Source organism: Varanus komodoensis, unplaced genomic scaffold (genome assembly GCF_004798865.1).
Source record: "Varanus komodoensis strain SLA01 unplaced genomic scaffold, ASM479886v1 scaffold21, whole genome shotgun sequence".
Taxonomy (NCBI): domain Eukaryota; kingdom Metazoa; phylum Chordata; class Lepidosauria; order Squamata; family Varanidae; genus Varanus; species Varanus komodoensis.
The window spans coordinates 11,928,234-12,000,322 of record NW_025335589.1 but is presented as its reverse complement, the minus strand read 5'-3'; the positions used below and the strand labels follow the sequence as shown (position 1 = coordinate 12,000,322).

Sequence of the window (72,089 nt, the reverse complement as noted above, 5' to 3'; positions counted from 1 at the left end):
ATTTGCAATATGATTCAAATGCCTCTTGCTTTTCAGAATCCAGCTTGAACATCAGCATGTCTTGCTCAATCTAGCTTAATATCCTTCGTTGCAATGCTTTGAGCATCACTTTGCTTGCATGGGAAATTAGTGCAGGGGTCCTATGGTCACTGCACTCCTTTGCATTTCCTTTCTTGCAGAGGTATAACATTTCCAGTCTGAGGGTCATTGTTTTGTTTTCTATATTTCTTAGCATATTTTATTTGTGTTTGTACCGATTCCCTCTCTGAACCTTGGAATAGTTTGATTGGTATTCTATCTGCCCTGGGTGCCTTATTCCTTCCAATTACTTTCAGAACAGCTTTTACATTACTTTCTAATATTGCAGGTTCTTCCGTATACACTTCCTCTTCAAAGGAGTCTATCATCTTTTTATCTCTTCTGTATGGTTCTTATATATATTGTTTCCACCTTCTCTTTAATTTACCATGGTCAAACAGCACATTCCCCTATTGGTCTTTCAGTATTCCTAATCCAGGTCTGAATAAATCCAGAATCACATGTTCAGAATAACTCTTTTTTCCTTTTCATCAGGGTTAGCAGACCATACTTTAATTGTTTCGGTTCGTTTCATTTTGTTTTGCAGGAATGCAAAATCTAAACGCTACATCAGGAAAAGCAGTCCTAACACATACAATGCTAGCAGAAGGAAAACCACAGAAATATTAAGCCCCCTTCCTCCACTGTAAGACTGTTAATCGCAGGTCCTGAAATCACCTAACTGCACACCCCTTGCTGAAAAGCCAATGCATTCTGAAGAAAAGTGGGGGCCTATTATTGGCAGGCTCAATAAGGAGAGAGCTTTCTGTGCCCCAGAGACCCTCACTCAGATTTCACTTTCTACCATTGAGGGGTGTGTGTGGTCCAAGTCAGAAGCACAGCTAGTCCTGATGTGCCCATACTGTAGTAAAAGTGGGGAAAGTATGGTAAATAAATAAAACCAAAAAAGGGAATGAAAGGTATTATTTTAAATGTCTTCTTGGTAAGGATGGAGAGCAAATCACCGTTGCAAGATTTCATGTATTGGGAAGTTTCATTTCGAATGGGCCAGAAGGATTAAAAGAATATAAGAAAAGGGCCCACAATCAACTGAAAAAGATGGCAGAGAGGCAAAGCGTGAGGAATGCCAAGTATAGTTCCCAAAGTTAAATCTAGAATTGATTTCTCATTGAAGATATAAAAAATATATAGTTTGTTATATCTTCTCATTTTCTTTGGCTTTGGTAACTAAACCCTCGTGAGTAACTGCATTTTGTTGATACTAAGGTGATGTATGAATTCTTTGCACATACAGTAGATACGTTTTCAAAAGCCCTGTAGCATCAACACTACAGATTTAAATGAATGGTTTGGGAGAGAAATGAAAATTCTGAACACTGTGTTTTTCAAACTTAGATGAGAAATGGTTTAGCAGTATAGAATTAGATTTGTTATCTATCATTTTCCCAAGATTTCTACATTTTCATCTTCCCGGGGAGTAAGGTGTGGAATATATTCCTTAAGCTTTATTTAATGGTTTCAAGTTGCAATCCTATACAAACTTAGCTGGAAGAAAACCCCACTGAATACAGTGTGCCTTACTTGAGAGAGACATGCATAATATTACTCTGTGCAAGTGTGCATAAAGGCTCTACATGGGCATACACTTTCACCCACCTTGCAAGTGTGTGTGTATGTGTGTGTGTGTGTGTGTGTGTGTGGAGAGAGAGAGGAAAAAGTTAATTGTTAAGTGATGGAATCTGAACACGAAGTAAAGAGGTATGCATTATCTTTATTAAGATTCCACTGGGCATCCTGATCATAAAATCAAGGGGCAAATTCATGCTTAATAAATAAGATAGTAAATAAATATACACTGCCCAGAAAGCCCCTTCATTTTGTGGTCTATACAAGGAAGGAAGGAAGGAAGGAAGGAAGGAAGGAAGGAAGGAAGGAAGCCATCCATTTTTGTTCAATTGTTAATATATGAGACATATGACAAAGACTTTATTAGGAACATAGGGAGCATAAGAAATTTCCTTATACTCATTCAGAACACTGGTCCATCCAGCCTAGTATTGTCAGCACTGACTAGCAGCGGCTTTCTGATGTTTCCAGCCTGAGACTTTTAGGTCTACCTAGAGACACCAGAGGTTGAACATGAGACCATCTGCACAGTTTATTATTTATTATTATTATTAGATTTTTAAAAAAATTAAAAAATGTAACTGCATTGATTAGAAAATGTCAATTGTTAAATATAATAATTATTATAATGCATTCATAGCTGACCTATTTTCCTCCTGTGAGGAACCCATTGAAGCTTTATTGGAGGTTATACATAACCTTCAGCAAAGGCAGACATCTATGTATGCATCCATTTGAAAGTGGTATCACTATGGTGTCCATTCAAATATTAAAGGCATCATTAAGCCTTCAATCCATTGTATTACAGGAAATGAGCATGTATCCTTCCTGTGTTTTCATATTAGTCTTGCAGTGAATCCCTAGCTCTTAAATTGGAATTCTGTGTCTATCCTTGAATCTGGGATTCTGAAGTAACTTATGACCCTGTAGATTTCTATGGGTAGTGGGTTCATTCTCTAAAGGAATTCTCTAATACTTTCTCTAACACTACAATAACAGTATTAACCCTAATAGCAGTATTGTAGTATTTTTATTTATATTGCGATTTATATCCTGCCCTTTTCCTAGAAAGGGCTCAAGGCAGCTTACATCATCTCTCATCCTCCATCTTATCCCCACAACAACCACCCTGTGATTGTTGTTGGTAGGTCAGGCTGAGAGTCTGTGACTGGCCCAAAGTCACCCAGTTGGCTCCATGGCTGAGTGGGGACTAGAACCCAGATCCTCTGAGCCCCAGTCCCAGCTCTTAACCACTACACCACACTGGCTCCAACAAAAGAATACTACAATAGATACTACAACAGAAGTATCATACATCCAGTTAGCACCTTAGACAAAGCCTTATTAAAGTGTGGGTATGGCATCCATATGCATGACACAAGCATTTTTGTTGAATAAAACATAACCTGAGATCAGATATAGACACTAAAGTGGCACTTCATTGATTAGACAGGACAATCCAATTCCCTATTCTATATCTTCTCGAAATCCTGTTGCAGTTGTAAGGAACAGAACCAGAAATAATTGCCTCGAAGGTATGTGTGAAAACAAATGTTTCCTTCATTGAAGCAACTTTGCTTTCCCATGCCCACCATTACCCAGGAAATGGGGTTATAGTCTGAGTGCACTAACAGGCTGTAAAACAGTGGGGGGAAAGGAACATTATAAAATTTATTGCAGAAGTTCTTGTCTTTGTTCATGGCCTAGGGAGAAGAATTGGACCATCACCTGCCCAGGAAATTCTGAGGCCCATGAAACTTTCCATGGGCCATTCAGGGAACCAATACAGCTACAGATAAATGGAGTTGAAGCTTCTTTTTGTTTTACATTCCACATCCATATTTCACCATTGCAGTCAGTAAACTGTATATCATCTTAGACACAGGTGGCTTTGGTTTTTCCTAAGTATGCTCAATTGAGCCTCCTCCTCTGTGCCAGGCTCCTATGGACTGATACACTTGACAAACAGAACATGATACCCTTTGCCAGTCACCTCAAATTGGAAGAGATGGCCTTCGATATATGAAAGCGAATAGCTTGTGTACAACATACAGCTCAAGCAAATCAGTTAAAGTCTAAAGCACTTGTAAAATTTATTTATTTATTATTGTGTTTGTATGCCACCCCATAGCTGAAGGCTGTCTGGGTAGCTCACAGTGTGCGTTTTCTCCCTCTCTCTCTCTCTCTCTCTCTCTCTCTCTCTCTCTCTCTCTCTGTGTGTGTGTGTGTGTGTGTGTGTGTGATAAAAATAAATAACAGTAATACATAACAAACCATAAAACATAGTACAATTAAAAGATGATGTAAGTACAACCATATAAACAGGAATCTCTATTTGTCATTTGGTGAGGAATTTGTGACATTCTTTCTTGTGCTGCTGTGTCTTCTGAGGGGCTTGTCGTTGCTCTATTGCTAGATTTTTCACAGTAGCAAGACCAGCTAGGCTTCCTGGCTGCTCCAAATTTGCAAACTGCTGGCAGGCACCACCTTTAGTACAGTGGGATCTGCACTAAGCCCCTTCTGGGAGTTAGTCTGTGGCAGTATCTCTTCAAAAGGCAATTGTTGCCGTCAAGGCCCATATGGTGCAGTATTCACCACTGCAATGTTCTAATTATGGAAGAAGCAGAAGGCATTTGAAATATCATGTGAATATAGAAAAAATGGGACAGATGAGCCATTGCCTCTGTTTTTTTTTTTCTTTGTTTGATGCACCTGTGCAATGGTATGCAGTGACAGAGGTTTTAAAATACCCATTCAGAAGTCCACTGCACAATGCATGGATAGTCAAACATTTACACACACACATACACACACATTACAGAGGAGGAGGAAGAGGATGCTGGTGTAGCTTTTGCACAGTTAGTGCCTGGCAACATACCCCTTTACACGTACATGTGTCTTTCTCCACTTGCTTTCCCTCCCTGCTCTTTCCTCAGGGATGGTAGTGAAAAGGGGCCATCTTGCTGTGCAGTTTTTGAAATCAAACAAGAAAGGAAGGGGACATAAGGAGAGTCCTGCCCACAAATCCCATTCTTTGCAGGATTGGCTATCATGGCCAGTCTGCATGTTAAGCCTCCCGGCCAGCACAATGATTAAAACTGTAGCAATAGAGCACAGAGAGATGGGCCCACCAGTAACCTGCAAGCTGGCCAAAAATCAATATGAAAACAATCTCAGAAATTCTGGGAAATAGGGACTAAAATACCATGTGGGGATGGGACTGGATTGGAAAGTGTGTAGTATGCCATGCTGGTGAGCCAGGGTCTATGTTGACTCAAAGGACGGCATGTGGAAAAAAACCCCACAAAAAAGCTGTGTCCTGACCTCCAAGTTCTGGCAGCCAAAGAGAAAGTGTGGGGATTTGAGAGTGGGTATCAGTAGCAGCCGTCCATTGAATAGCGGCAGTGGATACAGGCATCTACCAGGAAGTAGTACCAGCTCCCAAGCCATTCTGGGAAGGCTTGAATCCCATGTTGTATCTGCTGCCACAGACACACCCTTACAAAATGCAGTGAAAATATGTGAGGAGCATCTGCTAAGCTGTTTCTACTTGCCGCTCAAAAACAATGTGCTTGGAAATAAAAGGTGAGCCCTGGTAAACTTATTTCCCAGTTGGAAGCTAGAGTTGTCAGTCACAAAACTGCACCTCCCTTCTCCCACTGCCCCAACTATTTTCTCTACATGGACAACCTGGGGAGAAAGCATAAATGTTTGCAGACATACAATCTAAATATCTCTGTTCCTCAGAATCACCAGACTGCTCTCAATGCTTTGGGGAGACCGTTTTATTTTATGGCAATTCAGAAGACCCTTACTTCACTTCAGGCAAATACCAAATACATCCTATTCAGTTTAATTTGTGTCAGAATCTGGGATCCTCTAAATCTGATGCACATCTTGTTTGTTACCCGAGGATCAACCACTGCCCAATGAAAACAGTCAGTGCAGTTTTGCCAATCTTCTTTGGGTTTGTGTTTTACTAGTTCTAACATACAGAAATTAAACTGGTAAAGCTTATCCCAGTAGGGCAGTGGGAAAAGCTTCACCTGCCTATTTGTATTATTAAAGGCCCCTGAGAACGGGCAGTGAAAACTCTCAAAAGCAAGGATGCCCAATCCCTGGGATTCCTTACCCACATTTTGAGTACTACTTGTGCTCAGAACAGAAGGCAGCTGCAATTTGCTCCACCATCACATGTTGAGCCATTACTTGACTTAGCAGAAAGCAGCCATCTGTTAACCCCCAAACAACACAAGCCTCTGCAAATGGGGAAAAACATAAAAGAACCTGTAACACCAGTGGAAAACAGTGAGGTGGGAGGGCAACCAATGACTTCAGATAATGAACTGCAGCTGCATCTATCAAGCAGCATTAGGAAATCAATAGAGACACTAATTGATGTCTTTTATGTTCCATGGAAAGTTGCAAAGGAAAAGTGCTTGTACAAAAACAGGGAATCCGGTTCAAGCATACTCTGAAATGGGCAACAGCCCTGTTAAACTGAATGTTGGAACTGGAGCAAATTGGACTTTTTTAAACATAAGTAGCATAAATCTATAGTAATATAATTTGCTTGCCAAATCACTTGTTTAATAACTGAGTAGAGGTTCAGTATTCAATGCCTGGGAGTCTCCAGACATGGAGGTTTACAAGCATCCAGTACAAAGCAGGAGCAGAGATGAACCCCAGTTCTGCTTGCCTCCAGCTGTTTATTTTAGTTGGATAGCTAGTTTGGCCTTCTAGCAGAGGCACTTTGGAAAGGGAAGAAACTAGAGCACCATCAGGACACTTTGTATTCTGGCAGCCCTAGTCATCTCCTCAACCTGCCCTCAGGAACATTCCCTTTTGTCCCTCACTGAGGTCAATTTTCTAACCTTAGAGAGGCAGGTAGTGCTGTTCTGTTTCTGTGCCAGATATGAAGAGGAAGGAGGACTGGAGTCTGGACATTGTCTAGGGGGCTATAGGATTGCTTTCTAGCAGTGAGACCCATGCATGCTTAGATAGAAAGAAATTCTCCAATTCCAAGAATTCCTCAATGCGCATGGCTTTTGATCTATCCTTTTATGATAGATTGAATCATGACAATTGGGACTGGTGATGTAAAATATAGCAGTACAGACTCCATTTTAGAACTTTCCTCTTTGTTTATAACACTGTGGATGTCTTTTGTGAAATTCTAAAGGCAACTCCAGTCAGACAGAAGAACAGTGCTGCTGCTTTGTGTGTTCTTGGAAAGCAAAGCATGTTTGGGAGGGTGTTTTGGATTCCTTACTACTTACAGCATTAATCCCATTTAGCAGCTCTGAGTGAAATTCAAAATCAATATAAATTTTATTTCAAGATCATGAAAATATTTTACTGACAGCTGGTGGATGTTGCCTGGAGGAACAATTCTCTGTGCAGGTTTGTTTGTTTTTAATTAATTGTATACAGAGCTGAAAAAGTCCCATTTAAATTGTTCAGAATTGAATAAATACTCCCAACATCACATTGCTACTATCCTGCTTGAACTACAAAACTACACTAAGCCCAGTCCTAAAAATAATGTTTAAAAGTGCCCTTCTGTTGCATTTTCATAAATTGTTATTTTATAGAAAGAGATGCAAGAAATTTCCAGGAATAAGACAATCTATTATTTGGAATGGACCTCAGGTCCCTACCATCAGTAAGAAAGGAATATCTAAACCAACTAGCTTGTTTTCCTTTCTTTGCATTCTTCCCTTGATCAGTATCATTGTGGGTGAACTAAGCAACTGAGTTCAAGTGCAATTGATAGAACCCTTTATTATAAGCCCCTGAAGACAGAAACTTAGGAACATCCAATGTAGAGAAAGACAAGTTGTGGAGTTAATCATACCCCCACCCCCACCCATCTTCTACTCTGTAGCTCTGTCCCAATGCTCAGTTCCAGTTAGGAGCTGGTGGTGAAGCTAGGGACTTAGCCTACTATTTCATAATCAAGATAAGCAGCAAGAAATTAGAAATTAATTTATTGTTGAAGGCAGTTGTAAATACCAAAAAAAAGTCTTCTGAGGTACAAGGTTGCTTGTAAGACAACCAGAGACTTTTTTTTAGTAATAGATGGCATAGAAAAACTTTAAATAAACAAATAAATAAATAAAGGCAGAAACAGTTTCCATGCTCAGGCCAAACCTAGTTAAACCAGTTAGCAGTCCAACAATTAAGCATAGATTCAAGGTATACATGAAAATCCACTCAAGGCAACAAAGAGTCTACAGCACAGAAGCTGGATGTTATCACTAACAAATTTACTAGTTTGCTTGTTGGTCTTTTATCCAGGCAGTGGCAGGAACTGCCCATGATCCCAGCTGCAGCTCATGACACAAGCCTGGACTGCAATCTGGTACTCTACCTGAAAAGGAGCACCTCCTGCCACCACGCCCACTGAGCAAGCAGAGTTCTGCATCCACACACTTGACTTTTGGGCTTTGTATAGCTCACAGGAGAATAATTTAGTGCAAAGAAGATGTCCTTTTGCATTCCCAAGCATTTGTGGACTTGATCCTGGCTTGGCCCGCTTCCTAGGCCAGAAGTCCAAAGTGCACAAGAGAGCCAGATCCCATGAGGATCTTCACATCACTATAACTGGTAGTTCAGATCTAAATAAAATGTCTTTGTTTTAAGACTGATAATAATAAAGATAGAGGAGACTGAAGATAAAGAAGAAGCAAATACATTTAATATAATGGTAATTTAATATTCCTCCTAACACTTTCTGGCAAACTAGTTGTACAAAAATTTACTTAGTAGTCGTCAGAAACATTTATACCACTGAAGTGATCCCATAGCAGTTTACAATAAAAGCTATAAAAAAACAATTAATATAGAAACAACATAACAGCAGAAAAGCTTGAGTGGGGCAGCCACTTGACTGGAGGAGAGAGAAGCAAAGAAGCCATCTTCTGCCAGCTCAGTGTCATGGACCTACATCTGGAGCAAGCTGAGTTTTTGAAGCAACAGATTTAATGCAGAGTTAATCGTTTTCTTAAGAAATGGAACCACAAGAAAGGTCATAGGCATGCATTAAAAGAGGGAGCTCAGTGGGTTAAGTTTGTCTACAGCTTGTTTCTATGCTCATCTCAGATTGTCTAGTATTCCCACATGACCATTTTAAAACATTACAGGTTACCAGTAAATATCAAATGCCACTTAAAGCTTTTAACATTAACTTCATACGTTCCTGCAAAGCTATTTTATGGAAACATATGCACACAAGATAGGTAGAGCTTGAGTAGAAAATTTTGGAAATTGTCTCCATTTGGTGTATTTTTTATGCCTTCATCAATGGGATATTCGCAGTGACAAGCTGGATATCTGAAAATAATTGTTTGCTAGCTTGTGTCCTTAGACAATCACTAAGCACAACATCCTTAGGATCCTTAGATGGCACTTTAAAGATTTTAATTGTATCACATCTGATAAATTAATCCCCGAGTTCACATTAATGTTGTACCCAGGAACCTTCAGTGTTCATAACTGAGCCATAAAAGTCATTTTACTTCCTTGTGCATTCAGTTTTTTCCAGCTTGTTAATTAAAAAGTAATATAGCTTCTATTCATTCCATTCTTAGGGAAATTAAAATCGGGAGCATTATGATCACGGTTATTAATGAACCCATTTTTGAAAATTGCTTTTTTATGATGTACATGAAGAACAGTGAATAACAGTATAACAAAGAGGTAATACAAATGGTGAATGGAATGTTGCCAGATTTTGATTATGATAATTAGAAATATGGAAGAAGAGTTATTTAGCAATCTAAGGAAAAGCTTGGCAAAGTAGCCAAAAAACTACTTTGATATTTAATGCAGAAGCAACTGCTTTTGAAAGATTCCCACTAATTGAGTATTTAGAAACTTTGTTAGCACCAATTGTGTTGTGTGATTAGAAAAAAAATGAGAAAACTGTGGCAGAGTAAACAAGCAGTTGCCTCTTTGATTCGAAGAAGGCAATACTGAAATGACTGCTCAGTTCCTGACACAGAACCTTTTTGTGCAGCTATGATGGGAAATACTAGAATTGAAGTATTTGTCTCCATCAGTGGTGTAGTGGAACCAGGGCTTACTGGGAAGCAGTGCTGACAGTACTTTTGTTAGCAGGTATGTTGACAACCTCTGCCACCCACTTCAGAATTTCCTGTTCCCTCTGAGTTTAGCTGAAATGGAAATGAATCTGTGCAGTAATCATACATTGTTTCCTGATGAAATGCTGAGTATTTTGGGATGGCACACTTTTGAATCGACAGTTAAACCATGCAAAAGACCAGCTTCTGGTGGAGAGGAAAACTGCTAGACCTGCTGATATGGATCAATGTCATTGCATCTCACTAGGGGCTGCTTTGACGGGCACTGCATTTCAAAATATACCGTGACACTGCTGAATGGGCATATATTGTAGAAGATACCGAATTGATACTTCAACACCAGCATGGTATAGAGATTAAGAGTGCTGGGCTAGAACTCAGGAGATCTGGGTTCTAGTCCCAGCAAAGCCATGGAGCTCACTGGGTGTGGGCCTGTAACAAGCTAGTAGGTCAACCTACCTCACAGGTTGTTGATGCAAGGATAAAATTCAGGGGAGAGGGAGAATTATGTAAGCGACCTTGGGTTCCTAGAAAGGGAAAAGGCAAGTTACAAACATAATAAATATAATACAGCTATAATAACTTGGGAGATATGGGTTCTGGTTCCTGCTCAGCCATGGGGCTCACTGGGTGACTTTGGGCTTTTATACACATTAATACTAAATAAAGCTAAAGGCCACTGATGCTATCTATGATCTGTTTAATAGTATATTACAGTGTGGTATTTTGATTGCCACAACCAGGGAAGTAGAGTCTGTGTGAGATGAGTATTGCCCTCCAAGGAAAATAAGCTAGGTGGCTCTGGAGACCATTTCTGAATTGGTGAGCTATTTATTTCAGTTCTAGTGTGAGACTGACAGCAGCAGCAAACAGAATGTGGCCCATTCATCAGGAGGCTGAGAGCGAAAGGTGTGACTGTCCAAGTATCAGTGCAGAAATAATTCATCTGTGTGTATTTATTACTAATGAGAATGCAGAAGAAAGGAGAAAGAAGTGTGCCTTTAGTCCTAAGGAGCAGACTGAGGCTACCAGTGACATTGGAAAAACCATCTTTCTCTGCAATCGGTTGGATGGATTTTGACAAAGAGATCAATGTGAAATAAGGAACCTTTTGATGTTCTCATACTGTGCACTCTGCAGATTGGAAAGTCAATATATATCACAGAACTACAGACTTAGTCTCCCTATTTTCCCAAGACCTTGGAAAACCTTCATCTGCCTGAATGGAGCTGGAGCTGGTGATGGTAGAAGGGTGGCATTTATACTAACCCATAGTCAAATATCCTCAAGCCCAGTACTACTGCCATAACTCTCCAGGACCTTAAGCAACTCTCATTTGCTGCCCGGTCACCTGAGCAACTGTAATATTTTATGCCTACTCTTAAAAACTGTGTTTAATTACCCCGTTACAGGAGTATATCATTTAGTCTAAACCTATGCAGTTCTATTATTTTTTATTGTCTTTTTGATATCCAAAGTGGTTGACACATGAAGACTTAGATACATCCCAACACTAAGAACAGATTTTAGAAAATCAGACTTTCAGGCTCAGGAGTCATTTATAAGTCTGACTGGTACTGCCATCTAAGTCACTCCCATCTCAGCTTCTCGTACTTGCAGCCTAGAGCAAAGCAAAGCTCATTAAATGTTCAGTAGCAAAAAAGTGGCAAATGGAAAATTGTACAAGGTCCATGAAAACAGTGCTTTCTTCTCTGGCCTATTTTATCCTCACAACAACCCTGTGAGGAAGTTTAGGCATGGATGGCATAAGTTGCCCAAAGTCATCCATTGAGCTTTGCTGTGGAATAGTGATCTGAACCTATTTCTCCCTAGTCCTAATTGGATGAGCTGACCTGGATAACAGAGCTTCAAGCCTACGGGTCACACCTGGCCTTCTGAGGGTCTTTCATGTGCCCATCCTGTGGCATATTTACCACAGCATGTGTGTTAGGCTAAAATATGATGGCATGTTTTGCATCCTGATGAGCACACTGTTTGCCTTTGGCTCTACTCCCTTCTGGCTCAGCTATTCCCACCACTGGGAAGATTTTCTCCAAAATAGAAATTGGCACTTGGACTGAAAGTGTCTCTGTACCCTACTGTAACCATTGCACACCCGGGCCATTGCAGTCTGCTCAAAGTCTCCTTGTTGCTTCCAAATAAAGTCTGAAAATGGCACAACCAGCCTCCAGCTGGGGTGAAACAAAAATGCAAAAAAATCTCTTCCCACTCGCTTCACTTTTATGGATGGAACTCCCTTCTTAAGTTTGCTGTCCTCTGACCAGCTCTGTAGTTCTGCTAACAATCCAGCCTAGCAACATTTGGAAATCTTACTCCATGCCAGTATCGGCAGTTCATGTTTATTTAAGGAGTAGTTAATCAATAATCAGCTTCATTGAGTTTCTCGGCTTTAGCAGTGAAAAGCAGCACCAGTGAAAAGCATCCCATTCTTTTATCACTGTGAAGAACTCCATCTGCAGTGTTCACTGAATGGCACCCATTTGAGAGGGGAGAAAAACATTCTGAATGGTTTAAAAAGACATTCAGCCTGCCTGCCCCTTGGTCAGGAGCTACACCTCTCCAAAGAAAGGAGGAAGAACATGTTTACAGAGTAATAGGCTTTTTCTGTACTCCGAGTTATCTGCACAGTGAGGTGTGTGAATGTGTAGAAGTCTGTAGGAATAGAGAGGAACAGAATGAAGTAGCTTCCATACCTGTTCTTCAGTCCTGAATGGTTATACTTTTTTCACTCACTTTCTATGGAGACTCAAGCAACACTATTGGCAACCCATTAAATTCCAGGGTCTTCTGTGTTGTTCTGCCATTTCTTTCATATGTCATGTAGGTACAGCTGGGGTGCATTGACTTATACAGAGCTATGGCCTACAAGTTCTTGTTCAGTCGCAGAGTCACGCCCAACCCTCTGCGACCCCATGGAACACAGCACACCAATCTCCCCTGTCATATACTTGTTGAATTCAGTCCCCTGAAATTGGGCCTGACTTAAGATGAGGCTCATATTCCCCTATTTCATTTCCTCCCCCCTCCATTACCCTCCACTTTTCCTCTCTTTACCAAAGACCTACTGTGTTAAAGGAGGAAAAGTGGCAATGGGCCTAAAAGTAGCCATTAATGATTGACTGTTTCTCAGTTTGTTCATTTCTGTTCCCTTCTAAAAAGGAGAGTATATTACAAAATTCATCTTATTTTTTAAACTTGAAATAATAATATTGGACACTAAAACATAAGAAAATTCATTACCATTATTGAGAAGAAGGCAATCAGAAACTAAGAGGGAATTCAATGTGAATTGCATTCTCCTATTAGGTATCTTCCCTTCTTTTTCTGAACGTATTGATTTCACTTAGCTATTTCAATGAATCATTCAATAAGGCATAGTTATTTGCCAAATGTCCCCTGTGTGGTATGGTATTTGTGGGTAGTTGCATTGCAGGGCAATTTTGTGAGACAATGAAATATAATCATACATAAGAACAGAAGAAAAGCCATGCTGAATCAGACCAATGGTCCATCTAATTCAACACTCTACTCACAGGGAGGCAAACTAGCTACCACAGGATCCCTCAAGCAGGTTGGGTACGAGAGTTCCACCTGCCAAGCCTCTCCACAACTGGTATACCCAACATACTGACTCCAATAACAGAGATAGCACGTAACAAGCAATGCTACTAGCCACTAATCTTCTTCTCCATAAATGTGCCCAATCCACAAGCTTTCCAAATCGGTGGCCATTATGGCTCCCTCCCGTGGCAGCAAGAGTTTGCCAGGGCAGAATGTTCTAGTAGCCAATATTATCAGAGTACAAACAGAAGACTCCTCTGCCTTTAATAATGGCACATAATCCCCAAGATAAACTTGAGTTCTTTCTTCCTTTGCATCGTTTTCTCCTAAGTGGGACACGATCACTCCTTGTATGTTCAGTGAAGTATAAGGCTGGATAAAATAGAAAATTTCTGCTTCTTGCATAACTATTAGAGAAAAATGAAAAATAAACAACATTAGATGGGGGTTCAGGCATCTTGCACATAGCATGCAGTAATCATTTCTATACTAGTTTCTTTATATACAATTTCATTTTGCTGTACTAGTTAGCAATATGTGCTCTTGGAACCCAGTAAGAAATAGATGCTGTATGTAAGGGCAATGACCCCTATAAATACCCTTCAAATTGGAGCTTGTTTGTTTCTTCTGCCTAGGGCTTAACAGCCACTTAAAAATGCAGGCCAAAGTCAGCAGAGCCATAGTCTGCTATTTGCCCTTTGCAACTTCTACCTTCACTGAGGGACCATAACTTAAAACAGAATACCTGTTTTGCATGCAGGAGGTCCAAAGTTCAGTTCATGGCATCTCCAGTCAAAAAGCTGAGGGCAAATACCAGACATGACTTTAAATCCATACCCAGAGTAGCTGTAACTTCTTTTGCTTGAGGGTAGGCACATGGCCTCCAATCTGAGTAGGGACCCTTACATGGGGATTTTAAGATCTGGATTGGGCCTCTGCACTGACTCTGACATAACAATATTAAAAATTCATAACTGCTAGATGTATTGTAATTTCTGTTATGCCCCCATTTAGCAGGTAGTGTGAAACATGTCTGAGACTCTGTGAAACTGCTGCCTGTCAGAGTTGACAAGAACGGGCTAAATGGAGAAAGAAACCCAATGCAAAGCACCTTCCCATTCTGTGGACCCTGAAGGGAGAAACTGAGGCTGCTACAGCTGAAGATGCTAACAAAACCCCCAATGGACTTAACTGAGCTCAAATGTGTAAGAAACAGGGAGTCTGCAGTGGATTGGCTTTAGCTGAGCTGTATGGATTCCATGGTCCCGAGACTATTTTTATGTTCTGTAATTTTACGCAAATTTAGTCATAGAAAAATACAGAAAATATAAAGACACCAACCCAAAATATGCATTTCTTCCCACAGGCTAAAGTATGAAAATGCAGATCTGTGAGGGGAGTTGCACCTTTTGGAGTGTGTGACAATCTCTGAATAGCAGACAGAATGGATTTTGCAATGTGCATACAGCCTTAGTTAGGACCATGCTGAAGACTGGTCAGGAAAGGCCACAGTGATACTATTGCAACTTTGACTGTTGATATAGTCACAGCTGACATAATAATCTGTAACTATTCTATGAATTTACCTTTTAGTTGCCTTAAAATCCAAACATATTATTTTAATACATTCATTTCAACAATATTTATGTGATAGCCTATGATTTTATTTCATGGCTCATTTAATAAGAAGAAACAATGCATCTTGGAAGTAGGTAAATAGCCATCCTGTCCTGACCACCTTGAGTCTCAGAGCCTTAAAAATGCTTTAAGTGTACTTGTTCTATTCCTTATCCAGTTCAGTTTTAAACAAGACATTGTTGGGTATAAATGCTTTGTTCCAGTAAACCTGAAGATAATCACGTTAACTCTCAGTTGCTTGTACTTTTATTCCTCCTTGCTTTCGTATATTCTCTTTTCTCTGTCCTGTCTTGCTGAAACCTTTGCACTGTTTTCCATATTCTGCCATTCCTATCCATGCCACTGATCTTCATAACATCCTTTAACCATAGCATCAAAACTGATCCCATTATCATGGTTTCCAAGGATGCTATTTGAGTCATTACAGCAAAAGTAGCAGCAGTCTTCTCAAACCAATAGCTGCCAGACATCTTTCAGGCATTTTACAAGATTGTACAAGATGTGAAAGCTACATTTTATTTTGTACTGGAGAGCCACATTTTAACACTTTGGGGTATTAAAAAATCCCTGTCTCACCCATACAGAGATACACACTGGGAGAAACATGGTCAAATAAACCTCCTGAAAGAAACCAAGACATTGTCAGAGAGTAAAAGACATGCTTGTTTCACAATCAAGTCCATCTCTAGAAAGTTGTTCTTTATGCTTAACTCCCCAGCACACCAAATTCTTTTGAGTCCTGTTGCACTTTGCACTGCAATACCACTTCTTGCTCCATCCAGCTTATGTACTAGTAAGATATATGCATCCCTGTGTTGAACTGTACTCCAGTGTTTAACTCTAAAGAAGAAAGCACAGCTGCCTGGGATTTGAAAGAGCCAGCAGCTATTTCGCTGCTTTGCTACATTAAAAATGCACAGCCCACCAAGCTGGGTGAGGGGAGGATTAATAACACAAACGTGTGTTTTCCAAGTCCTTATGCCAATGCCAGTTCCTAGTATTTTTAGACAACTATTTTACACAAATGTACAAAAGCAACAAAGATATTTCATGCATTTGAAGAAATGCTGTGTTTTTTTTTTCCTTTATTTCTTTTTTTCCCCTCATGTGATGAAAGTTACATCCACACAAATGGAGTGTACAAAAAGGGAAATCCTGGTCAGAACATGTCTCTCTTGCAGAATATTTTTTGCTAAAGGTAGATGAAAGAGGCAGAGTGGCTGTTTCTCAAATGATGAGTTTCAGAAGTTCCACAGATGCAGCTTCACTGGGGATGGAAGGGGGTAGGATACCAGTATATTTTAGCTTAAAGTCTTTCTGCTGGTAGCCAAGTCATAAGAGAGGCATTTCAACCTTTGAAATGTGAAAAAAAGATGGGGGGCAGGACTACACAAAAGCTGAGAAACTATCAAATGATTTGGAAATGGGGTGGAGCCAGAAGAAGGGGCATATCCTGGGCAACCCTTTAGGGCCAGATTGAGACTGGGACTCTGGGGATCTTGGATTTGACCCCAAGATCTGATGTACTACACCCATGCTTCACATCATAACTGGAAGTTTTTTTATTAGCGCTGCTCCAGTTTCTCTTCGCAACAGGCCACAAAATGCTTAGAATGCTTCACAAATTCACTTTGTGAATGTCAGAATGCTTTACAGGACCAGGGCCAACACTTATAAACAACAACATACCAAAACATATCTTTTCAATTCCTCTTATTTGAAAGGACAAATATACTCCAGAGTCATTCCTCTCATTTGGAGGAACAAATACAAAAGTTCACCTGAAAAGGAAATCATTCTAGATATCTTCCAGAGATAAACTTCTTTGACTTTTTAAATGGCATAAGAGTTTGAGTTTCATACAAATTCTTTAGCTTTGTTTCTACCATGATGCTTCATTTCATTACTTCACTGATCAGTGAATGCAACTCCCAGAAAGTCGGCATAATTGTTACAAGGGCAATCAGCTTACAACTTTGATTGGATAAAACATCCAGAAAGGTTTTCATCTCCTAATAAAGAACATCCCACAGTAATCATTAATGTAGCAAAGAGCCACCAGATAAAAACAATTCACATTTTGTTTATCCATTGTCCTCTGAAGGACTTGATTTGACAGCTTATATGCAGACCCATAATAGAAGAATAATGACCAAATACAATTTCATGGTGTTTTCATGCCAATATGATTTCATTGGACCAGGATTACATTAAACTACAACTGGAGAGGGTCACAATACATAGCCTCATGGAATATTTATTTATTTATTTATTAAAACATTTTTATGCCGCCCCATTCGCCGAAGCCTTGGGGCGGCTCACATCAATAAATTAAAATAATTATAATATAAATTAAAATATAAATATAAAATTAAAATACAACAGCACAGTATAAAATAAGCCGCCCTGGCCAGATAAACCAATAATGTTAACAGTTAAAATGCAAATAAATGGTCTATTATCAATAGTTCTTTGCAGTAGGATTCGTAATTGATGAGTTTTATTGATTCTTGCCCAGACCAAAGCTGGCAAAACCAGGTAAATCTAATTTGGAAACTGGTAAATTTAGAAAAATGTGCATGGGAAAATAGGTACAAATGTAACAATAACAGCCCAATAAAAATATGGAATAGGCAGAGAAATAGGCATATTCCACAAAATATGGAAAGGGGGTGTGTGTGTGTGTGTGTGTGTGTGTATATTAGAAGGGGAATCTTTTTCCAGCTTGTGAGATTGCTGATGATAAATCATGCTAAAGACATTCTAAGCATATTCTGAAGTAAATCTTGTAGAGTTTACATGTTTAACTTTTATGTAAACATGTTTAAGACTGATATAAATGTATAGATATAAATTTCTGGTTCATGATTAGTTCAATTATTTGACAAACTTCATCACTTTCATCTGGCGTCATCTATTGAAGCAGTAGAAAGTAAGTTCTGGCAGATAAAACAGAATCTGTGAAAGTGTCGTAATGTGGTTCTTGTTGCTTGTGAAACAGTCATATTTGTATTGGAATAACAAGCATCTTATTTCTTCTCAGTAATTATCAAGCATGGCCTGATCTGGAATGAGGGTAGACGCTCCCATATACCTAGCGAAGTAGTCCACTGTGCCTGGACTATAGCCAACCTTAGTTCAATACCCAAAGTCCCTGACAAGGAGAATGCTCAACACTTAAAAGTATGCCTCCCTTTCCCTAGAAGGCCAGCTTCTTGTCTGGTTATGTTTTTACCTAGTACTTCAACAGGAGAAATTAGCATTTTATGTTCTGTTTTCCAGTAATTGTGTGGAAAAAGCAGGAAGAATGTCACTTTTGGGAGTCTAGAAGCCAAAATGTTTGACCTGAGAGGGCTACAGTGACTGCTCTGGTCTTATTCGTCTTCAGCTTTCCCAGTGAATCCTATGAATAATAAATAGAGTTTCACTGCAGGAGGTCTTTGGAGGTGCTTTACATGGCAAAGAACGTAACAGCACAGCAGAGCTTGACTCTGAAAGCTAATAAATCAAGCAAGAGTCTATGCAGGAAAATTGCAACACTAGCACAACCTGTAAACAAAGGAAAATCATTGCACCCCTTTGTTTTCTACCTTATATACCCTATAGCAGCAAACACACACACACACAGGGCGAGGGGAGGGAGAAAGGGGGGAGGGAGGGTGAGAAAGAATCTTTTTTACAGAATCCTCTAAAAAAAGGCCTAAGCTTTAATTCTCTCTTATCTATGCTCTAAGATGTGGGGAATCAAATTTCTTTGATAGTAACACTATTAGGACTGCAATTAGAAGCATACATAACAGCAATTGATCCTAATATAATTTAGTAGGACTTAACTCCTGTGTAAACCTATTTAAGGATCATTCTTCTGGACAGAATTCTCTCATTCATCTATTCACAAACATTTGCTTTCAGTAAAAAATTGCTCAAATATATTTTTATGAGACTTCTTCAAGCCCTCATCATCATCTTAATGAAAGAACCTAAAAGATGCTCAAGCAATTTGCAGGCTGTCATTAATGGGATTTACATAACATTCAAAAACTTGCCCAGAAGCTTCTAGGGCAACACAACATCTTTGAGGAATCACTGTCAAGAGCAATACAAATATTCAGGTCTTGTTTTGTTCCTGGCCTTAGTAGTATCAGATATGTTTGTTATCGATTCAAAATCCTAATGGCAAGACATTGCAAATAATTCTAAACCTCTATGAGTCTGCAAAAGGATTTAAAAAGGAATCATGGGAATAGAATGCCTTAGAATAATAGCTTGATTCCATGAGCTGCAGGGCATTACTAACACAAGCTTCAGTCCCTCTGCAGCGTCATGGTAGATGGTAGCAATTAACCTTATCCTGACATGGATTGCACAGAGTAAGTGTGTAGTTGCACAGAGTAATGCAATAAAATCTGTGTGCCTCTTTCTGCATAGTGCTTACCATTCATTCGCAGAAGCCCACCAGGTTCTTGATAAACTAGACAGGCTACAAGAACAAGGCGCTTATCCAGCAGTTGGTGGTGTCAGTGTGCACACAATTAGTGTTTTGTAACCGAGCAACAAACATGCAATGGGCTTGAGAAAAAGGTTTCTCCTCTTGGTGCTCCAGGGTTCTTCAGTTGCTATGATGTGGTACAACTTACATCCTTTTCCTTTCCTGCTATGAGGAAAGAAACATAACAAATGCATTCATATGTTATTTTAGCTGCCTTTGTGCAAATTAGCATTGTCAATATCATAGCAACCGCAGTGGATTTGCATAATATATAATCAGCAAGACAGACAAATCCTCTTGCCTCTCATGGAATGCTATCCTGGCAAAGTGTGCATATCACTTCCTGGAGTGTGGTGAGTGCAAAGTGAGTGGGGGCTTTAAGTATTCAGAAAGATCAGTCCTCTACCCTTCAGCCCTAGGGGTCACAGAATTGCTATCAGTAATTGCTAGACTAATAAAAGCAGCATATTTAAAATAGGAGAGCAGCACAAAATGCATTTTAAAATGCATTTCAGCAGCATGTCAGTTTAAAATTGCAAACCTAAAATTGCAAACCTAAAACAAAGGCTCTAAAAGGTGTTGGTGTTGCCTGAGGCTTAACTGTTGACAACACCCATGAGTCTCTGAAGAAGGAGTCCCTTCTCTGAAGAAGGAGAAAACAGCCTTTTCATTGCCCACTTAAGGCAAGAGGACAAGAAGAAGAAACTGTGAGAAAGATCTTATGGTGTTGGCAGGTTCATATCAGAGATAATTTCTTAACTAGTATCTTTACTGCTACACTATTCGTTTTATTCATAGAAATGTTATAATAATAATAATAATAGATTTATGTCAGAGGCTGGCTTCCTTCCTCTGCCTTCCAAGCAGTGGAATTCTAACTACAACATTATTATGTTAAAGCTGGTCAGCCAGATTGACTTTATGATACAAAAAGAAAGTATTGCAAAAGTCATTAACAAAAGACACCAGCAACATTAGGAGAGCATCTGTAAGGGATATATGGCTGAGAAGTCCCAAACTAAATCCTTCTCCTTTCTCAGGTGCTAGCACCACCCTCAGGATGGTTTCTGCTTCTTTGTGAACCAAGCAACGGAAACATCAGACACGATTCTGTTGGTCTGCTCTTTTGATATAATCCCAGACAATGTGACTGATCATCTTCCATTTGCCTCCATCGTATTCCACCTGTTCAACAAGGTTTCCCACTCTGTGGTCTGGTTCTTACTGGCACCTTGGCGTGTTGATGGGCATATTGATCCTGGCATTTCAGTTAAGAATTCTGGCCCCACCTCTTCTTCCAGTTTTGGTTCAGATTCTGAGGTTACACTCTTAGAATGCTATACTTAGAGAGAAGTGGACCCAAACTTTATCATTTATGCTCCTTCTTATCTCCAAGGAAATTCAAGAAGTTTGTAACAAAGACAGCAATAGAACAACTACAAAATATCTTTCCAATTTATAAAATATAAGAAAAGCGACAGAAAAACAACAAAATAGCAATCAATCAATTACAACAGAAAATTAAAATTACCCAATAAATACCTTTCTATAAAGAAAGCTCTTTATCAATTCTTGGAAGATCATTAATGAGGAAGAGAGATAGGCCTACTTTAGGCAAGAGTTTCAGAGCCTAAGCACAGCTACTGAATAGATCCCCTCCCTAGTTCTCAACTAGCAATATCTCAGATGTTGCTAGGACATACAAGAGGACCTACATAGAGTATTTCAACAGCTGGACAGCTTGTACTGGAGAAAACTATTCTTCAAATGACCTGACTTTAAACTATTCAACAATGTAAAATCTTTAACTAGCACTATGAAGCAAATTGGAAGCAAATTCAGCTTGCTTTGATAATAAGGGAGTTACTTTGATGTTCATTCCTCAGGAACTTTGGCCCCAGAAAAACCCCTCAGATCATCCCTATGCAACTGGAAGTGGTTGCATAGTCATCATTAGCTTCTGCGGATTGCCATTCCAAAGTCACCATCACAGCTCAGTTGTCTTCATATCATTTCAGTCAAAGACTTCAAAAGCAAACATAGACCCTTTAAGATGTATGACCTCATGCAGTGTATATGTGGGGTTGTGGGGGGAGGGCTAGTAAGTTCTGTTGAAGTTCTAATCCCATTTAAGACTCAGTCTGTCATACCAATTGCTGGGACAACATATAAACTAAGTTTGTTCAGTTTCTAGTCCAACTCCACTTGGAACTCTTTGGGGTGCTGTTCTCACCTTGTTTTCTGCCCTTGACTTTGATTGACCTTACTTCTGAGATCTCTTGGATGCTACCATCCTGGGGCTTGGACCTTGCTATGCCTCACATTGGATCTGCATTCTTAGTTGTTGATAATCTTCAATTGGATTAGCCTCCATACTTAGCAGGACCTGAAACAGTATACTACTACAGAGTGGTAACTCTAGTAGGAGGTCTAACCTGTGCTGGAGCATATACATTGCAAGTTTTGCACTACTTTTGCTACAGCCGACTTCTTTGTCATTTCATTGCTATCCGTTTCCAAGACTGTCAAAAAGCTAATTTACCTCCACATTGAGAAAAAAGACAATTATAGGCAACCTTGACAGTTCCCTGGACCATTTCCATGTTTCCTTCCACAGGCAGAAAGCTGAACATTCTTGTTGTCTTTTCTTCACCTTCTCCAAAAATTTCTTTTCTTCCATTTCATTCTGAACTCAGTTCTGCAAGTTTACAAACATATTGATCTAATCACATCTAGAAGTCTTTCAACGATCTTTATTCTCAGTCCATCTACTACCTTTAACACTACTGACCATACCAGTCTTCTCAAATCCTTCTCCTTTATGGGCTTTCAAAATGTCCTTTCTTCGTTCTGCTCATCTGATACCCATAGCAATTCTACCGTATAAGGGCGAACCTAATTATTCTGCAGAATACTTCTCATACCCGCACATTTACCTCTAGCAAAGACTATTATTCTCACACATACAAGCTCTACTGCTTCCTAATTTTCCATATAAAAAATCTACCATATTGTAACTGTGGCCACTGCTAAAATGATCGCCATTTTTTCTACTTTAGCTTCCTTTTTGGTGGCCTTTATTTCTGCCATATTACTTTAATCATAGACAGTGATCCTGCTAAATTCACATTTTGCCTTCTCACTATGAGTATACCACACTCTTCTTAAATGTCTATGCAGGCTTTGTGTAACTCTCTTGATTTAACACTAAGTGTCACATATCTGTTGGTCTTGGTGGAGGGTAGCACTGTTGTGTTGTTTTGTTGAATCACCATCATCATCATTGATTTTGTTATTAGTATTGTTTTATATAAATAATTAAAATAATTAAAAGAAGAAAAAAGTTACTCTGTTCATCTATTGGCTGTGCCTGATCTGTTGCCTTTCCACCTGTAAACATCTCCTTCCTTGTGTTCCTTCATCCCACAGAAGTTTGCACTGCATCTTTTGCTTGATGCAGCAGTCCCCTCACTGTTCTTAAAGCTGATTTCTATCCTTGTTCTGGAACCACTGTTCAGCTACTCATACCATAGCCTCACCTCCAGTCTAGTGGCAATCTTCTACACGTAATGTGGATTCTAAACCATGGGAGTAGAGAATGGGTCATCTCCATGTCCTGTGCATCATTAAGTACACTACTGGCACTAAATCAGCATTCATTAGTAAAAGTACAGCAGTGGCAACAATAAGTGTTTCCCATCTCCTGAACTTGCAAACATGGTTGCAAATTAGCATCAATAGTATAAATACTATTAATGAGAATGTTTCATTCTGTTTTTTACATATTTGAGGTTTATGTGTTCCAGTGTTGTGAATTAAATTAGTTCCTTGTTTGCAGTCTGGGGATTGATATTAGAGATAGGAAAGAAAAGGTGATCAAAACAACGTCATAAGGATAGAAGACATTGGGGTGGTGGGGGGAGTCTGTTCTCCATGAAGATATTCTCATGAATTGATAGCTGTGTTTATTGCTATGTTTATTTATACACTTCAATGTATTTTAATTGCCATGAAAGTTGCTTAGATATATGTGTAAGAAGGTGTATAAATCTTAAAGAGTATTAATCTCTAAATTAGATCATTGCAATGCACTCTGTGTGGGGCTACCCTTGAAGCCAGTTCAGAAGGTTCAGCAGGAAAATTAATAACAGGGATTAAAAAGTCTGAAAATATAAGACCAGTTCCAGCATGCTTATATTGACTGCTTATCTGCTTCTGAGGCCAATTCGGTGTATTGGCTTTAACCTATAAAGCTCTATATGGCTTGGGACTATAATATCTGGTGGACTGTCACTCCTGACCGTAGCCTAATTTTGCATTATGTTTGGCATCTGAGGCCTCATTCCACTTCCAAAGGAAGCCTGGGAAGTGGCAACAAGGAAGAGGGATTTCTCAGTGGTGGCCCCCCCAATTATGGAATGATCTCCCACCTGGCCCACCTGGCAGCAACATTTGTCATCTTTTCAACATCAAATTAAAACCGCCCTTTACTCCCAGACATTTAATGGTATATGATGGGAGATGTCAGCTGTTTTAACTGATCCAGTTTTATTGCAATTGTTTTAGATATCTAAACTATATATTGGAATGTTATACTATATCATTATTTTTGTCACTTTCATTGTTTATACTTATTCTAATAATTTTATAAATTATTGTGAACCACACAGAGGGATTTGGAACAGGAAGAAATTTTTTATGGGTAGGGATTATGTTAGGCAACAGGTATGGATTAAGATGTTTTACCGAAGACCAAGGTCAAGAACATCCAAACTATGGAAACTATTGTTGCAATAATGTACAGCTATGAAAGCTGGATAGTGACACAAAAAAATCAATATGTTCAAACCATGGTGCTGGAGAAGAGTTTTGCAAATACCCTGGACTGACAGAAAGATGTTCAAAAGAGTCCTAGACCAAATCAAGCCAGAACTTTCCCTGGAAGCAAAAATGACAAAACAGAGGCTGTCATACTTCAGATACGTCATGAGAAGGCAAGACTCACTGGAGAGGACCATCATGTTCGGGAAAGTTGAAAGCGGAAGACAAAAGGCCAGATATGAGATTATTATCAATGGACTGGCTAAAGGAAGCTACAGCCTTGAACTTGGGAGTGCTGAATGGGGTTGTCATGGAAAGGATATTTTGGAGAGCTTTCTTTCAAAGGGTCAGAGATGACTTGACAGCACATAACAACAAATGGGTTAAGTTAGTTCTCTCTGACACAGTACTTTGACCTTTGAATTCTGTGAAAATGTAGTAACTTTAGAAAGGAATTACTTTTTTGGAAGAAGACAGGCATGTTACATGCAATACATGACCAATTAATCTGCATTTGTAGAAGTATGCACTGATCATATAGCACAGTTTCCTTCTATATGGAGTCACAGACTTTGGGGTATTACTAACATAAACAGAAAGAAAAGTGGACAATAGATTTGTTTTACTAAATGACTTTGAGCCAAGCCAATTTGCATAATCTTAGATCTCAGTCTTAAATACCCAACATGATTAATTACATATACTGAGATATGACTAGCACTAAAGAAGTTTCAAGAAGTGGAGCAAATCTTACACCCATTACTGGAAAATCCCTTTTAATTTTTCCCCTCCCCTTTGTAAAGGCTAAGGAGTTTTAAATTAATTAAAATAAGAAATGAAGCTTTGCATTTGGCATGAAGCCAGAAAACTAGCAACCACAAAACATTCAAAATGGGAAAAGATATAATGAATCTACTTCTATGTTACTTGCTATCTACTTATTACCATTAAGCTATAACCCAAAATGGAATGAATTAAACGAGAAAGATGAGCACATAAGGCATTACAAGATTACAAGAAGAAATTGAAGGACTTAAATTATAAGCATGTCAAAAATATAACATATGGCGGCTCCAGCAGTATCAGAGTGCACAAGACTACCCCTTTCTTTAATGGATCCCACCACCCCGCCTCCACTAACACATTCTAATTACAGCAGAGCCTGGCTTCTCTGCCACAGTGTGCATTTGTCATTCCGATATACTCCTCTCCTCTATTCCATGTAACTTGGCTTGTACAAACAGTTCTATTTGAATCTGTGCTAAATCTTCTAAATGCACATCTATGAGAGCCTTTTGTCAGAGGGAGGAGATCAGCCAGACTAAATCCATATAATTCTAAAGCTATTCATGTTCCAAAGGAGGCAGTTTCTGCAAGTAAAGAAAATACTGGGATATTCTTATTATAAAAAGGATGGCTATAGTTATATCTACCTGGCTCCTGACTTTCAGGTTAGTTTTGAGTCAGAGGTGTAACTCAACAATCTCATTGCACTGACCAGATCATTGCATGCCCCACAGTTCACAAATGTGGGGACCTGGTTTTGCTTTGGGTCCAAACAAATATAAATCCTGGATGTGATGTAGTGGTTAGAGTGCTGGACTGGGACTTAGAATTTCTAATCCCCACTCAATCATGAAACTTACTGGGTGGCTTTAGACCTGTCATTGACTCCCAACCTGCTAAGCTACTTCACAGTAATGTCATAAAGATAAAATAAATAATACAGGACTATGTAAGCTGCCTTGAATTTCCTTTCAAGAGGAAAAGGGTAGGATATAAATGTAATAAAATTAACATTAAGCAGTATATCTGTGCAGCATAATTTTTGGGATGCAGGTGAATTGTGGTTGAGCTGAGAAAGGGAAGCCTGCCTTCCCTATAGGATATGGCATTACAGTAATTGAAATGCTGAGCTTAATATTGCAAAAAGTTAGTGCGACTAATGGAATACTGGAGAATTTATCATCAACGACATCAAATGTGGCATGGGTGGTCAACACAGTTGGATCACATTGCACTGAACAAAACATTGCTTTCTGCCTGGATGATGTGGCCTCGGAGCAATGGTAGTTGTCCGGCTGCATGGTGTTGTGTGCTTGGCCTGCAGGTTCTGGGGCAAAATTGACCAGGTCCTTTAAGAGTACTGGTACAAGTTATTGGCTAGTGGGAGCTCATATTGAAGGATCCCATCAAAAAGAAGAAAGGTGCAAGGGCATGATCTAAAAGGACCTTGGAAGAGGTAATTTCTGAGGTGGCTGAACTCAATGGGCCCACTTTGGACTAGGCCAGAAAACTGCTGTGGATGGAGTTTCTTCATCAAGACGTGGAGGGTGGTGATTCTGTCCACCAGTACCCCATCTGGAGAAGTAGTCTTCATCATCTTCATCCCATAAGGTTTGAACATGTTCTTTAGGAAGAAAGTTTCAGTGTCTCTGACGGTCAGAAGCTAGGATTCAACTTGTTGCGCTAGTTTAGGAATTTGCTATATTCTCTCCCCAGGCCAGGCCCAGGTCAGGATCTTGCCTGCAGGATCTTGCCCTTCATCTCTCCTGTTGCATCATCTAGAGCTTCATTTGTTTCTCAACTAGGTTTGTTTCTCCTGCCCCCCAGCTGAGGTTGTTCTTTCCATATGGAGGGTGGTTTAATCTGCTGAGGCCCCTTTGGCAGGGACAACATGACCCCTTCTTGGGACAGCTTCTGGGGAAGCAGCTTCAGGTACTGCAGTTGCAGACATCTCATTAGCTGACCACCCTATGTTGCTTTTTTGCCAGGCATGGCAATTGGAAGCCCTGGGAATTTGGAGTCTCCAGTACTGGGGCTGTGGCAGGCATAGTCTGTTGTGATCTTGGGGCAAGACTCTAGAGAACTGACTATTCATGGTTTCACTCTTTCAAATCCATAAGGGAATTCTTTGCAGGTGAGGGAAGGGTTTGGGGTCATCTCAGCAGATCTGCATTAAGTGTTAAGGGGAAGCAGTTATCAGAAAACTTTCATTAACTCTAACCACAAACTAGGTCTGGGAGACATCTAGCAAGACCCCACATGTCACAAGAAAGAATTCTTAGACAATACCAGCAAAACACCTACCTACATGACCCCGCTAATAACTCTCTAAAGGTGCCATGACGTGGATTGGCCGATCTGGAACTGGAGAGCACCTGGACATGCATGGGCCAAACTACTTGCCAATCTGTAATCTATAAAGACCATGCCCAAACCTTTGCTTTTTGTCAACTCCACTTTTGGGCATGAGCCATGCTGCTGATCTTTTTGCATGTAAAATAAACAGTTTAAGTCTCTACTGAGTGTTGTTTCCCTTTTTCCTGATAATTGAGATCCTCCAGGAAAAAGACCTAGGGCATTTTTGCAACACCAGTGCCTACTAACTTTCAGTGCCAAGCTGAATGATGCTACCAAAAGTCTTTCTGCCCTGCATAAATTCCTTCACTTAATGGGGTATCTTCTTGAGTTCAACTACCATGCTCAGCAGCAGACCTTGAGGTCCACCCAGTTGCTGTTGAGGGCTGAGTTTACACTTATATTGGCAGGACACTGGTGTGCTGACTCATGGCTCCAGGACTGGGTGGCTTCCAGCTGCATGAAGAACTTGACTTTTCAGGATTTTGTCCCCATTCTAGTGGCAGTGATGCTTATGGGAAGCAAACTCCAGACCAGAACAAGTTCCTGTTGTTCTGTTGTGACAACATGTCAATAGAACAGGTAGTGAAATTGCTGTCCCCAAGTCCCCTGGGCTGTATGTTTGGTATGGAGTTTTTTCTTTTCCTTTTCTTAAATGTTTCAGCTTGAATATTTGGCTCACAGCCAGGCATGCCTAATGAGTGGATAATGGGATGGCAGGTACCTTGTTTGATTTTCAAATCTACATATGAAAAACCTTGGCACCTGGAGCATGCAAGGACTTTGTGTTGAGCCCTGTGGAGTCTTGGCAGTAGAGGAGAGAAACCTGTCTTTCACCCCACCCTTAATAGTTATGCTAGATTTTGGCTCGTCTCAAAGTTTTATTTATTAAAACAATTAACTCTCCTACCACGATTTCATCTGTTGAGCAATTCTGCCAGGTAGCTTTGATGGAGAATGGTTCAAGGTCATGAAGCTCTAAAGATGAGCAGGGGACCTGAATCCAGGTGAAGCAGGGACAGGCCATTCTATTCACTGTACCACACCAGGATTGCTTCTCAAGGCTCTTTATAGCATTTTTCAGGTGTGGGTGCACAGTGTCTTCAGGAAATGCTGCAGTCTAATATATCAGATGCACCAAAAACTAACATCAACTTGTCACTTGAAAGATTTTCATACTCCTGCCTCTCCAGATATGACACTGCATTTGATGCATTATTTTTGAGACAAAGCACAGTGTTACTGTGTAAGTGAAAATTATGATGATGATGTAGATAAACTCTAATAGTAAGAAGAATTGAATGGCTTCATATGCACATTCTAAATGAAGGTCACCTTAGTGTTAAACTATGTGGTTTTATTGCTCTGTTAAACGTTATTTGTAGAATCATATAATAAATCATGCCTGATGCGTTCTATAAATGAAGCTGATAATTCCTCAAACGATAAAATCAGAATGTTCTGAAAATTATGTGATTTATTTTCCCATCTTACTCTTGAAAGAGCAGGTCACCAATCTTCCGCCAGTGAAGCATAAATGAAGAAGTATGGATCTAATAAATGTTCAATTAATTTTTGGTTAGTTAGCTTTTGCTTTCTATACTTAATCTTCTTAATGTTAGCATATTTTAAAACCTGCAATATGGGAGATATAGAAGAAACAAAATAGCAAGCTTCCATACCTCTCCCTCTGGAAACACAAATATTAACAACAGTAAAAATAGGAATTTTACAGTGAGTAAAGTCCACTTCTGGATACACGTGCAAGATAATGTAACCATAATGTAAAAGTATGTAAATGTAAAGTATTCAGAGCTGAGTAACAACACCCAAAATGCCTGACATGAATGTTGTTTAAATGCTTCTCTAATCCCTAAATGGAATAGTATTTTAGGAAAATTAAAACCAATGAATCTTCATAATGGAGAAAATATAATGCATTTTTCTATTACATAAACATATTCTGGTATTTTTAAAATGGTTGCACTGTGAAATAATTTTATCATCATGTTTTGTGGCACCACTTAACCATGTCTGAATGAGAACTTTTCATTATTGCCCAGTACAATCCAATCCACTCCTAAACCTTAGTTGCTGGGCTCATGAGAAATAATCCGATGTGACGAGAGAGTCAAGTCTGATTTACATGTGTATGTATCATTTAGGGCTCTCATTCACACCTAATGCTAAACCATGGTTTCACTTTATGAAGACAAACCGCAGGGAGTCTTGCGCTCGGGCATCCCTCGTCTTCCCTTCAGGCAACCGAAACTGCAAGAAAGAGATCAGGAGGTTCTGTTTCCATTTTAGATTTACCTCAATTGAGCATCATGTCTGAAACCTAAACTGGGGCTTTTCTGAACTAGAAAGAAGCCCTTAAACTTCTTGATCTGTGGTTTATTAAACTGTGGTTCCATAGTGTGGTTTCAACAACATGGCAAGCTAAAGTCAGAAGGAAGAGGGAATTCTGAAAGGGCAACAGTCAATGTCATCATCACCCCTCATAAACAAGCACATGCACTGAACCCCTGTGAGCCGCACTTCTGCAGCACCACTGCCCTTCAACTCTTTGGGATGATTAATGCCTGCAAGTCACTCACAGAAGTGCTGTACATGATATTGTGGTCCATTATGTGCTTGTACCAGAGGGGAAAAAAATTGGCACCCATTTGTCACTGACAGTAACTAAGTTTATTGCTCAGACAGTCCTGCTTTTACAGATGGATCCAAAAGTATGATCCAGGTCATTGCTTGATGTAAAGTCACCCTTTCTCTGAATATAATTTAATCTGTCCCCTCAAAAGTGGATCTATGTTTGTTGGATTTTGTGTGATGCTTCTTTTCCTCACAAGGCATAGTTGCCAAGCTGGCAGAAATGGCAGCATCGTGTCAGGTTTGAAAAGTTAGAAGTGCGTTAGAAGTGAATTTTCCTACAGAGATACAAAGTGACAATGTTATGTGAAAAGATACATTTTGAAAATAGGAATCCCTATGCACAGACAAAATTAGTGAATTGTCAGGATAATTCATCACAATAAGCTGTTCAACATCTTCATTCTGCCCAGATGAGTAAGCCCTAGTATATTTCATACTTTGGGTAAGCACCAATGAAAGAAAGGGTGATAACAAAGCATGAATGTTTTTAGGTCCTTCTGTCATGCTTGCTATGTAAATATTGAACAGAAATCCTTTGATTGTTGTTGTCTGGCTTCAAAAGTAATGCATGAGGTAGCACCATGAGTGATGATGAGGAAGAAAATGGCAAACAAGCTGAAGAGGCTCACTAAATAGCCAAACGGCTCAATCTATTCAGAAGTAAATCCACTGAATTCACCAGGATTTATCCCCAGATAAATGTGCATTGGATTGCTGATTTACCCTAAAATCACTGAACGAGCAAGACTTAGACCCTCAAAATTGATCTGAACTAAGATACAGCTTTGACTTGTATTGATTTGGGGAAAATAACAGGGCAAGGTTCAACTTTGCTGTACTAAAAAGACAAACTGGCTTGCACTGTTTCAATACTTTTTTCTAGGATTGGAACCTACACTCTATAAAATGCATTTTTTGCTTTGCTGTCCAGTATGAAAAATGAGTAGAACTATGGCTCTTCTAGCTTTCTTCGTTCTTTTCACTGGGGATTCTACTGCTGTTATCTGTGTACCATGCTTCTACTTCAGGCTGATGGCACTATGGGTTTTCTTGCATAAATAAAGAATAAAAGAGATGACCCTGAGGTCTTTCCTAATGCTCTCTGCCATTGTGCACTCTCCAAGTCAATCCAAAATCATGTCTACATTTGTCAGTCAGAACAAATTGCTATAAATACCATTTGTATCCATGCTGTTCTCGGCTTTATATTCATTCATAAGAGTAGCTGGGATTTTTTGATCACAGAAACAAGCGTATAAAATGCAGCAAAAAAGGATTGATCCTCTAAAACATGTTCCATCTCACTCACACATGGAATACTCTACTGTTAACAAGGTTGCATCCGTTCGTATGCCATTTCCTCCATGTGGTGGTTATATTCAGGAGGCAGGAGGCTGCAGTAATCCTAGAAAGAGAATCTGAGAGGCTTCATGATATAAGCAGGCTGTAATATAAGCAAGTGACTCTGCTGCATTTTCCATTGGACAATCAAGTTAAATGAGCAGGATTTCCATTTTACCTTCCGGCCTGAACTATGTTCCACATTGCTTAACCACTAGTATCTGGATTGAATCCTATTGGAGGTTCTGGTCTTCACTTTATGCATTATTGGGCATGGCAAGCGTTTCTCAGCCTAGGAATTCTGATAAGTACTCAACAGGGAGGGGAGGAAACTGTGTCCTCAGCCACCTTCTCTCCCCAGCTGAAGCATCAGAGCTAGATGGCCAAAACAAGTTGTCCAGCCAATTCGCAGGGCAGAAAATGCTGCCTTCATACCTCTCCAACCCTGGACAGGATGCTCCTAAGCCTTCATATTTGGTGGTTTATGGGCATCCCCATTGGATTCCACCCTGAGTGGCTTTTATGGCAAAAGGTACAGAGCACTGTGTCTCTCCTTCATGCAGCAGGCATGTGACTGAATTGTTTGCTTTTTCTAGTACAGTTGGCATTTTTGCAGCCAAAGTTGATCCATAGAGTTGGACTGCCTGAGATAGAATCATAAGGTGGACAAGGTATGATTTACAAAGTACATAACTCTGTTTAAATTGTGATATAATGCACAATGTTTGAGTAGCTGGAGGCAGACCATTATTAAAAACAAATCTTACTTTCTTTTGAAATCATTATTCTGTGACAGCCAAGCAGAACCTCTAACCTTGTTCTGCACCTTTCTTACAGAATTTCCAGGCAGACTGACTACAGTAATTTATAGGACATAGATTTCCAACCTTCATGTGTAGGAGAAAGTACTTGAAATTTGACATGTAAGTTAAAAAAGTGACAGCAAGGGAAAGTGGTTTTATTTGGCTTTAAAATGGCAAGATAAGTTTGAAAAGAAAGTAATCACACATATACACCACTTTCATTATTTTCCCAAATGTGACCCCCATGTGGAAGTAACCTTACCTGATAAAGCAAGTATGTATTTGTTGTACACTGTGTCATTCACTTAAATGATGCCTGGACTATGTCTAATTTACCCAGTTGGACACAATAGTTATCATGTACCATAACTTCGGCAAAGAATATGAGCAGATCTCCCATTATATTGAAAAAAATCAAAACAGGGGGCAAATAATGCTACTGTCAAGAGGTTCACAGCGGGATCCCCTCCCAAAAAGTGCAGCACAGAGTAAACCCAATAGCAAGCCATTTGCAATTGTATGGCTAACTCTGGGTTGTTTAACCCATAGTGTCTGAGTTCATGAAATGACCCTGAATTGTTAATTGGACTTGAAAATGGCTCATTCACCACTTGTCCCCAGCAATTCCTGGGTTAAATAGCCTAGGAAATGCCATTTGGACATATGAATTGGTTTCCTGACTGGCAGGTTTCCTGGCTTTCAGGATTTCAGGCAAGATTTTTCCTAACCCTGTCTGGAGATACCAAAGATTGAAACTTGGGCCTTCTGCATGCAATGTATGTCTCTAACACTGAGCTATAGTATGTGTCCTTTATATGCCTTAATTTTGTACTATTTCTAGCTTCTCTCAAAAAAAGGCACATTTTGAAATGTACCAGGATTGGTGCAGCTGCCTTTCAAATTGTCTGAGATATGGAAGCAGTTCTAAAATATCTGCTAGTTTTCTGCTTGCCAGGGGCTGCAGAATGAGGAGGAAATTATCAAGGATCTGGCAAGTCATAGTCATATTTTTAGGGAGGGCTACATCCACCTTAGTGAATCACAAGACATGCAATTCAAACAAAACATTGCTTCCTACAAAAACAATGCAAATTTTCAAACTTCCTCTATGGTTGAATACTCAGTTCAAAAGCGTGCAATACTGCTAGTAGATAAATGGGTACCAGTGGGAAAAGCTAGCAGCTTCCATGAGGAGAGCCAGAGCCAGCACTGGACCTGCCCAGACATGGGGTGAGACGCAATCAGCAGAAGAAGCCCGGATGAGCTGACAACCTGAACACCAGCTGGTCTGCATGTGGGTGGAGCTAGTTAACCCCTGCAGTTCACACTGGATAAGAGCTAGAGTGCAAACAGAATGAACATAACAGACAGAACAAACTAGCAAATTGCAGGCAGCCAAACATTTACTCTGTATTAGCATGGTAGATTCCTGGCTAATTGTCCCATTGCCATTCACTAAATCAATAAATAATATGGTTGAATGCAACATGTTTATATAAAGCAATGTATTGGTCACAGTTCAGCACTGTCAGAAACATTTCTGGCTCTCAAGTTAAGTACATTATTGCATCCATATAAAATCAGACTTGAAGTATGATAGTGCAGAATATTGCTAACTTACAAATCGTGATAATCCTTTTTTAACAGACAAGGTCAATCCACTTTTTCAGGAAAAGAGTAAGAATATGGGAAAATAGAATTATCTACTAATACACTCAGCATTAATCTAGGTAAGGAAATTTCTTCAAGTTAGGTCAAGTTCATATGCCTAAATTTAGCAAGTTCAAAAATCATATACTTATATCTGAGTTATGAATCTCTTTGGATTTAAATCTTATTATAGAATTGGGAAAGAGTGATTAAAAGCATTTATTAATGGATAGTTAACCACTGACCTTCTCTATGACTTCATGGAAAGTATAGTTTGCATATTAAACTCATTACATCACTCCAAACAGTAAATGCTATCACCTGGTTTATGATATGAGACCACTGATCATATCACTGATATGAGACCACTGGCTGTAACAGTTTGGTACATGCTATTTTCAGTGTCAACATCTAAAAAGTAAGGGTTGGGCTGGCATTGAGAAAGCCCTCAAATAATCATGGGAAGCCATTTCACGTGACCAGTTGACCAAAGTCACAAGGTTGCTCAAGATGGTTCATAACTTTCACTCTCCTATAGGGAAAAGTCCTTCCGAATAGGCTTACTTTAATCTCATCTATAATATGATACACTTTTGCAATACTATCTCTGAATTCAGCTCATCTTTGGGGTTCTTTTATTTCAATGCTGACTTCTTACACAAGAGTTAATATTTGAAAGGACACTTGTTCTAACTTAGGATTTAATGCTTACACTGTTTCATTTCTGGAAATTTCACATCGTCTCTTATAGCGGAGGCAATTATGTAATGTTTCTGTTAGGAAAGCTCTGAGTCACTGACTTGAATTCTTTATCTGTCTTTAATGGTTCTTTTATAGACACTTGTGCCATAAATTATCTTAACTGCTCTGTTTGGCCCTCTATTCTTGGTTAAAAATTATCATTGTGCAGCTTGCTTTTTTAAGTTTTACTACGTATTCTATATTCTCTCTACAGCCTTTTAAAGAAAGCTTTGGATCCTGTTCTCTTCAGAGGAAGTACATGGCACTTCTTTCGCATACTGCTGTAAACTCTCTTGACCATGGGACAGTAAATAAATGAAATAAGAATAATAAGAATATGCTCCAGCCTGTTATTGTACTAGGAATCATTTCTAAAGAATTTTAAATGGAATATTAATATTTTATATGTGAACTGTTTATAGAATTTATTATATTAAGTGGTATAGAAGTATCACAAACATATAGTTTAACTTTGAAACAAAACTTTTTGCCACTTGACTCACCACTCAGTTCTTGATATAATACAAACTAGCCCTTGGAACCTATGTGTTTATGTTATCAAATCCAAGTGGTATAAAACTGCAGTAAAACACTGAAGTTCACATAAACATTCTGCCATAAAGCACTAGTGAAGACACTATGGCTCTCAACAAATTCTCCAACTGTCACTAATTTGTTTTTTGGGGATGCCTCAAAGCATGAGCTGCCAGTATTGCCATTCTTCAAGGCTCACCTCTGTCCTTATTGTCCCTAAAAGTTAGATCTGCATGTAGTGAATCCACATCTTGTTCCTGGAGTACATGTAAGTACATCCATGTGCTTCCTTATTTATTTATTAAAAGCTTTTGTATGCCGTCCTATTATACAAGATCTCAGGACAGCTTACAATATTTTAAAAGACAATTAAAACAACAAGTTCGATAAATAATAAAACAGAACAAAACAATAAATCACAAAACAGAGTGACTAAACTTAAAAACTATTAAAGCTTAAAATATTGTTTAAATAAAAAGGTTTTGGCCTGGTGCCAAAGAGTATAAACTTGGCGCCAGGCGTACCTCTCTGGGGAGCACATTCCAGAGTCTGGGTGCCACAGCAGAGAAGACCCTACTCCAAGCTGATTACCTTTTTACCTCTCTTAGAGAGGGTTCCTGGAGTAGGGCTTCTCCCATAGATCTTAAGGGGCATGAGGGCATATAAGAAAGGAGATGTTCCTTCAGGTATCCTGGTCCTAACCTGTTTAGAGTTTTATAGGTCAAAACCAGCACCTTGAATTGAGCCTGGACTTTAACTGGAAGCCAGTGGAGCGGGTAGAAGACCAGCGTTACGTGAGAGTAACGGCTGGTTCCCTTCAGCAGCCTGGCAGCTCTATTCTGTACCAGTTGCAGTATCCAGACTGTTTTCAAGGGCAGCCCCAAGGAAGTTACCAGAGCATGTATCACTGTTGCTAGAGAGTGCTCATCCAGGTAAGGACGCAGCTGATGAATCAGTCAAAGTTATAGGAAAACACTCCTTGCCACCGCCGCCACCTGGAACTCAAGTGACAGCTCTGGGTCAAGGAGTACTCCCAAGCTGTGAACCCTGTCCTTTAGAGGGAGTGCTACCCCATCCAGAACTGGCTCAAAATCACCTACCTGGAGACCTGTACCTCCCACCAACAGGACTTCCATCTTATCTGGATTGAGGCTCAGTTTATTGGCCCTCATCCAGCCTATTACCTCAGCCAGGCACCAGTTCAGTACAGCCACTGCCTCACCTGGAGCAGATGTAAATGAGAGGTAGAGCTGAGTGTCATCAGCATACTGATGACTCCACAGCCCAAACCTCCTGATGACCTCTCCCAGTGGTTTCATGTAGATGTCGAATAGCAAGGGGGACAAAATAGAGCCCTGCGGAACTCCATGACAAAGCTGCCATGGCACAGAGCTATAGTTCCCCAGCACCACCATCTGGAATTGGCCAGCCAGATAGGAGTGGAACCACTGCCACGCAGTGCCTCCTGCTCCCAAGTCAGTCAGCCTATCCAGAAGGATTCCATGGTCGATGGTATCGAAAGCCTCTGAGAGATCCATGATGTCCAGTATGGCATGATATCAGGCACCATATGTCATTTAATGTGCTTGGGATGACCACATATTTTTGAACAGTTGACAACAGTTTGCAGAACTCTTACTTTTTTCTCACATGTCCATAATCCATATAATCCATATAGCCATCTGCCACTTGGTTTGCAAATCGATAGAGGACTATGGCAGACTAAATTAATACTGGCAGCATTCAACAGGTTGAGAGCTTTTTGCCATGTTTAATATTGGAAGAGTGAGACTTGGAAGATTGTCTATAGTAGGAAAACAAAGAGTTATAGGCACCCAACTATCAACAAGAAATTTGAGGGTCTGTTGTCCTGAGCTACATGCCAGCTGGTTACTAATGTGTTTGCATGAGAACAGAACCAGAGGGGGAATAGGAGGCATCTAACAATCTGTGAAATAGATGTGTGACAACTTTAACAAAAGTTGTGCATCCCTAGTCAAATTAAATGTGTTGCAAAATGTCATTAGAAATCCCCTCAGTGTATTGCTTTTAACAAACATGTTTGATTTTTATGGGGCTGCTTATCCTCCCCTATTGCTATCCTCCCTATACACAGAGGTTTTTCTGGAACTTGTAGGGAAGGGATTTTTGTTGGCAGCAGCATATGAAAGATTTAAACCCTCACGTCCTTGCACATGGTGGTCCTGAAAAGCATTTTGTCCCTACCAGTGCCTGTTATTAATTTCTCTCAAAAAGAGAAAGAAAACACCAGCCTAACAACAACTTTATCAGCAAACCTATTTAGCTGTGATTCAGGGGAAAGTGCTGAAGGTTCCAAATTGCATCAATTTAGAACCACTATGCAGATGATACAATTCTTACATTTCAGTCTAAAATAGGTATTCAATTATTGATACTTTTTAAATGATTTATTGAACAGATTATCAATTCTGATAAAACGAAGTCTTTGTTTTGGTAAATAAACATATAATGTACTTGATGGACCTGAGGTCATACATGGGGCACTATGTTCTCTTCGTTGATCTTTTGGATCATTCACAGATGGTCAATTCTGCTGGTGACCCAGAAAGCCACTGTGAAATTAAGATATTACTTCTATTTTATATAAATGAAGAGGGCACAATTTATTCTCCTTGCCTTACAGGCATTCAAGTCAAAATTCAGTCCTAGTTGCTACACAGTCTCCCAGTATGGATTTAGGGTTTTGATCTGTAGAAGATGCGCTTGCAAACTTTTTGTGGCTACTGCTTGGAATGGGTAGGTGCCTGTCAAACATAAGGACACTGCTGGAGGTAAGTCTTACAGGACAGAATGTAAGACATGGGCCCTTGTTTTTCAATATCAGCTAAAGGTTGTTTATCCTGATCCATCTCCAAGATATCTTTATTTTTTCAAAGAGATCTTTTTAATAAGTTTATGGGTTAAAGATTTTACTGCCAAACTGAGTCTACTAGGACTTCCTATGATTTTTTTATATATATGATTATAGCTCTGCTAAATCAGTACCCTTCATCAAATGATTATAGAACTTGTTCTCCAATATATCTCAGCTTAACTTTTAAGTTCCATAAATGTGCTAGATAACTTGCAAAACTGACTTTTCCCATGTATTGTCAAGTTCCATTCCTTTCCAACAAGGGCTAATTTAATCTTCTACTTCTGCTATTTTGGAAGTGTAGTATGGAGGGTTCACATATGAAGATTGGCTATGTCCCTGTGGTTATGAAGTAGTTGAATCCTTTTTTTCAATGTAGTCTTCACTGTAAAAAATAGTTCTATTATGAGCCAAAGCCCTTGATGGTCACCAAAATGGCACCTAGAATACTTTCTGGCTGACATAAGCCTGTCATCAGTGCAGTCAGTGATTAAGCTTCTCCTTTCTCTGATAAGCTTTTGTGAGATGACCATTTCATTTTATAGATTGTTTTTTAACATATGTTGGTTTTAGTGATGGTACTTACTGTTTTTATTTACATTGTTCTAAAGGGTCTGTATGTGTACTATACATACAGATTGTGAGTTAAGACAGGTCTCTGCTTTAGACCTTCTCCCACAATTAGTTTGTCATGGGAAGCTTGCCTGCATCGTTATTTGTTGAGCTAGTATGTTGAGACACCTGGACAAGTTGGAAAGAAAGTGTGAACCTGTCACCGCAAATGTAAGCACAGGTGGAGCAGAGCAAGATTCAGTGGTCTTATAAGCCCTTATAAGTCCAACTCTACTACTACTATTTTAAAAGGTCTAGACTTGCTCCTTTGTCCTTGATTCCTGCCCTTTCCAGCAAGAGAAAATGAATCAAGCAACCCTTTTAATCCCCAGCACTCAGCTGGAAGAAACTTTGCTAACTTTTTCCAGCCAGAGCACAAAGCAAAAATGGGCAAATAAAGCAGTAAGGGGAGAGGGTCAACACTTTACAGTAAGATATTTTGGTTTTTTTTTTTCCATCTGCTTCCCAGTTCAGGGATTTCTGCCATGACCTACACATAGGAAGTATGCAAGCAAGAACAGCCTTATTGTATACTGGTGGGGGCTAGACATTTCCTGTAGTCCAGATGCATCCTCTTGGGGTTGGTTCAGAAATCTGCCACTGAAATAAGTTTGCAGGGATGGTGAATCAGCAAGGCTTGTATCCATCAAGATTCTCCCAAGTTCAGCTTAAAGGTCTGAACATCTTGACAACCAAAAATGATTTTCAGGAGCTATGGCATGAATTTACTCAGTACATTAGAAACAACAGTGCAACAGTGAAACCACCAGCAACTTACTGCTGTCTCTGAAACAACTTGTTAAGAAAAGAATAGGCAGCAATGCTTGATTATCACAGCTATTCAAAATCCAGCCTGTGAACTTCACTGTTACTTGCCCTTTTTGGAATTAAACATGTACTCATGCCATACCGGGGAAGAGGATGGATTGGAATTTCTTACACATTTTATCTTATAGTATTTCTAGAATATTTAAAAGGTAAAATAAATATTTTTTTAAAGATTCTGCCAAGTTCCAGTGTAGACCTCATTCCATTCCCAGTGCCATGCAAGCTTTTGATGTTTGAACAGGAAAATTTCTCATGGATGTACAAATGAGAGGGATGCGCAAACTCTCTGTAGTATGGTAGGCGGGCAACCAGTGATTCAGATGGACTGGCAACAAACCTCATGCCAACCTCAGTCTTCTTGTGGTGGTCTTCTCCCCCTCATTCCAAACAGATCAGGACAAAAGTTCTCTAACTAAAATCATTTTATGTCGAAGATGATCAGCTAGTCCTGCCTTGTGCTACAGGAAAAGGGCATTGCATAAATCAGTTACAAACAAAACAAGCAATGTTAGAAGATTGGCTTAGGGAATTGTATCTTAATGATATTTATTTATTTATTTATTTATTTATTTATTTATTTAAAACATTTCTATGCCACCCCCATTGCAACAAAGCCTCGGGGCGACTCACAGCAAGAACCAAATTATACGATAAAAATATTAAAACCCAGTGCATCTCGACTTAATTTTTTTTTTAAATCCTACAAATAACCAATAAATTAACACTTAAAATAAGTTTTAAATAAAAAGGTCTCAGCGGGCGCCGAAAAACAAATAACGATGGGGCCAGGCAGACCTCTCGGGGGAGCGCATTCCATAGGTAGGGCACCACCGCAGAGAAGGCCCTCCTCCGGGTACTCACCCTCCTAATATCATTCACAGAGGGTTCCCGGAGAAGGGCATCTGTTGCTGATCTCAAAGGGCAGGGGGGCATCTATGAACGCAAGCGTTCCTTCAGATACCCAGGACCCAAGCCGTTGAGGGCTTTATAGGTCATAACCATCACCTTGAATTGGGCCCGGACTTCAATCAGGAGCCAGTGGAGCTGACGGAGAACTGGGGTTATATGAGAACAACGCCCAGTCCCCATCAGCAGCCTGGCAGCAATATTCTGCACCAATTGAAGTATCCAGACCGTCTTCAAGGGTAGCCCCACGCAGAGCGCGTTGCAGAAATCTAATCGGGAAGTTACCAACGCATGTGTCACTGTCGCCAGGCAGTCGTTCTCCAGGAAGGGACACAGCTGATGGATCAGCCGAAGCTGAAGGAAAGCGCTTCTCACCACCACCGTCACCTGGGCTTCTAGAGACAGCTCAGGGTCGAGGAGCACTCCTAAGCTGTGAACCCTGTCCCTCAGAGGGAGTGCAACCCCATTTAGGACAAGGCCCAAGTCCTCCATCCCGAGTCCCAAACCACCCACCAACAGGACCTCCGTCTTGTCTGGATTGAGCCTCAGTTCATTGGCCCTCATCCAGCCCATTACCTCAGCCAGGCACCAGTTCAGCACAGCCACTGCCTCACCTGGATCGGTGGAAAACGAGAGGTAGAGCTGGGTACCATCAGCGTACTGATGATTCCACAGCCCACACCTCCTGATGACCTCTCCCAGCGGTTTCATGTAGATGTTGAATAGCAAGGGGGACAAAATGGACCCCTGCAGAACTCCATGGCATAACTGCCATGGCACAGAGCCATAGTCCCCCAGCACCACCTTCTGATATCGGCCGTTGAGATAGGAGCGGAACCACCACCATGCAGTGCCTCCAACTCCCAATCCTGCTAGCCTATTCAGAAGGATACCATGATTGATGGTATCGAAAGCCGCTGAGAGGTCCAGGAGAACTAACAGGGACGCGCTCCCCGTGTCTCTCTCCCTGCACAGGTCATCGTACAGGGCGACCAAGGCAGATTCAATGCTGTACCCGGGTCTGAAGCTGGACTGAAATGGGTCCAGATAATCAGTTTCATCCAAGAATGCTTGTCCCGCCACTACCCGCTCTAGCACCTTGCCCAGAAATGGGATGATGGCCACCGGTCTATAATTGGCGGCCACCTCTGGATCCAGGGATGCCTTCTTTAGGACTGGCCGGACTACCGCCTCTTTTAAAGAGGAAGGTACCTGACCATCTCTTAAAGAGGCGTTGATCACCTCCAGGACCCAGCCCCAATCCCGTCCTTGGCTTTCTTAAGTAGCAAAGATGGGCATGGGTCTAGTAAGCAGGTGGTAGGGCATACTTGTTCAAGCACCTTGTCTACATCATCAGGCCGCAACAACTGAAATTTATCCATTAATTGTGGACTCGACGGTGTTATTGGCATCTCCTCAGTAGAATCTGGTTCAATAGTAGAGTCAAGCTTGTGACGAATCTGAGTGATTTTCTCCCTGAAATGCCTGGCAAAGTCATCACAGCAGGCCTTTGAGGGTGGTACGAGATCTTTCTTTGGGCCTGGATGTGTCAGCCCTTGCACCACCTGAAAGAGCTCTGCCGGACAGCATTGTGAGGAGGCAATGGAAGCGGAGAAGAATTTCTTCTTTGCCGTCCTCACCACCACAGCATAGGCCCGATAATGGGCTCTTAAGTGTGTTCGGTCAGATTCACCCCGTGATCTCCTCCACTTACGCTCTAGACGTCTCCCAACCTGCTTCATTGCACATAATTCAGGTGTATACCAAGGAGATGAATGGGCTCTGCCAGGTGGGAGAGGACGCTTGGGAGCGATCGTGTCAATAGCCCTGGTCATCTCCCCATTCCACAATTCAACCAGGGCATCGACAGGATCACCAGCCTTGTCAACCGGAAAATCCCCCAGAGCTTCCAGGAATCCGTCAGGATCCATCTGGCTCCGGGGGTGGACCAATACAATCTGGTCTGCACCCTTACAGAGGGAAAGGCTGCTCTTGAGCTCAAACCTTATGAGGAAGTGATCTGACCATGACAAGGGCATCAAACTTAAATTCCTCACCCTCAGATCACCCTCTTCCTGCCCCATCGAGAAATCCAGGTCCAGTGTGTGTCCACATTCATGGGTCAGGCCACTGACGTGTTGAGACAGCCCTGTGGCCGCCACAGAGGCCATGAAGTCCTGAGCCGCCCTGGTTAGAACCGTCTCAGCATGGAGCTTGAAGTCCCCCAGGACCCCCAGGTCTTGAACACCAGGTCCAAGACGATCTCCATCAGCTCAGGCAGGGAATCTGTTGGGCAGAAGGGTGCATGGTACACCAACAGAATCTCCAATCTGTCTCGGTCACCCAACACCAAGTGGAGGCACTCCAGCCCCAGCCTTGAGAGGACAGGAAGCCCCACAAGGGAAACAGAAGCTCGATAAACCAGAGCGACCCCCCCTCCCCTCCAGGCGTGGTCGGTGCTGGACCAGGTACCCAGGCGGGCACAGTTGTGAGAGGGCGACATCCCCCCCTCATCCGCCCAGGTCTCTGTGATACAAGCCAGGTCGGCCCTCTGATCCATGATGAAATCATGGATGAATGTTGCCTTATTTTGGACCAACCTGGCATTAAGCAGTAGCACCGACAGGCCCGGAGGGCAGTTGACAAGTCTACCTGGAACCCGCTGGCTGGGGGAATAACCAGAAAGAGGGACAGGTGTTAACCATCTGTCCCTTCTTCTTCTATGCTGACCCGTTAGACCCCCAACACCATAACGTCCATTGCCCATCACCACCCCGATGGCAGTGCTCCCGCGCTCCCCAGGCAACATCATAGTAAAGCACGAGATGCACCAATTAAAAGCAACCTAAAACCAACAATTAAAATTACTAAAAACATGGTGATACGACACCAAACTGCCAGTGTGGTATAGTGGTTAAGAGCATGGGACTGGGACTCAGAGGATCTGGGTTCTAGTCCCCGCTCAGCCATGGAGCCAACTGGGTGACTTTGGGCCAGTCACAGACACTCAGCCCAGCCTACCTCACAGGGTTGTTGTTGTGGGGATAAGATAGAGGAGGAGATGTAAGCTGCCTTGAGCCCTTTGTAGGAAAAAGGCAGGATATAAATAAAAAAATAAGCAAACAAATAAATAAATAAACTGAATACCTAGTCTCTCTTCCAGACCAGAAGAACTGATACCATGTCCTGCTATTTATGGCCCAATCACCTAGAACTTCTCAATTATTTCACCCTCTTAACCTGGCACCAAATTGTAAGACTGATAATGGTTGAGCCTCCCCTTCCATATCAATTTGTTGGCTAAACTTGCCACCAGAAATTGTCTAGTCCCAGTGACCACCTAGCTCATCTCTGCATAATTCCAGCCCTCCTCCATTTCTGAATCCAAATCTGAATCAACTTTTGAAGGTTGTCTTATAAATGACATGGTGCCCAGCCCTACAAAACTAAGCCAGGAGACACTCAAAACTTTCAGGACACTTTTTAGGGTTGGGGAAATAGAGGTGTAGCTGCACCCCCCATTCCTAAGGCTGAAGTAGTTAAAACTTAATATTTAACTAATAAGACTTAATATTGAGGTTATCTGTAAGGAAGCACTCCCATTCTAGAAGCAGACAGTAAGGTTATTTATATATATATAGGGCAAAGGATAAATAGGTCAGATACTGCTTTGAGATAATGCTCCTGGCAAAATAGTGAAGCAATAATTATACCCAACTGTTGATCTTCCAGTGGAACAAGCCTGAGTTTGGGATCAAAGAGTGAGCAGGCCCAAAAGCAAATTGGCACAACTAGATGAAATAAAGTAAGTGGTTCTAAGCTGTTTTCCTTTTATGCTCAGACTTGTGTCAACTCAGAAGTTTTCAAGGGGTCAATCATAGACTTTAACTTCCCAAACTGTGTAAGGAAGAGGGGAAAATTCCCAAAGAAATTCAGCCCTTAAATTCAGCCCTTCTGGCCTTAAAGGATAGAACACTAATGATAATGTGATAATACATTACATTTATTCATGTATTTATTGTGTGAGTGCATGTGTGTCATTTCAGTTTGGCCAAACAGAGTGGTCACACAGTTAGAACCCAGAGCAAGGAATGAAATTCCTTTAAATCCAGGTGCACACTTCCCCAGTGCTGACTAAAATGCATTTTTTTTTCTAAAATGCATGTTGTTAAAATGCACATCTTTTGTAAAAAGTCATATTTTGTGAACATAATTACAAGCTCAGAAATATAAATCACATACTGTATGTGGAAGTTCTAATGTTTAATGGACTGAAGCAAAATTCTCCCATATCCTTATCCATTTGTTTTTGCATTTGGTTGCCATGCTACCATTAAGCACAAATAGAAGACTTTCTCTAGATATATCAGCGCTATTGCTTATTGTGTTTTCTCTCAGGAAACATGAAGAAGACTAGCAAAGCAATATCTTTAAACGAGGTCAGTTCATACTCTTACACCAATACAAGTTGGTTTAAAAAGTATATTAAAAACTGTGGTGCACTATTCTTTTGTTACCAGCATGAATACAAAATATATAAAGGATTGTTTCAGTGCAAAGCTCTTAATCATCTATGCCACTTAAGGAAGCTGCTATAGAAAGAAACATTCAAAGTACATTAGGACCAAAATTCAGTGTGCTTGTAACATGATTATAGATGAGAACTAGGATCCAAAAAAAAAAAAAAAAAACCACTGAGTGCTAATCTTTCCTTAACCACTCATTCATTCTATTACCTTGAGCAAAGAAGTGCTTTCCTAGAATGAAACCATGTTTCATTTGAGTGGGATTTCATTAGGGGAATAAATTGCTCATAGTAACCAAACAAACAAGTAGTGTTGAATTTGTGCTGAAATACAACTAACCTGGACAGTGCATCAAAATTACCTTGGGGTAATCAGGAAACTGGCTTCATTTACTTCCCTGAAAAATACACTGGCAGTTGGAGTGCCTAAAGATATAAGCTTCAAATTGACTAGTTTTGAGATTCTCTCCCACTCCAATTTTCAGAGAAATGCTTGCTAGTTTTATAGAAATAGAAGAAAACATGTTCAAGAAGAGGGGAAAAAACAGTTAGAAAATAACATGGTTACTAACTAAATGTGCCTACATTATTACCCACATAATCCATTGAGCTAAAGCCATAATAAAGTATCTGAAGGAAAATCTCATTTCTTATGCTTTTGATGTAGCCAAAGAAAGCACTATTCATGCATAAGAGCTTCTTAGTAAGCTCAAGAAAACCTCAAGCTTTGCAGAAGGACCAAATGTGGGGAGGGGAGTAGGAGAAACCCTAATGTGGCTACCAAGCAGAGTACAGGGAATAGTAGGTATACTCTGTGGCCATGGAATGCTGGAGTTCTCTTGAAGGGGAGGGTGAGATGGAGGTGCCCTGCAAAAGTTCTTGCAAACTGTGCTGCAACAATTTATTTCAGATCCTTCAATTCCACTAAACTTGGAGGGAGTCCGCCCTACTATTCACACAATTATTCTTCATAGCATTCCTATCCCTGCTTTGTGACAATCCATCCGCATACAGGTATGCACAAATGACTGTTCACATATAGATTGAGGGACATAACTGGTTCATTTGCCAGTTACATACATGGGATTCTTTGATGGGGTACATGCAGTGCTTTTTTTGTTAAAAAAAAAAATGGTGTAGGAACTCATGCTGCCGGCAGTAAGCGCGCGACCACACACACAGCAGAGCATCCCAAGCCAAGAGCAGCGCCCTCACTATCTGCCCTCACTATCTCACTATCAGATTGCAGATAGCAGACACAAAAGCAGCTGGCAGGCACTATGTTAATGATGTTTGCTGCTGATCTGCTTCAAAATCACTTCATAAAATCCATTGGAAAAAATGGTGCCAGAACACCGTTCCAGTGCGTTCGATGACAAAAAAAGCCCTGGGTACGTGGGTAGGAGGGATTCTGTGAACACGGGAATCTCACACCAAAGCCCCCACTACTCTTAGCCATCAAGTCATCTCCAAGTTATGGCAATCTTATTAATGAAAGCTCTCCAACATCTGCTACCTATGGCAGCCCTATTCAGCTCTTGTAAATTGCAGGCTGTGGCTTTGTTTAAGAAAGCTATCTAATCAGGATGTTTATAATCCTTTGCTTTGTTTTTGGTCATTCTGTTTTTTGTAAGCCATCCCGAGACTTTTAGTATTGGGACGGCATATACAAGTTTTAAATAAGTAAATAAATAAACTCTCCAGGTCCAAATTATGAGCATCCCAAGGAAGGTGCCAGGAAGACAGAAGTGAAAGTTGCCAAAGTATAGCACTTTGGAGAGGGAGGAAAGGAAGCTGAGATATCTTCAGGATATATCATATCTTAGAGGTCCCAATCTCTTCTGCTCCTCCAGAACGACCATGAAATTCTTCTAAAACCTGCAAAATGCAGCCGATGCACTTCTTTCCATGCCAGCTGCAAGAGGGACAGGGAGAGCTAAATCAGATTCCCAGTTACAAAGTTGGAGCAATTTTCTCACCAAACTTCTTACAGTTTTCAGGATGTTATCTAGCAGTCATAAGACTGAACTATAAGAGGAAAAAAGGTACAAATAGCCAGGAAGAAGGAAGTCACATATTCCTTATCTAAACTCGGACAATGAGGCCTGGATTGGTACCCCCACTAAAATCAAAGTGAATAGAGAATAGCAGCTTTCAGCTAGAACTTGCCCAGGGTAAAATGTCAAGCAGATGTCAAAGTTCAGTAATATTAATATTGCATGAGGAACAGAAAGATGCTAGTGCAACTAATCCAGAATATTTTTAATATGTTCCATATTTGTAGCATCTCTCAGGAGGAAAACAACAGAAATTTGCAATAGCTAAAGTCTCTGGTCCATCTCTTGGGTCAGGGCTTGAAAGTGTAATAGAACACAAAGAAAAATAAAATCACAGACATCTGTAGCTATATAGGCCTGAGCTGAATTTTTGAAATTTCAGGGGTGGGAAGTGAAAACCTTTCTGAAGTTCAGGACTGGAGATCAACATTAAATGCAAGCATTTATCATTTATTTTCTTTCTTTTCTTAGAAGTTAAAAAGAAACTTGAGCTGGCTACTCCAGGTTCTGCTGCAGTCTATTCACTTTGAAAATGTACCTAGAATACTTCTGGGAATAATGATTAGAGTAGCCAACCTGCCTTTGTGTTAAAGTTTAAGTTGGAAACAAAGGCAAAAAAAACTCACCGCCAATTGAATCCATGAAAGTTTATTTTTAACTGCTTGAAATCAGATAACTTCAAGTCATCTGGGATACCCCACGCTCCAAAAAGTCCTGAAAAGCCCTTCCTTTGCATAAGAAGGAAAGCCTGGTCCAAGGAGCAGGTATACATCCTCAGTTTAAAGATATCTTTTATTATGTGTACATAGGCATCTATTACAGAATAAAAGTGGAAAAAGTGCCAGCAGGACAGTATTCGAAAGAAGACCAATGGGGAAATGTGTAGCATAAACAGTCATATGGATCATGAGTCTGTTGTGGATCATAGGCACCTTCCCCAAAGCTCTTTCCTATATGCCTTATAAAATGAAGGCAAAGTTAGTCCATTTTTTTTTAAATTCTCCTAGGCCATGCATGTTGAAGCTGGCTCATTGCAATCACACTGAGGGTAAGGTACAAATAGGAACAGGCTATTCCAGGGCAAACAAAAGAAACCACTCTGACACATCTTACAGGGAGCTGCAGAGATTACAGAGAGAAGTAATCACAGAGATAGCTCCATAGCTGAGCAAAGTGTTCCCTGTTGGGCCAGGTCTTATGTCAATGAGCCCCCTTTGGCTTTCCTAGCAGTGCAGCGGAAGCAACACAGCAAATATGGCTGGGTGCTACTATTTTAATTTCCCATCATACCCCGTGCCATACTTGACATAGTCTTGTTGTGGAGCATGGTGGAAAGTAAAATGAAGGTTTAAAGGCTCAACAAGCTAATGTGAAAAACCTGGAGCAGGCATTAGCACTGATGGATGCAGTTGAAAGACCAACTGTCCAGGACTTGGCCATAGATGCTGTGATGTAATGCTGATCTGAGTGGCGTTTCAGAAGCCCTGCTTTTTTGGAGAATCCCTCCATTAATACCACTTGTTCTAAGAACCAGAAAAAGCAGATTGCAGAACTTTCTCAGTTCTGTTTCTATTGCCTGCATAAGGGCCGTCAAATGGCCAGGACACATGCCATCCGACATGTTTAACACTGTTGCATTTGAAGATAATTTGAGTATTCGTCTTGCTGCAAATAAATAGGCTGGGATTTCTATGCAATGTAGAACTATTTAAAGGTTAACAATATTTTAAGCCCTTTTAAGAAGGGCCGATAACAAGCAACTGTGCCTGCTACAACACTTTAAAAGGAATTATTTGGTACTTACTTGTACAGCAATCAGGAATTCAATTTAGCATGTTTTGTTATGGGAGGTATAAAATTCAATAATAAATTAATCATTGTTTAGTGTTGCTGATACGTTGCAAATAAACATATCAGGAAACAATATTGTTGTTCCTGTTACCAAAAACAAAGTTCTAAGGGTGTTACAGAGGTTTTCCACATGGCTGGCAATGACACATTGTTGACATCAGAGCTGCCATATTCAGTATGGTTCAGTTCAAAGAACCTGTTCCATAATTGCTCCTCCTCTGATGCCAATACTTGAGAATGTCTCTGATGATACCTAAGCACAATGTCAGGAAGAATCACATGGATGGACTTAAATGTAAATATTCATATCAGTTTAGGAGAAACTCTAGAAATCTCAGGGGCATGTACAACAGTAAGTGCTACTGTGAGTTATGTGGAATGAACAAGCATATTAATAGAAACTCACTTCACTGCACTTTCCTGGAATATTATTCTTTCTGTTGTAGAATTGCTACACTGCATCCAACCTGAGATTATGTAAACTATTTTAGATAAACTGTCATTTTTTGTATTCCTTTTATTGAGGATGCCAACAAAAACATAAAAGGAAAGAGAAAAGGCCACTATTTGTTTACATAGACTTGAGTAGATTACAATAGATGCATATAAGAAGTGTACCTATACATATATATTAAAATACAGCTATCAGTAGACATGCTTATTCATAAGTTTGAAGAAAGGCAGTCCAAATGTCTATATATTTATCAATTCACAGAGGACATAGATATCTCCCATTCAGATGTTGAAACACTGTTAAATTTTCAATCCATTGTGTTATATGAAGTGGATATTTAGCCTTCCAATATTGTAATAACAATATTTTAGGTTCTTTTCTCAATGTTTATTAGCTGCAATACCAGTGCTGCCTAGAGGCCTCAGAAATCATCTGTTATTCGTCAAAAAAGTGTGGAAAATGCCTGAACATTGACTTAGCATTAATTTCCTTGCATCAGGTAAATAATTTGACAGAACATGTGCATCAGTAAATATTAAAGGCCATTCTAATACAATGCTTATTTTATTATAACTGCTTGCCCAAAAGAAGGAACTACTGGCCATTTCCCAAACATCTGAGTTGGAGAATCACAAGGAGTATTACACCTCTAGAAATTGGACAACTTAGACAACTCCTTGCTGAAGAGACCTGGTAGAGTCCAATAAATATGGAACAAGAGTTTTTGCTGACTAAGACATAACCTGAAATCAATTCACCCCTCTTAATGGCATTCCATTAATTGGGTAGAATAGGACAATCCAATTCCCTATTTCATTCTTGCTTAAGATTCTGGGTATAATCTTTAACCATGGATAGTAGTGTTTATAAACCATGATTGTGTATCAATACATATGATCAGCATTAATAAGTATTTTCAATAGTGGAGGAGACTCTAAAGCTCTAAAAAACATGAGGGACAAACTTAGGTTCTAACAAATGCTGCAGTTGCAAGTATCGACATTCAAGCTGTAAAAGGCAAATAGTATTGAGCACACAACAACAAAAAATGATGATAAATCATTACCAGCACTCACTAATTGATGCAAGGTAAAAATCATCTTATCTGTCCATATCCCTGTCTGATGTTTCACTACCCAGAATAAATGAAAATCAAAAGAAAACTTTACAAGTTGTGTTTACACCTTTCAGAGAAATATGGGCCATATCACTCTTGCCTGTAATAGTGGAAATAACATTTCAGTGCTTTTGCTGCTGTTTAAGCCAATGTTCTAGAAACTTGCTATGTTGTTCTCCATTTTCCCAACCTACCTATCATGGACAGGTTAAGGCGAATTCTGTTTGCTGTCAAATCATGTTATTCAAGTCATATTTAACATTCTGCAGTTCCTTTTTTAAAAAATAAGTTTTATTTGAAATTATAATCCTAAAAAACAAAAAGAAAACTACAAACAACATCCATCACCAAAAACATCAAGCCCACTGGGTCAGCCCCCACACCCTTCTTTTTCCATTTATGATAACTTAAAAACATATTTAAATCTATGCGAAGTCCCGTTTCTCTAGCCAATAATAAAAAGAGTCCCAAGTTTGACAGAAGTCAGTATCTTCCTTCTCCTTCAATGATAAAGTAACATTCTGCAGTTCCTGATCAAATTGTGTAGTTGAAAAAATGGCAAATCATGCTTTTTATTTATTCACATTTCTTATAAGATTTGAACTTCTCATTTAGTGATATCTTTATTATTTTATTTTATTTTTACAAGAAACACATGACAATTTCAGCCCCATATCAAGTCTTTACTGGCCTCATACCCAGAGATACAGGACTCAACTGTATCCACATTAATTTTAAAATACTAGGCTAACTGAGCAGAAATCCTATTTTAAACATCCTGTCATTAAGAGAAACATTAAAGTGCCAGACGAGGGAGGACTTAGCAAATCTAAAAATTGCAACTTCAAACCCAACCCAGCAGCATCCAGAAGTGGTAAGGTAGGTATGCTCCAATCATACAAACATTGATTTGTCACAGCAAAAATAGAGAAACCCAAAATAATGTATTTGAAAGTAATTATGATATACAGGTAAAATAAATGTGGAGTCTATTTCATCAGGATACAAAATTCTCCAAGCACCAATCCATCTAAATTCAGCTATGTAGAACTGAAATTTAGAGCTCACCATCACTTTACTTATCCAGTTTAATATTGTTTATCATTTCAACATTTGGTGAACATTTGTCCATTTTTGGCATCTGGATTTTAACAGTAAAATCTGACTGAGACTAATGTAATATCTACAAAATTATATTCAAGCCAGCTGTAAAATATTACGTGCTGCAAAATGTCTGTCAGAAATATTATTCACTGTCCATATGAAACAATAATTACTGTATATCAGTGGTCAGTTATGAAGAAATTTAACTGCTGCATCTCAGATATAGAGAAATGTAGACAATACTTTAAAAAAAAGATGTAAAACCTTGCTGAAAGTCAAATATATTTTTAATATTTGGATACCGTTCACCACCAAAAGTCACACAGGGGTGACTGAGGATTTTTTTTTAAGTTTCAATGAAAAATTGTCAAAGAAGTAAGTCCAGCTATCACCTCTGACTTCAAAAGAGATCACTTCTCTAAAATGAATTAAGTTGTCAAAAGGAGGGAGAGTCAAGACAATCAATAGTTGGTCATTGGTCAAAACCATCTAAAGAGAAGTTTAATGGGTCAAAATAATCAGCAGCAAGAGAGACTTAGCAGAAGGAAGAAGGTATGTGGTTGATGGAGACATGTACATGGTTTTACAGATTATAGGCTCAAACTGCAGTACCAGGAAGTGGATCCTTTTTGAACATCTGTTTGGAAGAAGAGAATTTTGAACTGAAGACTCCTAAGCACTTTGTGAATTCACATCAGAGCAAGCAACCTTCCATGGTTTCCATGGTGCATGGTCACCACCCCCCCCCTTGGATGGGCTTGACAAATGATTAAGTGGTTTCTATGGTAGTGTGGTTTCCACTTTCCTTGCTCAGTGCTCCTATTGTTGGCACATATTGCATCAGCTGCCACAACTGAAATTCAATTCCATATTAGATGTGATTGTACCATGTTGAAATAGCATGACAGGATTCTGACAAGACAACAGACCATCCTGCACGAGAAGCCAACATGGCTTGTTGTGGCATATGAATCCACTCAGAGTGTCTTACTTTGTTGCTCTGGTATATACCAAATAAGCCTTTTCTCTTTGCATGCAGTGCACTTTTTTAGAGGGTATTTATGAAACAAGAATTATACATTTGTTTAATATTGAAAGTTATTTTATTTCATACATTTCTGATAAAAATGATTCTTTGAATATTTCATCTATCTGACTTTTTACCTGGGCAGAACTTTATGGAACCTATGACCTACATTTACCAGTTGACACAGTCACACAGAGATGGAAAGAAATGATACATTCAGGTGCTTGCCTATGTTATAACTTATAACTGTATAAGTTACAGTTTTTCAAGTGTAGGCTGAGATGGTTTTTCTGTACAACATTCCCTTCCAGCCTCTGCTGCCATTTCTAATTCTGTTACTCAATGGTTTACATTTCCAATACCAAACCAGACATTAGACACAATCATGTTAAATTAATGTACATTTTTAAATTTAAATCAGAGTATCAGGGAATTACATAAGTACTTTATGATAAAACACAGTTCTAAATGTACTTCAAGTTTTCCAAGCTTCTTTTTCTGGCATGTTCTACAAGAAAATTAATGCAGTGATTACAGGAAAGCCAAAGAAATATGGAAAGGACATCGCAATCAATTAAATAATTACTTTATGTGAACTATTTGGTGAAGAAATCAATAAGTCAGTTGATCTTAATGACATTGTTTTAATTATAAATCAAGTCAGGGCTGAAGAACAGAATAGAAAGTGACATGTGAATGAAGAACAATGTTGGAGCTGACATTATCAGGAAGGTGCAAAGACAGACCAGGATGTGATGCGCTCAGATAACAAAGATAATGTGTTATACTTTATTAACAGCATTAATGAGTCATGGAGTGTTCTATCATCAGTCAGGCAATGACCATGGAAGAGATTAACTTGTCTTTATTTGACTTCTAGCTATTTATGTGTGCATCTTTTTCCTAGTTCTTGCACTCACAAATCATCCTGTTCACTACTGCAAGTAAGTAATTATAGAACAGCTGACCAAGTTAAGCCATAGCTGATTTCATTTCATGTCTGCATGCCAATGGTTTGTAGAAGGAGGGAACAGAGCGTGAAATATTGCATTTTTTCCAAGTCATCTTTGGAGAAAATGTGCATGCGTAGGGGGGAAATCACAGGAACATGTGACTTTGCCATTCATGCATGCCTAAACTGTCATGACAGTGAACAACACCAAAACATCCCTCCAGCATCGTCCTGTTTTCAGCACCAGGTAGAGAACACTTCCAGTTATTGGACAGCATACGATGGAATCTTTTCATTTATTATCAGGTCCTGTTATTTTTATTATCAGTTGCTTTTACCTTGTTTTTAAACTGCTTGATCTTTCTGAGTATTAACTGTGATTGTTAACTGCCCAGAAATGTTGACTATTCAGCAATGTAAACATGTAATAAATGAAAGATTTTCCCCCTTCACATGTAAATGTATGCACCCAGAAGTACATTGATGCCTCATTCTATACACAAACTAAACATTTTTTCTAGCTATAATTCAACCATGCACAGTCACATGTGTATGTATTATTTGGACAGTATATAAAAGCTTTAAATAAATAAATGTGTGCATTTGACTGCTCCAATCTTATTTATTATATGCTCAATAACTAATAGTCAATATGATCTAAATAACCCAAGATTATTTATTCTTATTCTTATTTAGTATATGCTCAATATGATCTAAATAACCAAAGATACACATCAAAGTAGGGACACACCTATATAAGTTTCCATAGTGTTGAAGACACAAAATATTCCTTCCAAAAGAATCAAGGAGATTATTTTTATTACCTGGAGAAAGTAATAGAGAGGAAGGGCAAAACAGACCCATTAAAGTTAGTTCTGCATGTGGAGTGACATTATATGACACATCACCTTTCTCATGCAAACAGAGGTCAAACTGCTGAAAATTCTGGGATAATTGCCTACCAGTTTTCTTCATACAAAATTTTGATAAGGCTAAAATGGTAGTGCAAAAACACCTCATTGTTGTACCAAATTTTTATTTTGCTACAGCAATGACTCCTAGCAATACTATAAGAAACACAAATGTAAACACTTACAAGGTAATCAGCAAGTAACCTTGTTGATTGCCTGTGACAAAGGACACTTTCTCTTTATGGCTTTGTTCAGCAACTTCAGTTTTAAAATATCACATCTAAGAACTTGCTACTGTAAAAAAAAGATTCCTGTGCAACTCAAACACTTAACATTGTCATTAAATTGCATCCTTTCTGCTTGTATTACTTTACAGACAAAGAAATAGCTTTCTCTCATGGCTGTGCTCTCTTTCTGTGCTCTCTTTCTCCCCCCCCCCCCCCCCCGGATAGCTAGATACTGTAGATATGCAGGTAGAATCAAAGAGATAGAATTTGGCTCTGGAAATGAACAGGCCTATTAAATAGTATGTGTATACTATATTTCTAATTCTGACAAACCTCTGGTAAAGATCTGATACTCATTCTAGAACAAACATGATTTGACTCGGGGGGGAGGGGGAAGGATCTAGATCTGTAAAATGATTACCAGGTAAGCAAGCCTTACAAATATGCATGCAGAGCATAAGTAGAAGCAAACAGATGTTCCTACAAGAGCTATATCATATTAGATTTTCAGAAGGGGAAAGAGCTTCTGTGCTATTTATTGAACAAATCTTACCCTAATTCATTGTGCAAGCTGAATGTCATAAACATTGACTGAATTACAAACTTCAGCTCGAAACTAGCCATGATTGGTTGCCATGCCTTCCATACCCAGAACATTTTTGCAGAGTGCCTTGTCTGGGGCAATAAGTCACCCTGACAATGTATTGCTTGCTTTAGGGGTTGTCCAAATCCAAAACAGCAAATTTGCACATTTTGATTTCTGTTTGTTCCCAGACTTAAAATTTGCACATATATTTCCCAGACCAGTGGAGAAGGAGGAAGAGGAGCAGGAAGAGGAGGAAAAATTACTTTGAGAGTTAACACACACAGACATAACTTGGAGGTGGCAGAACAAAACTAATCAAAGGGCATGCCTGTCAGTGTAGAACCATTCACTCTATCTCATTCAGCCTCCCTTGCAGGGTTTTTTGACAGTTACCAGGAAAATACAGAAATAAACTCAAAAGCAAACCATGGAAAGGGGGTGGTTTTAAGATGTCCCCTTTCTGGATTAGCTGGCATTTCAGAAAAGTGTCAAAAAGGGGCAGGGCACTGAGAAATGTCAGCTGAACTCTATAAACTGGTCAGATTGCATTGATGAGACAAGGTCTTAAGCCCACCCTTTTGGTGCACCTACTCTGCTGGGTTTTTTTTTTCTCTTGTTGGAACTTTCTATAATAATTTACAGCTTGACAGTTGACAGTTGTACATAATTTAGCCTACATGCAATCTTGGAAGGAAATGAAGAACAGTACATGTAAGTCAAATTGTCTGATGGGAAACAATCCATACTGCATCGTTTATTTGTAGGACGGATTGTCATTTGGTGTGACCTCATCAATGCATTTGATTGCTACTGGAAAAACATGCATTGATTTTCAATTTTGATGGAATTACTTCCTGTCTCACCTTGTCAGTGTTTAAAATTGAATATGACTGCTTGAAAGTAATAATTATGCTTCTTTTGTAATACATACAATTTTTTAAAAAAATGTTGAAATTGTTATCAAGAACTGAGTCAAATCTTATGGAGTATTCTTCCTTCTTGGAATAGAACCCAAAATGAGTAAAAGTACCCATTCTGGAATAGCAACGGTCAGCAAAAGGTTGGTGGAGCTCACATTGGATAACTGCAATAATTAATTAATTATATTTTTTAAAAATATATGCCATTCCTCTCAGCACATTGCTCTCAGGATGGTTTACAATTAGCCATTTGATATCTACAAATAGCCACATTCCCATTCCACAAGTGGTGGGTGCCCCTTGTACAATGGAATAAGCCAGTCATGGAATGGAAGCAGCAGTGGAATGCTTTGGATAATATCCTATGTGTTATTACCAAAGTAGAAGCAACAGCAACAAATATCTCTTTTAAAAGAAAAGGAAGAAAGATTTGAACTTGAAAGAGAAAATTAATGAACATGGATTTCAGTAATAAACAATTCAACTTGATAGTTATATGCTTGAAGGATAGCTTTAATATTTGTAAATGCTATCTTATTTCACATAAAAATACTATGATTTATTCTAAATCTCCAGAAATCTATTGCAGGTGCCAAGAATCAAAGACTGATTCATCTCTTTTAATCCTGCCAAATCTCAAATGAAGAATGAAGCTTCAAACACCAATTATCTTTGGATTCTAAGGAGAAGACAATTAAATTAGATAATCTACAGCTAATATTAAACTTAGTAGTAGTAGCAAGAACATTCATTCCTCAACAATACAAAAATCAGTGGAATTCCGAGAACCTCAGAACTGATTTTAAAAAACGGAGTGAAAATAGCTCTATATACAAAATTAAGGGCACAGTCTTATACAATTTTAGAAAGAAAATGGCATTGAAAGATACAATCCTATGCATGTTTAGGCGGAAAAATGTCCCACAACTGCCTGTGCAGGCTGCGTCATGCTGTAAATTGGTCTTTTTCCTATGCAAACTTTCATAGAAACGTATCTTACTTTAGAAAAGGTTGATATAATCCATTAATTGACAAATTTATTTTTAGAATGGCCTATGGTTGTTAATTCTTGAAATGACAGGTGTCATGGTAATATCCAAGTTTTGTTTCTTATTTCTGTTATGCAAAATACACTGTGTTTTAATATTTAAAAGCATAAATCATGGCACATTTTAAGCATGTATCTTCCAGATACATCTGTTGTGAAACATTAATTCTGAACCAAAACCATAGCTAGGAAAGCAAAATTGAACCAAGTTCTCAGAGGGAAGTGTCTTAACAGCCAATAATGTGAGAGTCGGTCATCAAATAATACTTACAGTTTAAAGGAAAGCATTCATTAGTCTCAGGAAAGAATGAACAAGTTCTTCATTTCTGCAGCTCGTGCAACATGGCTTACCAGAATAAAGTGAAAAGAACAACAGAAGGGATAATTTTTAAACCAGCCAATATATTTTTAAAAGTCTAAGAAAGGCTCAGTTATTAACACCATAAACAGATCTATCACACTGACATGCCTAACCCCTTGCCGCACACACACACACACACACACACACAAATTGTCATTTCGGAGCATTCTTTGAATGTTTTTTCTAAGCAATGGCATTTAAATTGCTTCTGACACATTTGAAAGGTAGGACTGGGTGTGGATATAGATAGCAAATATCTTTTCTTTGGTCTGCAACAGCAATCAAGACTTTGCACTTGCTATAAAAGATGTCAAAATAATGGATGGCACTCTCAGTAAGGAAAATTAATTTAAACAAGTCAGGTAGAAACTCATACCATTCCTCATTTAGAAAAAAGCAAAGATTTTACTTATTTATTACCTGCATGAATTAATTCATGAAGGGGGCTATCTGATGCACACTCACACAAGAGTAAGCTGTACTTAACAGTGTCATTTACCTCTGAGTCATCATGGATAGGATCAGGCTGTGAGTACTGGAGCATTCTCCTTTCTACTTTTCTTCCAGTTCTTTCTATTTCTTGCAGTTCCAGCCTAGTGATAATATTGAACATATCAGCTTCTCTGAAATTGCTTTCAAATGATTTCTCAGTTAAATCACATCTGACATAACTGGCAATCAGATATGGTTAATGAGCACAGCTATTATTTATATATAAATATGTTGTCTTGGCATTTTTTTCCTTTTTAGTCACAAACATTGGTGAGACTTTATTTTTAACTATCTGCCTGCTTGAGTTCTTATTTATTGGCTTCCAACATGTTTTTACTATATTTGTACCCTATGATATTGAATGAATATTCTATCTTCTCTGTATCAGTACCAATAAATAATATAATTTGTGTTAAGATTATATATTTCATATTTTGGTGACAATTTTAAATCTATCCAGTGGCTTAATATACATTTCTGCATCTCCTTTTTTGAAGATATTGACAAATCCTAAGAATCTGAAATGTTCAGATGGTGGAACTATAGGAATGAAGGCTCTCCTTCCTTACTTCCCTTAGGGTGCAATCCAGTGCCCAGTGCCCTCAATACACATAGCCACAAATACAGAGGCTTATTCATATTCAATGCATAGAGAGAGCTATGGCTGCAGTGGTCTTTCCTGCGGCCAAACTTCATGTCCTGCCTTTCATCTAATTCACCATTTTCAGCAGTCTAGATGAACTAGTGGGGGGGTGGGGGAAGGAGGGAAAATGCTGCCAAGATATGCCAAAAACCATCAACCCCAACCTCCTCCCCTCTCCAGCCTTCTATTACGCCCCTCGTGCTTCTCCTGGAGACCAATCCACAACCTCAGAGAGGCAACCAGAGTGGTTCATTCCATACCAGCTGTGAGGGGGGACGGTTGGGGCAGGGGCTTGAGTGCCATCACTGAGGTCACTGATTCCAGGTAATCCTGTGCTGTCCCCAGACAGTGTCAAGAAACAATAGAACCATAGAAACCATAGAACCTGTTGCTAGCAATGCAATGTAACAAAGCATACCTAACAGGTGACAGAGAATTAGTCAACCACCATTTACAATCTTTGCTTTTTTCCTACTGAAATAAGGCATTGTTAAAGCTCTGCCACCCTTAACATGTGAAGACATTCTCGGAGTTGGTACAAGCAGACTGTGGAAGTGATATAGATCTCTAACTGCACTGAGAGTGCACAATGCAGGAAACCTGGGGTGTTCCAGGGGCAATGCCAGTCCACATAATCCTCTTTCATGGGTTGAAAGTTCAGAGACCTGCACTGAGTTTGAATCCGATCAATATGTGAAGCTGGGGGCATGGTCCATGAGTTCAATGCATTGATAGCAAATACCTTATTGGCACAGGTCTAGTTGGAAATTCTATGCCAAGTGAATTTGGATGCTTTTATCCAGTGTTTAAATCTTGGAACACAGTGGTAATGATTGGGAGAATTTCATTTACTGCACATTTTAATGTTGATTTACCTAATTTGCATATTCAAACCAAAATATGAACTGAAACTCACTCTTTGAAATTTACACTTTTCCGGATTTTCCAATGAAATTCTCCAATTAAAACATTGTACAAAAGTGCCTACATTAAGGAAATATAAACAACAGCAATTTTTAATTGTGTGCTAATGCAGCGTATTGACACCTCCTGGCCACTAGGTACAAAACAAACATACAAACAAACTTTTTGGGGAGGCAGCTAATGGGTAGGAATGCCTTTATTATTTTTTTAAATGAAGATTATAGGTGGTTTTATTGTGGTTTTAAGTTGGGGTTGAGAACTCATGCCAAAGAAATATTTATGGATCACAAATTTTGCATTGTTGTCTATTGTTAAGCTTATATTCTAGCTGGATTTAAGTGGCAAGTTTATACTTTTTGTCAGACACATTCAGTAGTATTTATTAATAAAGAAATGTATGATATCTTACACAGGGTGCTTTCTTTTTCCAGTGGGACCAGCAAGGTGAAGAGTAGGAATACAGAGATTTTGTTTAATCTAGTCTGCTTTGGAGATTGTTAGGAAACATTCCACTGTGTGCTTATTGATGAAATTGGATTTTTCCCCCTACAGAAAAGTACACAAAAGAACTGCTGCAATTTATATAACTTTTACTTTCACTTAACTTTTAATATTTTTCTTAGCTCAGGGTACAATCAATAAGCAGAGCATAGAAAAAGCAGAATTAGACAGCAGAAGCTGCAGAGATTAATAAAAAGTTGTGTGTGCATTTTAAACTCATATATAGTGTGTGAGTTTGGATGTATATATATCCAATAACTTTTGTATGTTCCTACTTCTAAGTTTATCTATGATTTCGGAAAGTCGAGAAATGATCTGTAAGTTCACATGAATTGGAAGATGGTGGTACAAGGCAGAATCTGAGGGCTGGATTCATAGATATTTGAAGCCAATTGAATCCTGTTTGGATTTTTCCAACATCTCTAGCAGGGCACAGGGCTAGAATAAGAGGAGGAGGAGGAGATGCCAATGCTGCCAGGTTCAAAAGAAGAAAAATGGAGAGAGAACTAGCTAACGGGCAGGGGCAGATTGGACTGGCAAGAGCAAAAGCAAAGAGCAATGGCCCTGCATGGCTCAGGCAGCATGGAGGTGGAGAGCCCATTGGTAGTACTATGCTGAGGGTGCACTTCATCTGACTCGGGGTGCCTGTGAAAACACAAGATAACCCAGCAAGGAAAACAGAAGGGAAATGGATTCTTCTAGCTGTTGCTTGCAAAGCCCCTCACTCTCTGAAAGCAAAGCCTGTGCAAAAATGTTCTAAATGTGCCAAAATGCTCAGCTGATGTAAAACATTGGACTGTGTACATACCTATGTACACTTGTATCATTCAGTACTTTGAGGACTGGGGATGATAATTCTCTTACTGATGGATAGACTTGATGCTCAATGATAAGAAATAGAGTTCTAGTTCACCTAAGAGATGTGTACATGATCATGCACTTCTCTGTATTGTATTACGTTGTAAGGCCATAAACACTGAAACCTGGCAAACAAGTCACTATCATTTGATGTGACCGAACTGGAATCACCCACACTGTGTGCTAAAGTGACAGCCCCAAGCCTGTTTGAAGCTTTGAAACCTCTTTCATCTCACAATCCTGGAAATTTCTCAGAGGGATAAACATGACAACAAGCGCTCCTGCCTTCAGATTATTTTACTAGTCTAACTCAACAGACGCAAAATACACCCTTCCATCTCTGTCAGTTTGAGCAATAGCCCATTGGAGTATGGATTGCTAATCCTTGACTATAACATTTAGGCTGTTGCTAATTAACAGAGTTAAGGATAGTCAAGTTTCCTTCTGTGCAGAGGACAGACCTCTGTTTAAAAGTGTGCTTGTAAAGCCAGGTTTTACAATAAAAAAAAATAAAGAAAGGCATAAATCTTGAAGTTGCCTCTCAGCAGCATTCACCTGGTGAGATTTGTTGCCCTTCTGTTTAAATGGTAAAGAGTGTTTCCAAATGTGGACCTATTCACATGAATTTTGATATGCAATATTTGTGTGACTCTTTCTTTGGGAAATGGATAAATGGCCAATTTAACAGGACTACATACAGCTACCTGTTGGACCTCATATATAGGGAGCAGGCCTACCACACAGTTCCTTCTAGACCTAGAAAAAGAAGGAAGTGTAATATTGGTGTTGTTATATGTACGTATGTATGCATGTATGTATGTATATAAAATAGCATATACAAAATACTTACAAATCAGTGTTTGCTTTGGTTTCTTTGGCATTTCCAAAGTGGCTACCCTAATATGGAAGTTTAATGCTATCGAGTTTCATGCTAAAGAGAAATGGGAACAAAAAAATGAGGTGCACATATTGCTCACAGAGGGCTTTCAAATTCTCATCTGGCCTGAGCAATTCCAGATTTTCACTAACAGTTTACTTTTCATTAAAAACTTGTGTGAATTGGGGTGTTCAAGTGGCAAGAAATACATCTTTCCCAACCAGCCTATATAAGCTTTTTTCATTATTTGAATTACTCAGTTGTAAATAACTTATAAAAGACAACTTGTAAATAAAAATAGTTATCTCCCTCCCCTGGTTTGGTATTATAAGTGCAGTTTTCTAGCCATTTCCCCCAATACAAATATTTGAATCTAAGATAATATGTAAATCCCCTCAAGAGGATGAATGTTCAGATAACCAAAGAAAAATGCTGTAGGCAAAGGAAGAGTTATCAGAATACGGAGAAAAGGCATTGAGCAAGAAGCTAGTGTGGTGCTTCCATTCATCTAGGCTGCATTTCATGCTGTCTAGTGACATGCATTATTTATTTTCCCAATTGCAGCAATATAATGTGTTTATGGTTTGTTATAGTTCAGAACCTGTATACTGTTCTTTCCATTGCAAAAAATAATTGCAACTCAAGGTGTTATTTCTTTGAACATCTCAAGAACACAGCCACATTGCCTTCTATGAGAGTTAATACATGTCACTATTATATTGTCCTTTTCCCCTACTTGTTTAAAATTTATCAGATGTATACTCCCATGAGTACTAGAGGAAGGTGTGCCATGGCTCACCGTATTTAATCACATTTTTGGGCGTTGAAAAAACAAACAAAACAAAAACTCAGAAAAACGACAACACATGCACACACATGCACGTTTTTGTTACATATTCTCTTATATAGTGGAGAAAAAAGTGTTACTTCATCACAGTTTCTCAATCCATGTATTTAAAATTAATTTTCAGATAGCCCAATCCATATGTCCACAGATAAAGATGAAAAAACTGTGTGTGTGGGGTGGGGGGGATAAATATTTTTAAAGGTACTAATATTCTGCATGGTGATGCAGTCCTACTCAGTGAGGACTTTGACCATTAAAAGGAAGAAATTCTTCCATTCTTAGGTCTATTATTATCATGTTTTACTATTAAGAGTTTTTCTGCATCCAAATATATAAAAGGTCTCTGGTTCTCTGTTTATTTGTTTTATCTCCTATTGGAGGCAAATCACAGACCATCAGATTAACAGCACCTGAAGTAACCCAACTAACTCTAAAAAAATACTTTGAAGCATTCAGAATTTGATGATTTCTTAAAACGTTGCCATTTACCTCTTTAGTGGTAGTTTTCAAAGAAAAACAGGGTCACCATTTGCAATTTATCTCTAGATTTATAGGACTGAAAAGTTTTCAAATCTGACCTGACAACTGTCAGTTATACATCACCATTAAATATTAAATGTCAGATGCTGTCAGATATTAAATATCATTGCACTTTTCTATCAAAAACAATAAGATAATAGAGGCCATTGCATGTCAAATATCTATCAAATTACTATCTAATATTAAATAATAGTGCATGCTAACCATAAACTTCCTTTGGAGACAATGTTCCAACCATGTTACAGAGGTTCATAGAGCTGAGGAACACACCTTATCTTCTGTGCAGCAACAACAGAATATGGGGGGGAGGGGTAGTAGGACATACTAGCTCAGATCTTCAGTTTTTACTCTGTGAATGGAAGGAACAAAACCCCAGCTCACAGCCCAATCCTTGATGTTCAGCTCTCCACGACCGTTACGTCCTTGCATGGAGTCATCTCTCATCATATTAGGGAAGATTATTCTGTCTACAGAGCAAAGTGTTAGAATCCAGACTACAGTCAGATTGCAGTAGGACATGATCAGACCCTACATATGATCGATCAAACATGTCCCAGAAGAGTCTTCAATATGTATCAGTCATTTGACAGTCATATTTTTGGTTCCTTGTAATATACTATTGAATATCAGGTATCAGCACTTGCGCACTACCAGATGTTAAATACCATTGTAAGCCAGCTATCAAATGCTACACAATCAGATATCATTGTGGGTCAAATACAAATGTAAAACATTCAAGCACATAAAGAGTATTTGAGCAATGCTGGGCTTGAATCACTAAGGATAATTTTAGGGGACATTTTTGCTTCAGTTCTAGGAGCAACATGGATTTATTAAGTAAATATGCATAGAAATAGGTTGTCTGTTTTAATAATGTTCTTTGGGATTAACCCATTTCCATAGATGTTTGCATGCTTCTTTTAAAACTCAGTCACCGGTTGCCTATTTTTAGTCTCTTGCCAATATCCTTCCCTGCTTTTGGCATCTGTTCAAACCTTAAATTGACCTTAAATTCCTTCAACATCGTCATTTTGCCATTCAAAAACCCCATGTTGAGTAGAATACCTGACGAGGCTCTGAGCTGACAGCTCTATGCACACAGAGGAGGTTTCCCTACCTGCAGCCCTCATGTTATTACTACATGAGTACGCAACATGACATCTGGTGTGGAATCTGCCATTATAGATGACTTTTCCCACTGCAGCCACCTCCTGGCTTTCCTCTTCAGATCTGGCCATCCCTCTGCACTGTGTGAATGTTCCAAAGCATATGGCATAATTAACAATTCACTTCTTTAACTGCTAAGTTAAAATTCACAAATTTGACATTTTTGCAAACTCCAGGACAGGCCAGAAATGCTTGATTTGCAAAGCCTTACATATCCTAGATAATATATCAAACATAAAATTGTATTCTTCTTATACATTAATAGGCTCAGTTGTGAACATCAGTTAGGTCAGTATGAGCCAATAGCTTGAAAGACATTGTCATAGTAAGTATTTGACAATTAGTACATAAAAGTAAAGATAGCCTAAGGCTCTAAACAGCTCTGCTTTCTTTCTTTTTGTTTTAAGAAAAACTCAAAGCCACAAATCTACCTGGAGAATCAGCACTTTATCTCCCCATTTGTATTTAGATGTGAGACAATATTGAACTTAAAAAAACATACTTTATGTAGCAGAACAGTGTTGTGGTTTAAGATAATATTTCTTTGTAGTACAACAAAGTCTGGATTTCAAAGTATACCCTTGGCATGCCAGTAGTAAAAAAAAATAAGATCAAATGCATCACAGTTCTGACCTATGTCAGTTATGTAGGATTACATTTTTGACATGTATACTTTTCAAAAAATCTGCTAAGATGTAAAGCACCTGAACATTCCCTAATTTATTTTCTGCTTGTGATATAGTCCTGCGGAAGTAAATATTTATCCTTCAATGTTTATAGATCAATGCTGTTGAAAGATTCTCCTTCTCTAATATTTGCAAGCCTGTCAATTTTACTCCATGATTGACCATGATCCCCACAGAGAAATTTATGCCCTAATCCTAATTTATTTCAGTGGGAGAGTTATGCAACTATTTAAACTTTTTCCCATTAAAATCAGTGGGACATAAACACTCTGAAGCACTTCTTTTTCCCATGACTCTAATTAAGTGGGGCAGTGCATGCCAATTAATCCAACTATTATATTCAAAAGGGAGCTCTTGCAACCTCGATTTGGTCTGCATCACTTCCTTAGCAACCAGAGAAAGAGATGCAATAGGCAGTTCTTGTGTCTGTGTGTTGGCCAGTATGTCCCAGAGCATGCATGTCCTAGAGGAAAATGCTTTTCAGCAGCCTGTGGCAACTTAAAGATTAGTAATATTTTCCTGCATCAAGTAGCATCTTCTGAAGCAGGATCTTTCTGTAGAAATGAGTGTGTCGATCAGTTTGAAAATAATGTAGATCTGATAGGCAACATCTGCAGTCACATGTGCATCAAGTTCACCTGCTATCGACTTCAATTGTGCAGTAGTAAAATAGCAGCACAAGGCAGAGAATATTCCATTTGCTTGTGCAACAGAGTTGCTATACATTCCCACATCCCTTTCCTACCCACTCTAATTTAAACAAAGTTAAAGTATTGGTGCCATGACATCATTCTGTTGGTATTGCTAGGGTACAAGAAGTAGTGCCAGAGTAGGGCACAGGAATAGCGCCAGAAAAGGGAACAGGAGCTGCAAAAATGCATTAAAAGGGTAGCACTAGAGGATATTGAAACATGGAGGCTGGGGTAAAACACCCTCCAATATTCCTTTTTACCTAAACTTCTTGAGTAAAATGGTGCCATAATACTCATGCACATGTCTGTCGCCTGGCAAGCAATAAGACTAGTTGACACTGATATCTATTTTATTTACTATTAAGTACAATCCACCCTTTAAACAAGGTATTACTATAGCTCCAATAATTTTGAGACACTGCCTGTGTGTAACTGGAGCTGGTAGATGTCTATTTTTCACAAAGGAAATTATATATATATATATATATATATATATATATATATATATATTCTCATCTTGACTTGTGCAACAATAGTTCCTCCCAAAGGTTAATGAGGCTATAGCAAACCTTTTAAAAGTCAATTTTTTTGTCTCACTTTCACGTTGACAAAAATGACAGTGCACAATTTCACCATATTTTAAAGACATCATTATATGCATATGTTTGCCAAACCCAGAGGGAAGAAAACAGCCTTTGGAGCTCAGAAGCACGTGAAATTACTATTTTGAGTGATACATTGAAACTGTACTTCATTAAACATTGACCGCTGTTGTGACTACTGGGGAGTGAGACTTGAATGAATTCATAATAAAAGCAATTTTATGTGGATGTGAAGAAAACTGGTAATTATTAAGTGAACAGTAATGAACACCTTGCCATCAGAAGATGGATGATAAGAAACTGTAGTCAATACCCCATTAGCAAGTCCATTATAACCTTGGAATGGAAAAATACTTTATTGTGGAATTGTAAGTGAATTTTAACAGCTGAATAAATGTGTGCAGTAATGTATGGCTACAGAAGCTAAATAAATGAGTTTCACAAATTTTTGTACAGCAAAAAGAAAAAATAGCTAAGTCATTCTGAAGCATATTATCATGCCCTTCTTTATGGTTACTTGTACTGTTGTAGTTAGCATTATATCAGTGTTCCAGTTTTTAAGTTGTTGAGTAAGATTACTTCATCCTCCAATGCATCCTTAGAGCATGGTTCTAAAAGTGATTTCCTGAAAATAATGGGCGTTTTGCAAATGTCATACTAATTGGTAGATCAGAGTTTCTGGATCCCTATTCTAATGGTGGCTTTGGAGACGTAATTTAAATTAGTAGAAGTAACTTAAGAACTGTCACATGGTGGGACTTAGCTCTAAGTAAATATGCATATGATTATGCTGCAAAGAGCTATCTAGTCTAGCCTTCTAGTCTGCCTTCAAAAGTGGCCAACAAGATGTCTCAAGAAGTTCTTAAGAAAGCAAGATAAGAGATAAACAACTCTTTCTGTGTGCCACTGGCCTCTGGTAATCTCAGAGGGAATAATGATAGACATGCTCATCATGAGTTTGGCATCTAAAGCTTGAGTCTTTCACAGTCTCTGGTGCTTACTAATTACGTGTATTATATCACACAGAACTTTTATTGTATGAACTAACTAATTAATTTCAGTGAATGCCTCTGAGTTAAGAGGGAAAATTCTTTCTATTCAGTAATTCCACAGCAATTAATTACACATCTGGTAAACTATATGATTGTTATTCCATAACTGGGATGCCCTTCCCTGGAGTTTCCTTAAAGTTTGAGCTGGAGTGTTCTACAATACTTTCACACTGGAACTTGCATTCAATCACTGATTAAGCAAATAGGAGCTACATGAAGACTGGATTACTGCAGTGTGCCATGTGTGGGACTGCACTTAAGGATGGTTCAGAAGCTGGAGCTAGTGCAGAATGCAGCAACCTGGCTGTTGGAAAGAGTTACACTTTGTCAGCGAATATTCAGCTGTGTTGCCAGGGAATTGCACTGGCTTTCTGATCACTACTGGGCCCAGCTTAAGGGTTGGTTCTGCTGCATGAAAGACTTTCAAACATGGGTATCTGAGTCAGTGCTCTGTTGTTAACCTCCTGCCCCATTACTGAGGTCTCCAGATGGAATGTCCCTGGTGGTCTACATGGCCTCACTGGAACCCACCCAGTAAAATGCCTTCAGTGCAGCAGATCCATTTCTGTAGATTCTGGAGATTAGGCAGGCACCAACACAGCCTCCTGAAAAAGCTTTTACTTCGAGGAGACTTCCTGGCCTAACCAGACATTTTTATTGATATGGCTTTATTGGTCTTATTTTTAATGCATTGTTTTTATTCTTTGATTTTTATGTTTTATTGTGCACTGCTCCAAAATCTTCATCCTGGAATATAAAGCAGCATACAATCCTGTAAGTAAGTAAGTAAGTAAATAAATAAATAAATTACATTTTAATCAGAAGCAAATTTTAAGGTGCTGTCAACAATGACTAGAAATGATGATATTAAATGCAGGAATGGAAAGGGCTCAAAGATGCCTTCTGATGAGATTGCGTAGAAAACAGCTATTCTTTGAAAGAACTGAATCAAAGTCACCTGGCATAGAAAGTCTCCTCTTCTCCTCCCTTTTTGTTCCTTTAAATGTTATTGCCCATCCTAAGTGGTAGGAGTGCAGCAAGTCAAACAAGCAATAATGAATTAATTATTATTGATTATTCTAAATGTGAAATCTCTTTTATTGAACTAAAGTTCTACACAAGTGTTGCACAAACTGAAACCAGGTCTATGTTGGTCCCAAAAGGTGCAAACTGGGTAATTTATGGTCAAAACTGAACTAAAATGGTTTTCTCATCCTTTCCCACAGCAGAAAAAGGAAAAAAGGAAATATCATTGCAAAACAGTGCCAAGCTGTATAGTAGTAACATTCCTTGGATGTTTCAAGGAATCTGTCTTATGGAATGAATACAACAAACCTTTGTCATGGTTGAACTCCCTGAAATTAGTATTTAGAAGCACACTGCCTCTAAAATATTACAAGTTTTTTTTAGCTATCATGGATAAAACCATCAATAAACCTGTTATCCAAAATAGCAGCTAATCTAAAAGCCATCTAAGCTGTGGCTTTCAACACATCTTCTAGCAGAAAATTCTGTAAATTAATGTGTGTAGTGTAACAAAGTGCTTATTTTGTGTCCTGAAACTATTGCCAATCTATTCCCTTGGCTGATCCTAAATTTTGGGATGGATGTTACAAAATAATATGCTGAAAACTGAATATAAGCTTCCTTAAGCTCTGTAAATGAAAAGCAGGAAAGAAATGCAATATAAAGAAGTGTGAAAAATTTGACTACATCCTGCTTTAATCCAGCAATAAAAATTATAACAAAAATAGAAAATACTGCATCAGAATACTTTGGATTGAAGTAAGAAGCTGGTAGCTGATGTTAAGTATTCTGATGTTATATTTTTAAAGCAAAACTTACTAGATTAAAAACTTTGCCTTTTTAAGGTTCTTCAAAACTATAATGCAACCTGAGTTAAAGACTTCAATTTTGTTGTTGTTGTTGTTGTTGTTAAAGATAATTGATACATTTTGTTTTAAAATAATTTTATGTTTCTTTCATTTCTTGTACATCTTCAGCTCTCACAGATGGACTAGATACTGAACCTTCAGCTTCCAGGAATCTCACACAAAATTACTTTGTAAGTTTTAAACCTGAATAAACCAAATATCTCCATATTCAAGGAATACACTTTGTTTCACTTTTTCAGATTTATCATTGTGAAATTATGAGCAATGAACATGTTTTAGGGTACGATGCTATGCATGTTTAGACAGAAAGTAGTCTTACAACTCCTATCATGCCCCAGTGAGTCATTATCCATACTGTGCCCTTACTCAGTCTTTGTAGATGTATGTCCTTAACAAACGGAAAGGAGTGATTTTATTACAGTTTAATATTAAATGAATGGAGAATGGACCAAGATTTTATTCTGGTTTTATGAGTTCCATCACTATGCATTTTAGAAAGAGCTGTTTTCCTGATTACATAGTCTGAAGTATGTCATCATAGTGCCAGATGTTAATTGCATTATTCTTTTTACAGTAATGGGAGATTATATGAAACTGATTAAAGTTAAGGAAATAGCAGAAATGAACACTAAGAGAAAAATAATATTTTTCTCTAGAACTGTTACTGCTCCAATTCCTTTTCCAATTATTTTCCCTTTATATGTCTTATCTGCTTTGATCTAAGCACTAGATGAATCTTTGAAAAACATAGCCCCTCTATAGGATTACTCTCAAGCTCTTTTTCAGATCACCTTTTTTCCAAAGCAGCCATCTTGTGTGTGATTCCAACATTTAAGTAGTTTAGATTATTATTTGACTTTTGCACTGCCACTACATGTCCTTATTCACACAAACACAAAACTTCTGTATGCACACATCTAGTGACTGCCACGAGTCTGAGGGTCCCTTTAACCATATAAGGTGCACAGAGAGAGGACTGTGGTACAGAAGAGTCTCATGAAAGCATTCTACAAAAATATGATGGAAAAAAGGAATGTTCTGATACATGAATAGTCTTACATAGGGCTGCATGGGAGATCTTTATATAGAAATGCCCCTGGAAGTATTATAATTCATAGTGAAAAACACTGGACAATTTCAGGAAGGGAGAAAAAAATCATAGATAACTGCAGGCACTCTGTTTCTGTCTATGCGCTTTCACGATCTCAAGTGAAAGAACTGCCAGTCCTGACATAGCACTTGAATGGTACCAATTGAAGGCCAAACATTGCAAGTGTAAAGAGGAGGAAGTAAAGAGTCAAGACAAACAAGTTTGGTACAAGCTTGAGCTACGTTTATTTAAAAGGGAGACCTGCAAAGTGAAGACTAGTCTGGGTTCCTAACCATACCAGGTCCTTGCTTGTTGCATTAAACATCCAACTCCTGAGAGGCAGCACCTGTTAATCACCAGTCCTGTGACTTACACCATTTTGGTATAGGGAGGTAAAACATACACATTGTCCATTGTGCCAATCAAGGCAGTGTTCCAAAATTCCTATTTCCTCTAACAGGCAACCAGAAAAGTTCACACTTTTTAAAGGGATGGAGGCAGGGAGGAAAGCCCAAAAATAAAAAAAGACTGGGTATAGAGCTGTAGCAGCAATTTTGCTAACCCCTACTCAGTAGCAAAGTTTCAGAATGTTCAGAGATAGCAAATGGGATCAAACGAGCTTGTTAAAGTTCATGACTTTCAAACTCCTTTGGAGGAAAGATTGTAATAAAAAGTTAAGATGATAGTAGCTTACATAAAATCTAATATTTAATACAGTTCTTCAGTTTCAAATATTTGATGTTACACTGAGGCCAAAATGAACCTGTGAATCACAGAAATTAATTCAGTGACCTTGACTTTCTTCCAACTTTGCCCATGGTACAGAAGTACCAAGGTTAGATCTATCTGCCACAAAATTCTACCACACTTGTGGTACTTTTTGGGGAAATAATATTTTGGCCAAGCCCCTGTTCACACTGTTGGATGTACTAAATTACAAGAAAACCAGACCAGCTGCTAAATATTTGGATTAATATGAACCAATATACCTGAATTGGTGAGGTGGAATCAGTTTAAGTAGCTTTAATAAATTGCAGCATAATTCATCTGTTAGAACATTTGTCATAAATCAAAACTTGTCCTGTTTGATTGATGAAACTTCAACAAGGAAAGGTGTAGATAAAGGGGGTTCACTGACACTCAGACCAAACAGGGATGTCAGAGAAATGGGTTTAGGATCAGTTTTTATTGGCACTTACCTAGTTTGCATTTTCTGTGCCAAGCACAAGCTTAAACACAGTCTTCAGTCAAAGTCTATACATTTCTGTACTTGCAGGGAATGTGATTTGTGGACCCCCCCCCCCAAAAAAAAGCCTAAATCAAAACTTGTTTTGGATTTTATGGAGTGTATGGCTGAGTGAATAGTATACATTTTTAAAATAAATAAATAAAATCAAGCACAAAATATGATCAACAGCATACTATCACTTGGAAAAGAGCACGCATACTTTTGAAAAAATGTGCAAAAACATGCTTTGATCAATGGGAGGACATTCTGTACTTTTTGAAGATATGTATTTCTTATTCTTATTACATTGCATTTATATCCTGCCTCCTTTCCTCTTGTGAAGAACTCAAGGCAGCTTACGTAGTTCCATGTGATCTTCACAACAAGCAACTTGAGAGATAAGTAGAGCTGAGAGTTTGTGACTGGCTTGAAGTCACTCAATGAGCTT

At 39.0% G+C, this 72,089-nt stretch overlaps 1 long non-coding RNA gene across 1 annotated transcript; it reads right to left on the bottom strand.

Annotated features, from left to right (window-relative positions):
* Positions 1-13,651: 13,651 nt before the first annotated feature.
* LOC123023858 lies at positions 13,652-60,892 on the bottom strand. Its single transcript, XR_006414825.1, has 4 exons — positions 60,016-60,892; positions 58,047-58,140; positions 57,458-57,532; positions 13,652-13,759 (listed from the first exon to the last, which is right to left on the bottom strand). It is a non-coding gene; the product is annotated as an uncharacterized LOC123023858 (long non-coding RNA).
* Between the last annotated feature and the right edge of the window lie 11,197 nt (positions 60,893-72,089).